Source organism: Hylobates moloch, unplaced genomic scaffold (assembly GCF_009828535.3).
Source record: "Hylobates moloch isolate HMO894 unplaced genomic scaffold, HMol_V3 SCAFFOLD_6, whole genome shotgun sequence".
NCBI classification, from domain to species: domain Eukaryota; kingdom Metazoa; phylum Chordata; class Mammalia; order Primates; family Hylobatidae; genus Hylobates; species Hylobates moloch.
Window position 1 is genome coordinate 97,802,861 of NW_026652281.1, and position 72,089 is coordinate 97,874,949.

Genomic DNA, 72,089 nt, shown 5'->3' on the forward strand with positions numbered 1-72,089 from the left:
TTGAACTCATCCTTTTTTATGGCTGCATAGTATTCCATGTGTAAATCTATATTCTTCTTGTATTCACCATTCCAGAGAGTTATTTCTTTCTCTCAGTTTTGCCTGCTTGGACTCTTTAAAGAAACGAGAAACCAAATTTTCAGCTTTCATATTTATCCTCTTCCAACCTACCACCAAATTAATTCTTGTGAAATGCATACTTATGTTTGTGCAATCTTGCTTAAAATGACTTGAAGTCATCCTGCTTGTTGCAGGATAAAGTCCAAGCCTCTTAGCAAATCAGTGTGGTCATGATGTTCCACTGACTCTGATTCAGGCCCTTCCTTTGTCACTTCCAAACATGCACACATAATTCCAGGCATGCCTGACACACCTGCAGCTCCTGGAAAGTCTAATACTCTCCCACCTGAGTCTGTGCCTTTGAACACTGTGCTCCTTCTGCCTGGAAATATCCCTCTTTTGTCCAGTTCCTATTTTAATGCAATTCCTTTTTTTCACAGCAGATCACTCAATTCCTTTTACATGAAGCCTTCCTTTCCTTTAGAATCAGGAGAAGATGCTCCTTTTCCATCTCCTCATAGCACCATTTATTTATTCAGCCATTCATTCAATCAATAAATATTTTAAGGTAGCCAGCCATAGTGGTTCATGCCTGTATTTCCAGCACTTGGGGATGCTGAGGCAGGAGGATCACTTGAGCTCAGGAATCTGAGGCTGCAGTGAGCTGTGTTTGCGCCACCGAACTCCAACCCGGGTAACAAAGCAAGATCGTATCTCAACAACGACAACAAAAAGAAATATTTAAAGGAAATTCATTATATGCCAATCACCATTCTATATATTGTATTGGTGGTTTATTTTTGGCTTTTTTTTAAAAATAGACCTTCATTTTTAGAACAGTTTTAGATTTATAGCAAAATTCAGCAGAAAGTACAGAGCTCTCATATACCCTCTCCCCTCCACACTGAAGCTTTCCTCACCATCAGCATGCCACACCAGAGTGGTACATTTATGGTTATGTACACTATATCCTGATTTTTAAAATTTTTTTAAAGGTAATCACCCCAAATAAATGGGGGTACATTCATACAATGGAATTTTATTCAGCACTAAAAAGAAATGAGATATCAAGTCATGAAAAGTCATGGAGAAACCTTAATGTATATTACTAAATGTATTGGTGTTTTATTGAACAAGAAGATAAATTCCCTACTCTCAAATAGACAAGTAAACACATAGACAAGCTGATAAATAACATGAGAGTTTAAAAAATATCTAGTGCTTTCAAAGCAATAACACAAAGTAAGGATATAGAATAACTGAGGGAAGAGGCAGAAGTTTGCTTTATCGTAGGTAGCCAGAACCTCCTCTCTGAGGTACAGTTGTTATTGGGACCTGAATATGAACAGGAGCCGGTCTTGTTAAGAGCTGAGAAATAGTGTTCCTGATAGAAGGGAAAACAAACGCAAACACCCTGATGTAAGAATGAGTTTAACACGTTAAGGAAACTAGTGGAAGACCAGCATAGACTCCTGTTGATATGCAACACGCTGTGATACTTTCATTATGTCAAAATGGATACTTTAAGCTCTATGAGGCTCTGTTGTGCCTCTAATCCTCATTAGCCAGTACAATGCCAGTCTACAATTTATTAGGCACATAAAGATATTTTTGAAAAAAAAAAATAGAATAAGTGTTTACTTGTTTATTTCCCCTTCCATGGTAATGAGCTTCTTGAGGTCAGGACCCATATTTATATACGTGTCCTTGAGGGCTGTCACCAAACTTGACCCAAAGAAGGTACACAGCAAATATGTTTTGAATGAATGGATGAATGAATTAATTAAAGATATAGAAATAATGCAAACATTAAATTGTATTGGCACTTATTTTATAATGTTAACTATAAGCTAATTTCTAAATGATGTCACATGTCCTTAACCCAGCTTTACATTAGAAGAGAGGAGGAATGAAATGGGGAAGAGACTAGATGCTGTGCTCGTCATCCTTCGTTCTGTTTTCACCTCATTGACAAAGGATGTGTTCTCCTTCTCTAGGGAGCAGGCTGCCTGTGATTATTTGTACTTCCAGGTGGCACTGCCAAAAGCCTGTGGGAGCTGACTATTTACTGGTTAATGGCTAATCCCAGGGTGTATTTTTTTTGGTGCCATTGAAATAAATGGTGCAGGCTGAGAATAAGATCATGAATGAAGCAAGCTTTCACCGGGGGGGAAAAGAAAACTTGTGTTGTATATGATCTTTACAAGATCCCCAGAGTCTATCTGTGGATTTACTTTAAGAAAAAAAATGGAGTCAGGAATTTGGTGCACATAATTCCAATGTTAAAATTGTTATTAAATAGAGAAGAGCTATAATCAATTAATAGTGATAAAATTATGAATTTTGAATCACTTATTTATCTTGCTTCCTTTTCTCCCTTTTCATATGTTCTTACTCTTGTTCTTACTCTATATATACTCTCATTTAGTGATAGATCAGGATGAAGACTTTGAGATGTAAATCTTATTTTTCTTCCATTTACCGATGGAAGTGACAAAACCCAGAGAGTGGAACTGACATAATCAAGGTTACATAATGATTAGATGTAATGATGGAATTCATATTTCACTATGTTGCCTCTTGTGCTTTCAAAGGTATTACCTGAGATAAGCTTCTTTAGTTGTAAAATGAGAATACCTTGTTTAACTTGCAAAATTATTGTAAAGACTTAATTTGATACAACTTTTATTCTCCTGAACTAGAATTCAGAGGAATCAGCAGAGTGTGCCCTTTATATAATGATGACTTCAACTGTATGGTGATGAAGATCCCCTGACTCAAAAATTTCACTGTTTAGCCCTGCATGTATTCCATATACTCCACAGAATACTATGCAGCCATGAAAAAGAATAAAATCCTTTGCAGCAACATGGGTGGAGCTGGAGGCCAATTATTCTACATAAATTAATGCTGGAACAGAAAACAAAATATCACATATTCTCACTTATAGGGCAGCTAAATATTGAGTATACATGGGAACAAAGAAAAGAACAGTAGGCACTGGGACCTACTTGAGGGTGAAGGGTGGGAAGAGGATGAGGATCAAAAAACTACCTATTAGTGGCCAGGCACGGAGGCTCACGCCGGTAATCCCAGCACTTTGGGAGGCCAAGAAGGGCAGATCACAAGGTCAGGAGATCGAGACCATCTTGGCGAACACGGTGAAACCCCATCTCTACTAAAAATACAAAAAGTTAGCTGGGTGTGGTGGCAGGTGCCTGTAGTCCCAGCTACTCGGGAGGCTGAGGTGGGAGAATGGCGTGAACCTGGGAGGCGGAGCTTGCAGTGAGCTGAGATCACGCCCCTGCACTCCAGCCTGGGCGACAGAGTGAGACTCTGTCTCAAAAAATAAATAAATAAATAAACTACCTATCAGTTACCATGCTCATTTATGCTCATTACCTGGGTGCTGAAATAATACGTACAGCAAATCCCTGTGACACGCAATTTACCCATGTAACAAACCTGCACATGTAACTTCTCGAACCTAAAATAAAAGTTGGAAAGAAAAAAAAGAAAAAATCTGCTTTTGAATGGCAGTCCTGATCATGTGCTACTGTCAAAAGTTCTATCCACTCACTTTCCAGGACATCAATTCCGTGGTGCCACCACCTTCTCAAATACAAAACATAAATTAATAAATAAAATAAAAAAGGTGAATAGGAAAGAGCAGATGATCAGTAGGAAAATGTGATTAAGCTTTCATTGTATTCCAGCCACTAGACAAGAATATTTATTTAAATATTTTTGTGTATTTCAAAGAAAAACTATTATGTAACCTCAGTTATAACTGAAAGATATAAGACCGACAAAAGCTATCATTCGCAAGTTAAGATGTCTTTTAAAGTGTCAAAGTCACTGCACCAAGCCATCTCCTCGATGTATTGTTAAATGTATTTAATAGTCTTTGGATTATTGAAAACAGCTGATTAAAAAAATACCAAATAATCAAAGAAGATAGACAAGAATGTCATTTTAATGTGTTTTATATTCTAAATGCTTTGGCCTCTTTCCAACAGTTGGCATTCACTGTTAGATAATAAATTACAAATCTGGAATACCTGCATAAAATACTATACTTTTTAATGAATATTTGCCATCATTCATCTTTCATAATTTTTATTCACTTTATTGTTTAACCTTAAAATACTTCTTTGACCATTTGTTAACTTTCTTTCGGTTGCCCTGTTGTATAATCTATGTTAATTTTCTTTTTACTCTTTGAAAAAAACATAACTCGTTGGATGTTTTACATTAAAATTTAAAGAGTAGAATAATCTTTATGGAAAATAAATGCTGAAAATTTTAAAAACGTGAAGTCTTGGCAGATAGCATAAGGAAGAAAATCTGGGAGAGTTTGAAGATTGTTTAGTTATGGAGCTCTACCATTCATTCATTTCCTATGTTCCATACATACATGCTTTGATATTCTTATCAATCAAACATGTATAGGACATTTACTATGTTTCAGGTCCTAAGAATGGAATTCGGGAGTGGATTAGACATGACTTTTGCCCTGAAGGATCTCATCATACAGTAGGTGAAAAATGAAAGCATACAAGCTCAATAAATAAATGACTTATAAGCTTTTCTTTTTGTTTACCATATTGGCTTCTGATAGTATGCTCACTTTTGCTGTCTACCCAATATTGTGTATGTCTGCCTGGATCTCTTTCTATCACCTACTGCTTGAACCACTACCAAGCATCTCTCCCACTCCCAAATAAGATTTCTGCCTCTTGTCCCCAACTGTTTTGCATAACCCCCGTCTTGACAGCCTTTTCATGAGCCATAGCCAAACTTTGGTAACATCACATTTGTTTTACTAAGAGCTGTTCTTGGATTGAATTTCAGGACCCTATTTGTGGCATTCTGGCTACCCAGAGAGTTTCTTTGTTTAAGCTAAATAGAAAAAGGTGAACTAATTTAGTGTTTTGTTATCAAATTGTTATAATTATTTTGAGCTTGGAGTCTATGTAGTTCTATTGTACATTGACCAATGTTTGTAGTAGGACTGTGGGCAGAAGGAATGGGGAAGGAGGCAGAGAGACACACGGACACTTCCTGAAATCCATCAGCTGCTAGAACTTAGGGTCACTTTACCTCATTTTTCCCACTCTCAAATCTGAGAGTTCTCTCGTTTTGGCCTTAAGCAAATCCTTCCCACCTGGTCATAGAACTGTGATGCTTTTATTCCTCTTAACAACAGTTGAATTATTCTTACACTTAAGTTTCTAGTTTCTGCTGAACTGTAGTAACCTCTAACTCCTTGAATTGTGCTCCAAATTTAAAGTAATTAGACTACTTGTCTATAAAAAGTTATTTTTTTCTTTTTCCTTCGTGTGTGTGTGTGCATGTGCACACACGTGTGTGTGTAATTGTTTAACACGTAGTTCCCCGGAGGAAATAGAAACAAAAATCAAAACAAAACAAAACAAAAAACAAACCCCAAAGTATGTTTTAGAGGCAGCAAAAATCCACCAGTTCTCTCTGACCACAAGAGTGAATTCACAGATGCAATTGATTCATTAAAAACCCCTAGCAATACTTGTGTTCTTTTAAAGAAATTTAAAGATATTCACATTTCTAGGGATAATTTTTAAGACTTTGTGTGAGTCTAGTGTAAGACGAGAAAAAGCCCATTTTATTTAGTTGGGATACATACACAATAACCACTTTACCTTTTAACTCTCCATGTCTTCTTAGGGGAGTCATGTCTTCTGCTCTAGACTGTATAGCTTCAAACACTGGCCTATTTCAACCGCCTCAATTTTCCTAATGTAGAAAGTACGTTCTGATGATCCTCAACTTTGGTTGATTTAAGAGTTCCAGAGGCCCATAAGGAGCAGAAATTCATATAAGGCTGGTGTGGCATGAGCAGTTGATTCCCGATGCCTCTACAAACACAGACAGCTCTTTTTAATCAGAGGTATATATGACCCATATCATGACTCTATAACCAATATAATGCCATGATATATAAGTCCCAGCCTGGAATGCAGACGAATTTTCCTAAAGAGAAACACATGTTGAGGGATCCCTTCCCCAAATTCATTCAGTAAAGTGCTCAAAGCCACATTCCTCTTCTTCTCATTACCTGCCCCAAACAACCAGAGGCCTCTCTCTTTAACCGATGATTTTCTTTCAATGTCTCAGTTACTATTATAGATTATTTTCTTTATTCAATTTCTTGCCATGTTGCACATCACTCTTTACAACCCCAGCCCAAACAGAGCAGCCCCTGTCAATTTCTCTGCCTGTCTACTCTTCTACAGTTTCTTTCCTTCTATCAGTGGACAATGAGAACTTACACAGACACTAGGAAAAAATTTAAAACGAGGCCGGGCACGGTGGCTCACGCCTGTAATCCCAGCACTTTGGGAGGCCGAGGTGGGCAGATCATGAGGTCAGGAGATCGAGACAATCCTGGCCAACACGGTGAAACCCCCACTCTACTAAAAGTACAACAAATTAGCCAGGTGTGGTGGTGGGCACCTGTAGTCACAGCTACTGGGGAGGCCGAGGCAGGAGAAGGAGAATGGCATGAACCCAGGAGGTGGAGCCTGCAGTGAGCCGAGATCGCACCACTGCACTCCAGCCTGGGCAACAGTGCAAGACTCCGTCTCAAAAAAAAAAAAAAAAAAAAAGAAAAAAAAATGTAAAACGTTCTCTGCCATTGATATTGTGGAAAGAGGATGACTGTGAAACTCCATACACACATATATTATGTGCGTGTGTATGTATACATTGTGAAACTCCATGTACACACACGCATATATATGTCTGTGTGTGTGTATATCATAAATATACATATCATATATATGTATGTTTTTAGCCCATAATTTGGGGCTTTGATATTACAGTTTATTTAGGAATCATGATGAGCAAATAAAAACATTTTAAAAATCACCATACCAGATTAAGTGTTGACAACTATAAATATTTGTTTCATTACAAAAATTCAGCTATGTGGAGGAAATAAAAGTCGAGATCAAACCGAGGAAGAAGGAATAAAACTATTTATAAATGCGGTTTCTGGAAATGAGTAAGACTAGTTTAACACTGTCACTTGGTGTTCTTGACACTGATTATTGTAAAGTATTTTGAAAGCTACCTAAGACGTTTAGTGTATTACCTTGGTTCTCCTGAACACAGAGCTTGAGACAAGGACTTGGATGCAATGTGGAATGTTTAATTGGGAAGTGATCCCAGGGACTAGGAGTAAGAGAGTGGGAAAGTGAAACAGAAAAACAGAAAAAGCCAAGCAAAAGGTGCATCTATTACTGAGGTTAATTCTGTAGTCAATGAGGGCTTGATAACATCAGGGCTTTTTGAGAAGCATACAGAACCTCTTGGAATTTTTCGCCTGAAGTATGGGATGCAGAGGCATTTATCCAACAATTTTTGTCCCTCTCGCCCCTAGCCCACCCATCGTAGGTGGAGTGATGCCCCTAGGAAGATTAATGCTTCTGCACTGCATGCTTTCAGAGTCTTGCAGGGCTTGGCTGCATCAGACAAGACTCAGGAGGAAATGAAGATATGAAGCCACAGTGAACCATTATTAGCAGGAAGACAGTAGCCATAGCAGACATAAAAGTGTCCACTTCAGTCGTGACTGAAGTTAGAGGGGAAACCAAGAATATCTGTTGGTGCAGCAGATGTGTCTTCATGCCTGTCATCATACAAACCTTTCAATGGCAAATATATGCTTTAAAAATCAGATAACCAGTGACATTTCTCCTCACATGAATTTAACTGGAGAGTACATTTAAATATGCTCCTATCTTGATGAAAACAAGTGGTTTAAACCAATGACAGTCAAACTTAGATACACAGAGGCAAGAGACTATCTGATTTTTGCATTCTAAGCACCCATCACAATAATTAACACCTGAATGATATTTGATAAAAATAGCCAAATATATAATAACGGATTTAAGTCAGTACAAAATCTACAGGTCAGATATGCTTTGAAACCTAGAATGTGAGATCTACAAGGGAGTTTTGAAATAGCCAAGTACTGGGAATGCCTGCATATTTTATGTAGCATTTTAAGATTCATAAAGTGAAAGTAACAGTCTAAAGAGCCGTGTGCCTTTAAGTACTACTAAAAAAGGAAAGAGTACAGTATGTAATTAATAATGTCTGCTATGGGTGCAAGAAAGAAAAGTAGGACCAGTAGTTTGATGTATTGGCCTTTGTGAATTGTTGTCTTACACTCCCATTTTAAAGACTGTAAAGTACAATCGTGTGCCGCATAAAGTCGTTTAGGTCAACTGCCGATTGCATGTATAACACTGGTTACATAAGATTATAATGGTATAACAGAGCTTCAAAATTCCTATCACCTAACATGTGCTATGCTATAATTTTTGTTGCTATTTTAAGTTGTGTTAATATAGTATATGTAACAACTTAAAATAACAATACATGTTATTAATATATAATATATAACTATATATGTATATTATTATTGAAAAATATATATGTATATGTTGTAAAACAGACTCAGGCAAGTCCTTCAGGAGGTATTCCAGAAGAAGGCATTGTTATCATAGGACACGGTGGCTCCATGCGTGTGGTCGGTCCTGAAGGCCTTCCAGTGGGACAAGGTGTGAGGTGAGAGACCGTCATACTGATGATCCTAACCCTGTGCAGGCCTAGGCTAATGTGTGTGTTTGTGTCTTCAAGAATAAAGACATAAAGAAAAAAAATTTGTGTACAGGTGTACAATTCGTGTTTTAAGCTAAGTGTTAATACAACAGTCAAAAATTTAAAAGAAATTTAAACATTTTCTTAAAATAAAACGTTATAGTAAGTTACGTTCAATTTATTGCTGAAGAAAGAAAATTTAAAGATAAATGTAGTGTAGCCTAAGTGTACAGTGTTTGTAAAGTCTTCAGTAGTGCACAGTAATTTTCTAGGCCTTCATATTCACTCATCACTCACTCACTGACTCACCCAGAGCAACGTCTAGCTAGTCCTGCAAGCTCCATTCATGGTAAGTACACTATACGAGTACCGTGTTTTTACTGTACCTTTTCTGTTTAGATGTGTTTACATATCTAAGTATACATACATGAATATTTACCATTGTATTATAATTGCCTGAAGTATTCAGTACAGTAACATGCTATACAGGTTTGTAGCCAAGGAACAAGAGGCTATACCATATAGCCTAGGTGTGCAGGAGGGTATGAATACATCTAGGTTTCTGTAAATGCACTCTATGATGTTTTCACAATGACAAAATCACCTAACAATGCATTTCTCAGAATGTATTAAGCAACACATGACTGTAATATAATTATTTGTAATCTAATTATGAGTTCACATAATGATTAAGGGCATGGATTAGAATCTAGGTTCTTTCTTAAGCTAAATAATGAGGTTTAGAAGGAAATGAAAAGTAGATAATGACTGTTTACTTAGCAGATTTGTGGTAGCATGGTACATAATGAATATAAAAAGTGGGGATGGTTAATGAGTAAAAATAATAGAAAGAATGAATAAGATCTAGTATTTGATAGCACAACAGGGTGACTATAGGCAATAATAATTTAATTTTACATTTTAAAGTAACTAAAAGAATATAATTGGATTGTTTGTAACACAAAGGATAAATATTTGAAGTGATGGACACCCCATTTACCATGATGTGATTATTATACATTGTATGCTTTTATCAAAATATCTGTATACCCCATAAACACGTACACCTACTGTGTACCCACAAAAATTAAAAAATAAAAGACTTTTGGAAACCTGATGTAACATTGAAACTCGATGACAGCTATTACCAGAAATGATTTAAAAACCTCCTATTGCAAAGTTCTTCTAAGTCAGAAAAGCATAGCTGATATGAAATCAAGTGAGATGAACCATACCATGTCTTTTTCAGGGCTGTTGAACAAGAACTGCCTGCATTTTCAGAGTAGAATCTTGGCTAAGATGTGCTGGAAACAGTGCCATCTGCTTGTCCATTGTCTAGATATAGAAAAAGGACTTTGGTTAAAACTCATTTGAAACAGAAAAGCTAAGGAGGGTTGTTGCTATAGAGTGTGGCCAAATTGAGGAGAACAAAATGCATAGGCTGCTTCTCTGAATTTTGCCTGAGGGTTGTGTCCCAACTCTAATGACCAAGACTAACTACAGAATATGGCCACAACTGGATTACATGCACGTTATGGAGGAATCTGTTAATGGATGTGAACATTTCTCTTTTTTGTGGTCTCAATAAGAAAGCATTCTAAGTATACTTCTGTGGCTTAAAATCTGTAATGAAACTCATCAATGCCTATTGCTAGGGGGAAAATAGTCTAGTTGAACTAAAAGCTACACTGAACATGAACAAAGAAAATAAGTGCTTAGCTCCAGGTGAAGCTAAACTATGCATGGCAGCAAGTGCTCTGAAGATAGTGATGCTTGCACTCTATCAAAAAATGTAGTGACTAAAATAGCCTATCCTTCTTTCTTGCTCCTTGCCTCTCCCACTCTGGTCAACTGGAGGGCTCATTTTATCCATAGAATATCACATTTAACATCCTCAGTCATGCAAATAAATTTACCACAATCAATCGGAAAAACCTACTATCAATGGATGCTATATTTCTGAGGCTACTATTGGCATAGGGTTAAAATGTTTGCTTATCCAGGGGTTAAATATTAAAAAAAAGGAAATAAATGCATTGTTAGATTCCTTAAAACTTATTTCCCTTTAGGAGTCAGAGAAAACATGATGCTGATATACATAATTGGGAGGATTTTCCTTAATAAAAATATCTACCATTTATGTTCATGCTTTCTTGATCTTCAAAGTTTTTCAGACTTTAGTTTGAGTCTAACTAGCTTAAGTTTTGCAAAATGGAATTAACATGGTTTTTGCTGACTTATTCACAGAATATTTGCAGAAGCATATGATATCATTCATGGAAAAATAATTTGTGGACTGTAAAGCCCAGTTGAAATAAAGCAACTAAATACTTTTTTACAGGTTGGGGTTTAAAATTTTGATGTCTGTGCCTCTCTCTCTTTCTCTCTCTTTCCATCCATCAGTCTATTCTAGCTATCTATCTATATCTATATCTATCTATCTATCTTTTTTTTTCTTTTTTTTTTAGATGGAGTCTCACTCCATCACCCAGGCTAGAGTGCAGTGGCACAGTCTTGTCTCAGTGCAACCTCCAGCTCCTGGGCTCAAGCGAGTCTCCTGCCTCAGCCTCCAGAGTAGCTGGGATTACAGGCATGCACCACCATGCCCAGCTAATTTTTGTACTTTTAGTAGAAACAGGGTTTTGCCATGTTGGCCAGGCTGGTCTTGAACTCCTGACCTCAAGTGATCCGCTCCCCTTGGCCTCCCAAAGTGCTAGGATTACAGGCATGAGCCACCACACCTGGCCTCTATCTATCTATCTATCTATCTATCTATCTATCTATCTATCTATCACCTATCTATCTACCTATCATTTATATTTAATGCACACCTGTTTCAGACTAGGCTCCTCCATAAACTCTATAGACAAGAATTTGTTTACTCCTTTAATATTTGTCTGTAAGACATCTTTGATTAAAATAGGGAGGCTTACTTTTAGTTTTTTTGCCCAAGGTTAATCTGGGATTTGAACCCTAAGCTTCCAACTACAAAGAAAGCCACATTTCTTTTCAAAGAATCCAAATTAGAATGTATTTGATGTGGTAACTGATATCACAGATTGAGGTCTGATTTGCTAGTTCTATAGGAATTTTGCACCTACATAAATTTTTAATAGAAGTTTTCATCCCAAGGGTCTTGTCAAAAACCTACTCTTTTACTCACCTTACCAACACTTGGAGGCATGACTTATTTCTAAAACAAAACTGAAAGGCAAATGTTCACTGCAAAGTAGACCAGAGATTAAGATATTTAGAAATGATTTTTTTTTAGTTGTATAGAATGCAGCGTTTTAGTGGTTTATTTTTTTTCCATTTCAGAGCCAGTGTTTATACACAAAAATCTTGGAATACGCTTGTTTTTGTTTCATCTGTTGCAGCTTTTCTAGGAGCACCACTGTCTTCCAAAAACAAGTAAAATGACTAAGATTACATTAATTTGCATTGCATTACCTAACCTGTTGAGAAAACAGACCGTGTTTATAATTTTTTAATAATTTTGTCATAAATATAATAGTCTACATATCAAATCAGAGTGATTTTTCCAGAAGATCCACTTTATATGCAGAAGTGTAACATGTAACTCAGTCCTAGCTAATCTGGTTATTGCAACCTCCTAACCACAGTGATTGGTTCAGTTATGAGCATGTGATCCAATGGCAGTCAATGAAATTTACTAAAATTCTGCCTTCAATTTGATAGGAATGATTCTTACAGTTTTTGCTGCAATTACCTAAAAGCATTTAAGCTAGCATTACTATAAATATTTTTGACATACTAAAAGGAGGCAAGAGAGAGAAACCAGGCCCTTATAACATTTTTCACAATACTTTATAATGAAAATATTCATACATAGAAAGTGAATGAAGCTATTGTACATTGATCACCAGATTACCCACTAACCAGATTCTGAAATTAACAGTATATAGAGATTTGCTTTTTCATACACCTAATTCATCCTTTTGTCCACTCACAAACCCATTTCCATTTTTGATACATATCAAAATAAGGCACTTTGATATCAAAATCATATCAAGATCACTAACTTTGATAAAATAAGTCACAGACTACTTTGATAACATCCTCGCATCTATGATGCAAGGCAGAATTTCTGCTGGAATTTCAGTTCCATTCATCAATAAATTCCCCCTTTTACTGAAGCTAGTTTGATGCAAATGGCATAGTGAGTTTTTAAATTAACATAGTGAGTTTTATAAATGGCATAGTGAGCTTTTAAATTAATAGTGTACATAACTGTTATTGAGTTGTTTTCCTCCTTCTTACCACCTCGTCCATAGAAAGTGTGAATAAAGAAGAATATCAGTCCAAAATCGTTCCCATATTCTGTTATTTGTGCAATGACCCTCACAACGCATTCCCATAAGTAACTATTGGAATTTACAAATTTGTCTTCAAATACCTTTCCACTTTGTTGGATATATTTTCATGAGCCAATACTTTGTCATAACATAATAAGGAATATTTGTTGTAAACGCTTTTAGTGAGTGCTACTGCAGAACACTTCCCAAATCACTGAAAGTATATTTTGGATCAGCAGTTACCAGAGTCTGCTAATGAGGATAGAGTTTATGCTGTAAAATTTTCAAAGCTTACAAATCATAATTGGATCATGAAGAGATCGTGAAATATCAAATATTATTTTAAGTGACTTCTAACAATAAAATTACTGCCTGGGGATTTTCTCAGTATGAGACTTTGAAATCTTTTTGCTAAAATCCTAGCCATAGAGCTCAGATAAATATAATTTAGAGTTTTTAGCCAATAGTTTAATGTTTTGAATACTTCTATATTTCTTAATAAATATTTTATAAGCTATCACTGCTGATGCATTTTAAGCATATGAAAAACTTACATAGTAATTAACGTAGCACCCCCAGTGAAAAGTTGGAAAGGTTATTTCAAATAGTGCAGATATTGCAAAAGCTATCCAAGTAAAATAGAGTAAATGCATGAAATCTTCAAATCTTCATTAGTGTTACCAAATATAAATGGTTGGCTGAGGTCATTCACGCAATCTTTTCTATTTCTTTCTTTATCTCCAACTGAATTTCAGTAAATAAAATGTGAATGAGCCTTTTGTCATACACTACATAATTTCTTTCATGTAAGTAGATGTTTTGTCTCATCAAACAGGCAGCTAGAGTGGCCCCAAAAGCAGTGGAAGGGGAATTCCCACAAGGAAGGGCCCCCAACCTTCCCAAGATGGGGCTGGTTGGGATTCCAAGGAAAGAAGCACCAAATGTGAGGGAGATCAGTCCAAAGCATTTATTAGGCAAACATATTTCTAGAGGTGTTGCAGCAATCCTCACAACGGGATAATGAAAGAAAAGGGGTGCTTTACCTAGATACGTTTACAGAGACAGAGCCAGGGTGTGGAGTCGTTATGAGGGCTTAAGGAATTTGACTCAGAGCCGTGTCCTCTTTCTTTCAGTGTTTTGGGCAACAAGCTATATACCTTTATCAGTGTTTGGGAAAGTTCAAGACTCCTGTTTAGGTTCAATTCTGCTGGGAAAAATCTGCAACTGTCTGTGTCACAGTGTGGCCACAAGGCACTGTGTGATTTTCAGTGAGAACACAGAAAGAAAATGGGGGGGGGGACTGGGGACCCTACAGTAGGTGTCAGTATCAACCAGGGCCTTTTAACCATAAGCTGTTCTTTTCCATGAAGCTTAAAGATGTGTTGTGCTGTCTTGATAGATATAACACATTTTCCGTGATACATAAACACGATGGAATACTATGCAGCCATAAAAAAGAATGAGGTCATGTCCTTTGCAGGAACATGGATGGAGCTGGGAGCCATTACCTTTAGCAAACTAATGCAGGAACAAAAAGCCAAATCCTGCCTTTTCTTACTTACAAATGGGAGCTAAATGATGAGAACACATGGACACATAGAAGGGAATCACAGACACTGGGGCCTAACAGACAGTGTGCGGTAGGAGGAGGGAGAGGATCCAGAAAAATAACTAATAGATACTAGGCTTCATGCCTGGGTGATAAATTATCTGTACGGCAAGCCCCGTGACCAAGATTACCTATGTAACAAATCTGCAAATGTACCCCTGAACTTAAAAGTTAAAAAAAAGAAATAATACATTTTTATGTGGCTATTATTTAATGCCTACTAACTCTGTATCAGGTAGTATTCTAAGTACACGTCATATTTTGTTATATTCAAATATTTTTAACTATAATTTCCTAAAATAATTATGAATGCCCCCAATTTGTAGAAGAGGAAACAGGTAAAAAGAACTTAATAACTTGGTCAATTTCACACAGATAAAAACTGTGACCTATCTGACTCCGAAGACAACGTTCTTCACAACTGTGCTTTTCAAACAGGAAAACCCAAGGACCATCAAAAAGATGTAAACACCCCAGATGCCAAAGCCACTCAGTGTGAAAGACACTTTATTTGATGTTCAAGCCAGATCCTCTCTGCCAATGATCGCATCAGTCTCCTGCAGGGGCTGATGTGATAATGTGGTCATCCAGAAGCTCCCCCTAGTCCTTAATGTAAAATTAATGCCCTCTAATAGAAGTCTACACATTATGTGGAGAACTGGAGGACCCTTTAAATATAGATGCAGACACTCAGGAACCTACAGACTGCAGTTTGAAAATGTTTCAGAAAGAACTGTTGTGAAGGTCAGAAAAAGATGCAAGGTCCCCTGAGCATCAGAAGTTCTCAATCAATGGGAGATGCTCATTTTTAGTGTTTTAATAATAGCAGCCAACAACCAGGAATAATGCGCTGGCCACTCTTTTGTTCTTTTAAGCCAGACAATTGAAAGGCTGACATTATTACAATGTCTTCTTCTCTACCTTTGTAAACTTATCTGCCAGATGCACAAATTTGTGACCTTGAGATATGGTGCCAGGACAAAAATGAGCTGGGAGCTGGCAATGGAAAACACTCCCTTTTATAAAGTTGGTGTGCTCAACCAATGAATGGACTTACCAGTTCTTTAGAAAATTCCACAGTAGGCAACAGAATCAACACTGAAATAGAAATGTATTCCTGGGTTCTGTTTCCTTCTCGTCTTATTGGTTTATACACCATTAACTTTGTATTATCACTCCAGATGCATCAATTCTATAAAGCATGTTTTATGCTTTGCTTTGTTGGTTTGATTGTCTTAAACACATTCCAGTTTAACACACTAGTTTTACTCCTGCCTCTGTCAGAAAAAGCCAGTGTGAAATAGAAATTAATGCATAGTTCTTTCAGAAGCAGTGTTGAGTAATGCAGAGGTTCCACAATATGTTTATTAAGCACTTAATATGTACTAAGAATTGATTAATCTCTGTGGATAAAACATAGAGCCAAAAGAGATGCATTCTTTGCTGGCATGAAATTTGTGGCCTAATGTATAAAAGGACAATAAGTAAATGTTTTCTGATCTTTAGCCAAGCTTTCTCTCTAAATCTAGAAGAAATCATCTTATTAAAGAGTAAGATAAAGTACATCATAGACATTTTGAATATTAAATCTGAAAGAGAGTTAAATCTTGGGTTGGCAAACACTTATCAGGAAAGATGTCACCACTCCACCCATGCCAGTAGTAGACATCATTAATTGACCGTTGCAATCTTCCTTCATGGATTTCGGTGTGAACTCAAACTCTATCACAGCATGGCTTTCTAGGCAGGCACTGTCAATTATTAGAAATACATTCAATAGTTGCCTTTGTTCTTTTTTGCTATTCCTGATGCACTTCATCTGCTCCCATTTGCTAAATGTTGTAATTGACAACTAGAAAGGCCGCATAAGCTAGCCTAGGTGAACCAGTCTGGAAGATGCTAAGCTGGAATCTGAATTGGGTTTACTAAACTTCCATGCAAAACTCTCTTCCATTCCATCATACACCCTCATCTCACTGCCATAAAGCACTTCAAAATGGAACATATCAGAAGATACATGCTTTTGAGAAGAAAAGGGGATTTTATGATGGTGTGCTGAAGCCATAATATGGTTGGATAATCCTATTTTTCTTTTATTTTAAAAAAATACTCTGAAATACTTTAAAAAATAAACTTTTATTTCTTCCTAGTGTTGTGAGAAAAGAGGCCCTTCCTCTATGCCCATGTTAGAATTCCAAGATCTGCTCTTTACTGCCAAGTCTTGGAGTCGAGATTAATCACATCTAATCCTCAAGCTTAGAACTTAATGTGACAGATAAGTAGCTTGAAATAAGCTTCATATCTTCATTAGTGTTGTATAATTGAAAAAAAAGAATATTTTTATATCATGATTGTACTCTTCAAAAATTCTTCCAAAACATAGTCCCAATCCACTGCATGTGTCTTAGAAGCTGGACTTAGAAAGCTCCTCAAAGAGCTGAAACAATTGTCTTCCAGAATTCAAGAAATCATTGTCAAAAGTGAAGAATAACTTGTTAATTCATTTTATCTAAAACTACAGTATGACTTCCCATTCTCATTCCCAGTGACATTAAATAATTATAATAAATAAGTGGAATTCACTGTTAGAGAAATCTCATAATCAAATTGCCCAGCAATGATGCCTAGCACATAGGATAAAAAGGGTCATGGTCTCAAACTATCTCCTCAGCACTCCTACCAGGGGAAAAACTAAAAGCAAATATTGACTGTGAGGGAAAAAGTAACAACTGAACATTGGGAAATACGGTGGATACCACCTAAATCAAGTGATTGAGGCTAGTTATAATCAATAATGGGACATTTGGAAATTATGTTTCACCTGATAAAATGCAATGGAAAAATCATGGTGACACTCTGGTGATCTAGAGGCTTAATTAAGATGTGTACCTGGCCAGGCACGATGGCTCATGCCTCTAATCTCATCACTTTGGGAGGCCAAAGTGAGTGGATCACCTGAGGTCAGGAGTTTGAGACCAGCCTGGCCAACATGGTGAAACTCCGTCTCTACTAAAAATATAAAAATTAGCCAAGCGTGGGGGCAGGTACCTGTAATCCCAGCTACTCAAGAGGCTGAGGCAGGAGAATCACTTGAACCTAGGAGGTGGAGTCTGCAGTGAGAGGAGATCATGCCATTGCACTCCAGCCTGGACCACAAAGCGAGACTCCATCTCAAAAAAAAAAAAAAAAAAAGTGTACCCTGGATCTAATCATGAGGAAATATCTGTCAGACCAAGAGTGAGTTTTATTCTGCAAGATGACTGATCTGTAACACTTCAGGGTGTCAGAGATATGAAAGCCTAAGAAGCAATTGAGGAACTCTTCCAGATGGAAGGAGACTGAGGAGGCATGGCAACCAGGTGCAATGTAGGATCCGGTATTGGATCTTTTCACCATGAAGAACATGGTGAGATAATTGGTGAAACTTGAATGAGATGTGTACTGGATGGTAGTAATATGTGGATATGAATTTGATGATTTGCTGTTTGTGCCGTTGTTATGTCTTAGGGAAGCCTAGTTTGTGAGAAATGGACTTTGTGGTATTGAGGGTGGTGATATATCATATCTGTTGCCTGAACTTAGGAGGCTCAGAACAAATATATACATATTTGTCCTGTTCTGGCTGTCATTCTGCAAGTTTTAAATTATGTCCAAAACAGTGGGCTCGTTTGATAGTGTTTATGTGTGCCCTAGTTTCACTGGGCAATTCTCATGTGCATTCTTCTAAGCACATTACATGTGTTTACTAATTTAATCTCTATAACAACTTTATTAGCCAGTTACTATTATTAACCCTATTATATGGCTGAGAAAACTGAGGCACAGAGGAATTATTATTATTATTGTTATCTGAGACAGTCTTGCTGTATCATCCAGGCTGAAGTGCAGTGACATGATTATGGCTCACTGCAGCCTCAAACTTCCAGACCCAAGTGATTCTACCACCTCAGTCTCCTGAGTAGCTGGGATCACAGGCGTGCACCACCACATTCTGCTAATTTTGTTTATTTTTAGGGTCTCACTATGTTGCCCAGGCTTGTCTCAAATTCCTTGGTTCAAACAATCCTCCTACTTCTGCCTCCCTAAGTGCTGGGATTAAGGCATGAGCCATGGTGCCCAGCCGAGGAATTATGAATGTTGGCAATGATCACCTAATTGGTAAGTGTTAGAAAAAGGGATCTAATTCAGACCAGTGTTCTTAACCTCTACGTTTGGTCATAGACTAAATATAGGCAACAAATCCTGAAATTACAACAATATAGGTATAGCATAAAACATTGAAGAGCTCACATCTGTAAATGAGATTTATTGTATTCTGTCCAGCTAATGCTGCCAAATACTTTGTGGTAGGCATTGGCTTTGGTGCTGGATGGGATTCAAAGTATTTTTAAAATATTTAAACATAATACCTAAATATATAAAAAAGAAAGAAAGAATATGCAGGAAATCATTAGAAACTGGGAAGTTGAGGTGGGTGGGTCACCTGAGGTCAGGAGTTTGAGACCAGCCTGGACGATGTGGTAAAACCCTATCACCACTAAAATATACAAAAATTAGCTGGTCATGGTGGCAGGCACCTGTAATCCCTTCTACTCAGGAGGCTGAGGCAGGAGAATCGCTTGAACCCGGGAGGCAGAGGTTGCAGTGAGCCAAGATTGCACCACTGAACTCCAACCTGGGCAACAGAGCAAGACTCTGACAAAAAAAAAAAAAAGAAAGAAAGAAAAGGGAAGGGAAGGGAGAGAAAGAAAGAAGGAAAGATGGAAGGAAGGAAGGAAAGAGAGAGAAAGAAAGAAGAGAGAAAGAGAGAGAAAGAAAGAAAAGAAAGAAAGAAAGAAAGAAAGAAAGAAAGAAAGAAAGAAAGAAAGAAAGAAAGAAAGAAAGAAAGAAAGAAAAAGAAACTAGAAAAAACTAGAGGGAACAGAAGTTATAGATTGTGGTCATGAAATCATAAGAAAGATTCAAATCCATGTGATAACACAAGGTGGTAGTTTATGCTTCGGGGTTTGGTATTCTTTGATTCCTTGTCAAGCTCTGCAGCTCACTACTACAGTCACTGGGCAAGTAGGTAACCTCTTCTGTGTCTGAATTTTTATTTGGAAACTAGGATAATAATGCTAAGTCAGAGTGTTTTGCAGAAAGATAAAGTATACTTTCACTAATCATCAATACTGATGTAGATTTTGTGCTCATTAAATATTAGTTTTTCTTGATTAACTTTCCTAAAGTTTTCAAGAGATAACTCTTCCCTTTGTAGGGAAAAAAAAAAGGAAAAACTGAGTATCATGTTGTTTTCAAAGTTGGGAATGTATTATTTCTATAAGATATTTTTTCATCCCTTCCCATAATAGCTCGTTTCTTAGAATATTCACTGGGGACTTGGTATAACAACCTCATTTGTAAAGGCCAAATGGGATGGAAGAGGAAGGGAGCAGTTAATGAGTGATAGGTGACAAGTCAAGGAGAAGGTGCTGGTCACTATGCGTAAGAGCGCTAACAACATTCTGTTTCTTTTCCTGCTGTTAGCATTCATGTTCTGTCACTAGTGTGCAATCCTTTGCTTGCTTGGAATTAGACAGTGATGTTAAGCCGTTTTGCAAATCTCAGCTAGTCCACAAGAAGTGTGGCCCCAAAATGCCTACCTATTTTTGCTAGCTGGATTTTAAATGCCCAGGGCTTTTGAATTTATTAAAATTTAAGAATAATGAGTAGACCACCTCTCCTCTTTGGTTACTTCCATCTCTGTGTCTCAATGTCATTCCCAGCTCTGAGTATTTAACTCTAATTTCTCACTCAGTGACAAAACTCCAGATTTGTTGGAGCAATTTTGGCATTTAAAATGAAACAGCCTCCTTATATTACTGTGAGCAAGGTACCCAGAAGCCCCTATGAATTTCCTATTTCCATATGTACCAGATTTTCACATTCTGAAATGTTTCTTATGGGAACACGAGAAAACAGTTATAATTAAACTTAAGTAGAGAAACTATATTTAACACACTCTCTGGGATATATTCTGGAGAAGAGGCTTCAAAGCAAATCCTACATTAGTAGGCACCCTGGGGTGGTGGGTGCAAAGTCAGAGGGGTCCCTCTCCCTTTCCCCTAAACCTAATCTTAGTATCTTTAGTAAGTGAAACCAGAAAATGCTTCTTTGGGGCAAGGACAAACAAACAAGAACTTCCTTTTGCCTATGTCCACATTTGACTTTCAAGCAATGCATACATTTTTCCTGCTGAGACAGAAGTAGATTTGCATTGATTTATAAAAATGCCATCTTATTCAGAAATTAAGGCAAAAAATTGCTAAAGAATCATCTGCTACTTGCTTTGTGGAAGAAGGTAAAATAGTCATCAGATTCTGAGAAAGAAGAAGATTTATCTCTTGCCCACCCCTTCACTCTTATTTTCTCTTGGATCCAGGAAAAGGACTTTTTGTTAATCAATTATCCACACATTTTGTGTTAGTTTTCTATTCTTGCTGTAACAAATTACCACAAAGTTACTGGCTTAAAACAACACAAACTTACAATCTTTCAGTTACGGTAGTCAGAAATCCAAAGTGGGGTCTCACTGGGCTAAAATCAGGGCGCCAGTTGGTACATGTTCCTTTTAGTGACCCTAGGGGAAAAATTAATTTTTCCCTCTTCCTCTATCTTCAAAGCCAGAAACATAACATATTCATATCTCTGACTCTGACCTCCTCTTCTGCTTTCAGAGGCTATCAATGAAGACTCTTCCATTGATAAAGGCCACTGTGATTACATAGGAACAACTTGAACAGTCCAGGATAATCCTCCCATCTCAAAATCAGCTAATTAGCTACCTTAATTCCATCTACAATCTTAATTCCCCATGCCACGTAACATGACATCTTCATAGGCTCTGGCACCTAGCAGGCAGTCATCTTTGGGTGGCCATTCTTTAGCCTACCACATCTATCAACCCAAAGTTACTGGATTTCAGTTTAGTCATTTGAAATGAGTCTAGTCAATGGCATGCCTGGCACTATACTGAAATGAATGAATGACAAAGGAAAGGAAAATACACTTGCCTTCTATGAATTTAAGAGATTTTGATTTTTACCTTATTTTCACCATCAACCAAATGAATTCCCATGCACAAGTAATTTATATTTCCCTTTATTCTATTCACTCATCTGATAATGGAGTGAAACACGGTTCAATTGTAAAAGTATTTTATGATCCATAATAATTGTTGCTTCTCCTAACAATTCTGCCAAGTAAATAGGGAAGGTAGTATCAAAATATAAAACTATCTTTTGCCAGAAGATGGCTTGCCTGGAAAGAAGGCAGTGTGGCTCTAAGTTAACTTTGTATCCAGAATGTAGATATCTTAAATGTAGATATCTTTGTATCCAGAATGTAGATATCTTAAATCTTCAAGAGCATAAGGATCATAAAAAGCATTTTACCCTGTACTGTGTGGGTTAGATATGTATACATAAGAAAAGTACAACAATGTATAAGAAGTAAATAAATTTGCCCAATATTTCATTTTGAATGATAATTTAATGTAATAGACCCATGAATGTATCAACTGTCATAATAAAAATGTGGCAATGAGAAATCAATGATATACAACCACACAGAGAAATACAGATACATTTCACAATGTTTAGTTAAGCCAGAAACAAACAATTACATACTGTAATTAAGATTATAGGTTGTATGATTCTATTTTTATAAAACACAAAAGTTAAGAACTTGACAGCCTTTTGGAGGGTTTAGAACCTGACAGCAATCACAAGAGAGGCAGATTCTGGAGTGCTGGTAATGCTCTGTTTCTTGATCTTAGCGCTGATTGAATGAGTTTGTTTAGTTAGTGAAATTTTATGGTGTCGTACACTTCGAGATGTGTACTTTTCTGTATGTATAATATATTGTACATGTCAAAAAAATTTAAAGTGGGTTTACCTGATATATTTGTCCATTTTCACACTGTTATAAAGAACTGCCCAAGACTGGATGATTTATAAAGAGAAGAGGTTTAATTGACTTACAGTTCCACATGGATGAGGAGGCCTCAGGAATCTTACAATCATGACGGAAGGGGAGGCAGGCATGTCTTACACAGCTTCAGAAGAGAGAGGAAGAGCAGGGGAAATGACCACTTATAAAACCATCAGATCTCATGAGAACTCACTCACTATCACGAGAACAGCATGGGGGAAACGGCCCCCATGATCCAATCACCTCCCAACAGGTCCTTCCCTTGACACCTGAAAATGGGAAAATAAATAAATTTACCATTATATAAACACAAATATAAAACACCACACATATACTTTAGTAATCATAGTTACACCAATACTTTATTATTTATAATCATTTCCTCAAATATAAAATTAATAACCTCATAGGGCAACTTTACTTTCTATGTATACCAAGACATATTTGTAAATATGAAAGAGGCTTGTGAAAAAAACAATATTTGTGAAAACAATATATGAGAATCTGATGGGCAGATTATAATTATGTTCTTTTAATAATAATTTTGTTTTTGAGACAGTGTCTCACTCTGTCGCCCCAGCTGGAAATCTCAGCTCACAGAAGTCTCGACCTCCAGGACTCAAACAATCCTCCCACCTCAGCCCTCCAATTAGCTAAGACCACAGGCACATACCACTATGCTTGGCTAATTCTGTTTATTTTTTGTAGAGACCAGGTCTCACTATGTTGTCCAGGCTGAACTTGAACTCCTGGGTGTGATCCTCCTCCCTCAGCCTCCCAAAGTGCTGGGATTACAGGGATGAGTTACCACACCCACCCAATAAGCATTCTTAATTTCATGTATCCTTTTTCTTGTATTATTCCTTTAAGCAATTTATCTCCCAAGTTAAACTGAGGTATCACTAACAGCAAGTTAAATTTTTCTCCTAAAATCAGTAAAACTTTTATAACAAGCACTGATTTCTGCAATAGCCATGTCTGTCCCAAGGACATTCTGTACTACTCTGCTCTTACTGAGTGGAACGGGTCTCTGTGGCACCAGTGAGTACCCACTCACAGCTCAGCACATTACTCCATCATGGAACACTGTTCTGAGGATCAAAAATACTTTCTTTTAAAACAATCCAAGTGCATGATTGATCAAGTAGACACCCATGTAAACAATCTTCTATTCTGTCATGAATATAATATAACACACATATTTTACCAGGAGTATTTGCTTCAAATGATGCTTATATTTTGGGCTAACCCAGTCAAATAACTCTACAGCTATCCAACTAGCTGCAAGGAAGGAATATCCAACTAGCTGCAAGGAAGAAATATACAACTAGCTGCAAAAAAAGTGGGTATACTCTTGTGGAAGGCTAATCCTTTATACATAGGCAGGTGAAAAATATGCTCTGTAAGACTTAGTGGATGCGAGTTCTAAGTCCTAAACTAAGCTATAACATGAGAAGCCTAAATAACATGAGTTTCAGGGTCCATGCACACATGCGTATGCATCAGTGAAATAACACTGCTTCTTTCTGCAGTAAAGATTATGGAGGCAGATAATACATTCTCTGCTGCCCATAGTTTTCAATATATGAAATAAGCATCTCTAATCTTGACTGTTCCTTTCCTATTAAGCTCTGCTCTTTTATCAGTGAAAACTGATGAGAATCCCGCATATAGTAGACGCCCAAAACTAGGTATTAAATGAATGGGTAAATGAATGAGGATATGAGGAAATTAGATAGAAAGGACTGTCCCTCAACTGGTAGCTCTTGTACTGTCTTCTAGGGAAAGACCTAGGCGATAGACGACTGCCTCAAAATCAGTGTCTAGGTTTTATGATTTTAAACATTTTAAATGTAAATTGTGTTCGTGACAAAAGGACTACCTGAAGGATCCTATGGCCTCAAGTAATCAGAAAAGAGATTGATATGTTGCTCTGAGCCATGCCTGGCAAGGAGTAGGAGTCTGAAAGCTTGGTTTCCTCGGAGTATATCCACGAACTTCTGTATTTCTAGATTATATATATATATTATATATATAATAATATTATATATATATAATCAGCTAATGTAGATGGATACTCCTTGGATCACAAAACCGAGGTGTCATTGTGGTTATTAATAAATGAAAGAAGGCCTGTGTTTTATTTGTTCCTCTATTTCCAACATCTATCTCCAGTTACTCATTGTTTAGTTCAAAAAGGCATTTGAATACTGTGGTAATATACCTGTGACATCAAGTTATCAATTTTTAGTCTTTTGTATTTATTTATATCTTAAACTTGTACTTAAGTGAAACTATTTGCTAGCCCCACTATGAATAATAAATTCCAGAAGTTTATTTATATTTAAAAATAAAAATTATGTGTAACCTCTTCAAAAAAAATGAAAGAGAGAATCCCACATATTTGTCAAATACCAATGCAGCCCAAATGTCACAGAATCCAGGGGAACTTGCAAGGCAGTTATGATTGTGTTTTTGAAGCATGCACTTGACTTTATTTGCAAAGCATTTGTTAAGGTTCACCATATTCAAAAAGTATAGGTAACAAAAGCTGGATGATAACCAGATACCTACTCTTTGGAACTCACTATCCAATATCCCCTTTGGAATATATAGCATAGTGTCCAGTTAAAGCCATCTTCAGCTGAAGACCTACTGTGAGTCAGACATTTTCATAGACACAAGGATTCAAATGGAAATATTTTGTCATCCTTATATTGGAAATGTTCCCCTTCCCACCAGCTGCCTGACAATCACGTGGAGTCGACTGCACACTTCCATCAAACACTAATGAGTGGCTCCATCATTCCCAGCAAAAATCTCGAGTTGGCTTTGAAAACCAGCCAAAACTATTTTCAGTTTAAACTTGCCCTCTACCTTCTGGTGGTCTGGCAACTTATTTAGCAAATGTAGCAGAATCCAAGCACAGCTCTTAAATCTTTGGAAAACCTCCAATGGCCTACCAGAAAGAATACTTTCCCGAAATGGACAGTCTTTGGCAGCCCTGGGCTCTGACCACTCAAACATTATGCTTTTCTGTGTGGTTCTCAGCTAAAGAGAAGGGGAGAAGCCTTAATATGGCCTCTAGATAAAGTCTGTGCAAGTCAGAGCAACTGGGTTGGTTAGAATTCTTATCCAAGCAGTCAGTCAAACTCAAGTGAGCCTGAGTTGTTGTGGGCTGTGTGTTAGAGTTGATCATTAAGTACCAAGTCCAGAAAGACATACTTGAACAGAATTATATTAACAGGAAAGCTCAGCTGACCCCGAGAAAAAAAAAAAAGTTAAGTTCGTCATTGGTTTGGCTAAACACACACTTCCATGAATAACATTAGATGGCTTCATAATCAGTTCTGATTCTGAGGCTAGACCTGGATTACCAGGGAAGAAAATACTTCTGATCTCAAGAAGATAATGCTGCAATAAATTTATATCTTAATTTTGCAAGACTATCAGATACTTAGTTCACATTTTGTAGGAGCAGAGAAGTTATCGGCTTAGCCTTTGCAGGCAGGTGGCAAAAGTGGGTTTATGTCCTGCTGCCAGTCTCTGGCCCTGGACATTTGAAGATTGAAGATGTCAATTAAACTGTTTCTAGATTTCTTTATCTATAAAATTAGAGTTCAAATTCTATGTAACTAGTAAGATTGCTGTGATGATTAAACAAAACAACACAATGTCTTATACATATAAGACATTAAAATTAAAATTTATTTATTCTTGTATCATTGTTATGTGAATAGTGGGTATGTTTTAGATTGGGGAAATTGCAGGGAATTTAGAAACATCATGTGAATGGATGTGAATTCTGGAAATATCATCTATTAAGGTATCATGTAAGACTCAGTTTCCACATCTCTAAAATGAGAAAAATAAATGAGCCCTATTTTTCAGAATATAAAGGAAAGAATATAAGATAAAACAAATTATTTAACACAGAACCTAACTCATTCCAGGCATTCAAAATGCCTGAGCCAATTAATCCTAATTATGCCTCAAAGTTTTTTTTTTTCTTAAAAAAACTTTTGCTTTTTAAAATCAAGCTCAGATCCAGCATCCAAATTGCAGTATTGGCTTTACGATATTGACGCTGAGAAATGCATGTCTGAGGGAAATTTCTACGAATATTTTGATGTGATAATTTGGTTCAACCAGTTCCGTGAGCACGAGAAGAAAGTGTGAATAGCTATGAATGACAAGTATCCAGTGTTCCAGTCTCAAATACCAGAGAGATGTGCCATCCTCCTGGAAACAGGTCTGACAAATTTAACTCCAAAGTAAAGACATAATGATTTTCTGGAAGGATTGCATATTAATATATTAGTAGTCATTCTTTTAAAGCATTTGTTGTATTCAGTCCTTCACAGCTAGAAATATAATCCTGGGAAGATTGGAATGGGTAAGTAGTGCAATGCTGACAGTTTTTCAGGACAAGAAGCTGTTTGGCATGGGAGAAATAGCATAGGATAGCAAAGGATCACAAGCTGTAATATTGCAATGACCTTGATTTGAATATGATTGCACCACTTTCCAATGATATGACTCTGGGTGATTTTCTTAAATGTTGTTATCTTGTTTTTGTATTTATAAAATTAGAGAGGTTATATAAGTATATATATTATAATACATATGTGTATATTATCTTGGGGAAACAAGCAAAAGTTAAAAGTTATTTATTTATATATTTATTTTTGAGATGGAGTCTCACTCTGTCACCAGGCTGGAGTGCAGTGGCACAATCTCGGCTCACTGCAACCTCTGCCTCCTGGGTTCAAGCAATTCTTCTGCCTCATCCTCCTGAGTAGCTGGGACTACAGGTGTGCACCACCACGCCCAGCTAATTTTTGTATTTTTAGTAGAGACAAGCCTTCACCATGTTGCCCAGGATGGTCTTGATCTCTTGACCTCGTGATCAGCCTGCCTCGGCCTCCCAAAGTGCTGGGATTACAGGTATGAGCCACCGCACCTGGCCACTTTAAAAAGTACACACACACACACACACACACACAGACACACACACACACACAGAGTGGGATGGATGATTCCTCCCCGGCTAGTGCTGGCTTACATACCCTCTCCGTGGGTGCTGGCCAAATTCTGCCGTGTGTGTGTGTGTGTACTTTAAAAAATGTCTGTGTGTATACTTTTTTAATAATGTAACTTTTGCTTGTTTCACGAAGAGAGAACATTTAACTTGGCTAATATTCTCACGTGATCTTAGCCAAAAGGCCCAGAAGCAATACTTGGTTAATATTCTCACTCAGTGAGACAGTAGTTAGGATTACCAGCCTTACACTGAGCTAATCTCTGTAGAAAGGGTTCCCAATTGCTATTGCTGTTGCTTCTGCATTTTTCAGGAGTGACGCCCCTTGGAAAGAGAAAATGTCGCTTTAGTAGAAAGCAGGACCAAATAGGAAACAGGAAATCTAGGATACAACCTAAAGGAAAGAATCTATTTCGCATGCTGCCCTGTGTTTGCTTCTGGATCTTGATACTTCCCATGCTATCAGTGAGGCAGATAGTGAAGTGGGACTTCCTGATTTCTTCCAATGGTCCTGCTTCCCATTGGTCACGATAAAACCCATGCAGAGTAGGGACATAGTACGTCTATAGGATCCTGGTACCAGAGAATATTAATGGCTCCATGCCAGATGAGTTTCTATATATTTGGAAGAAGTTACGGTGATTTCTAGGAATATATTTTGTCTCATGGTAATGTTGTCTCATTGTGATTCAGTCTTTGTCCATCTTCCCAGCACAGTATTTTATTCCTTTCTCTTCATATTTATAGCACAATCCTTATTCTCTGGTCATAAAAATTTCATGATTGCATCCAAAAATTCTCTTTAATTCATACGCACAAACCCACAAACACAAATGAACACACATAGCCATGCATGTGCATACACACCTGCAACAATTTGTTTTGATTTGGAATGTCCTTTTCTTCAGTTCCTGTGACAACCTGGTAACTTCTCTTACCCCATGCTCCTTAGACTTCTTTCACTTCCTCACTTGGGGCACACTTTCTTTTGTATTGGGGCCTTTGACCACCGTGATCTCATTGCCTTTCATGTTCTGCCCATAACATTTTGCCTTTCCATCTTTAATGATCAATTTAAACATTTCTTCTGGGAGGTTTTTGTAAAATCCTCTAGATTAGATTAGATATTTTTGTGTTCACTTCCCCCAGCTTTAATGTAGTATAATTGGCAATTTAAAATTGTATATATTTAAGGCGTACAACCCAATGACTTGATATACACATACATTGTGGAATAATCACCATAACCAAGCTAGTTAACATTTTCTTTTTGTGTGTCTGGTGAGAACACTTGAGCTCTACCCTCTTATCAAGTTTCAAGCATACGATATAGTGTTTTTAACTATATTCACAGTGAATATTTACTTTAGAACTCTAAAATTTATTAATCTTGCATAACTGAAACTTTGCACCCCTTGACCAATATTTCCTCATTTTTCTCTCCCCCTACTTCTGGTAACCACCATTGTAATCTTTGCTTCTGTGAGTTTGACTGTTTTAGATTCTACATATAAGTGAGATCATGCAGTGTGTGCCTTCCTCTGCATGCTTATTTTCCTTAACATAATTTCCTTCAGGTCCATCCATGTGGTTGCAAATGGCAGCATTTCATTTAAGACTGAGTAATATGTATGATATCTCATCTATAAATAAATACTTCACATATACAGAATTATATATCTCAGTGTGTGTGTGTGTGTGTGTGTGTGTGTGTGTGTATATACATATATATATATATATATATTTTTTTTTTTTTTGGTGGGGACAGAGTTTCGCTCTTGTTGCCCAGGCTGGAGTGCAATGGCACAATCTCAGCTCACTGCAACCTCCACCTCCTGGGTTCAAGCAATTATCCTGCCTCAGCCTTCCAAATAGCTGGGATTATACGTGCCCACCACCATGCCCAGCTAATTTTTGTATTTTTAGTAGAGATGTGGTTTTACCATGTTGGCCAGGCTAGTCTGGAACTCCTGACCTCAAGTGATCTGCCTCCCATGGCCTCTCAAAATGTTGGGATTACAGGTGTGAGCCACTGCTCCCGGCCTTCAGTGTATATATATTTATTTTTCATATATTCTTTATCCATTTAGTTGCTTCCATATCTTAACCATTGTGAATCTCAAGTGAACATGGTAGTGCAGATATCTCTTTGAGATCCTGATTTCATTTTTTGGAGGGGTATGTATGCAAAAGCGCTGTTGCTGGATCATAAGGTAGTTCTATTTTTAATATTTGAGGAAACTTTGTACTGTTTTCTATAATAACTGTACCAATTTACACTTCTATCAACAGTGCTCAAAAGTTCTCTTTTTGGCTGGCGCGGTGGCTCACGCCTGTAATCCCAGCACTTTGGGAGGCCGAGGCGGGTGGATCACAAGATCAGGAGATCGACACCATCCTGGCTAACACGGTGAAACCCCATCTCTACTAAAAAAAAAATACAAAAAATTAGCCGGGCGAGGTGGCGGGCGCCTGTGGTCCCAGCTACTCGGGAAGCTGAGGGAGGAGAATGGAGTGAACCCAGGAGGCGGAGCTTGCAGTGAGCCGAGATCGCGCCACTGCACTCCAGCCTGGGCAACAGAGCGAGACTCCATATCAAAAAAAAAAAAAAGTCGTCTTTTCTTCGCTCCTTTCCAACACCTTATCTTTTGACTTTCTGATAATAGCCATTCTAATAGGTGTGAGGAGATATCTCATTGTGTATCTCAAATGTATCTCATTTTGAGTTACATTTCCCTGATGAAAAGTTGAGCACTTATTCATATACTTATTGGCTATTTTTATGTCTTATTTGAAAAATGTCTTTTCAGGTTCTTTGCCCATTGTAATAGAGTTATTTATTATTATTATTATTTGATATTCAGCTATATAAGTTCCATTTGTATTTTGCATATTATCCCCTTACCAGATACACGGTTTGCAAATATTTTCTCCCACTCGGTAGATTGCCCTGTTGATTGTGTCTTTTGCTATGCAGAGGCTTTTTAGTTTAATGTAGTCATACTTGTCTATTTTTTGCTTTTGTTGCCTGCATTTTTGGTATCATATCCAAAAATCATTTCTCAGTTCAATGTCAAGAACCTTTTACTTAAATATATTTTCTTCTAGTAATTTTACATGTTCAGGTCTTACACTTAAGTCTTTTAATCTATTTGGGGTTGCATTTTGCACGTATATAGTGTGAAGGGTGCTCTATGGTGAAGGCTTCTGAGGTCTTCCTGCTCTCCTCTTACCCTGCAGAAATAAATCACAGTTGAGATGTGTCCTCTTGGCACCCAGAAGATGATGCAGGCTAAATGCTTTCTACATTTTTCTGTGTGGCCGTCTTCGGTCTTTGTGCTCTATTTGGTTGCTGCAGTTTCACCGTTGTACACTGGAGCTCTTCCAGAGGGATTCCCATTGGTAGGGAGTTTGATCATTTTTATTGGGTACTGAGCATTAGGACCTCCTTTTCCACCATCTTGCTGACATCACTCATTCATTTGTAGAGTATGATGTCCTTTCCATCTATATAATTATTCTCCCTGCTACTCTTTTTTTGAACTTATATTTCCAGTAAGATGAACATTGAGGTGAAAGAGGACATGGATCTCAGTTATGATTCCATCCACAGTGCCTAGAACAATTGCCATCATATTGTAAAAGTTGGATACTCTATACATGTACTGAAATGACAGAAAATTCTATGCTCCCATAACTTTTTAAATCTACTTCTGAGTATATTTTATTACATCAATAGTAAAAATGAATCTTTGCTGAGTGCTTGCTATGTATCAGGCATTTAGCTGCTTTCTTTTTTTTTTTCTTTCTTTCTTTCTTTTTTTTTTTTTTTTTGACAGAGTCTCACTCTGTTGCCCAGGCTGGAGTGCAGTGGCGCATCTCGGCCCATTGCAAGCTCCGCCTCCCGGGTTCACGCCATTCTCCTGCCTCAGCCTCCCGAGTAACTGGGACTACAGGCACCTGCCACCACGCCCGGCTAATTTTTTGTATTTTTTTTAGTAGAGACGGGGTTTCACCGAGTTGGCCAGGATGGTCTTGATCTCCTGACATCGTGATCTGCCCACCTCAGCCTCCCAAAGTGCTGGGATTATAGGTGTGAGCCACCGCTCCCAGCCAGCTAACTGCTTCCTATGCATGATCTCACTCAGTACCTATGAGTTAATTTGTCAGTCTATAAATGACAATAATAATTGTCTCTAAGGCTTTAAAAAATAAATATTTTATGTTCTCATAAGTAGTGAAGTATTAAGCTGTTATTTTAACCCAGATAAATTGACAACAGAGATTGTCAATTTAAGCTACTGTATAGCCCTAGCTTACATTTTACCTAAAACCTTATGAGAGACCCTTAGCTAGAACCATCCAGCAAAATCTCTTCCACATTCCAGAGCTCCAGAAACTAAATAAGATAATAAATATTTGCTGTTTTTTAGCTCCTAAGTTTGGGGGTAATTTCTTACATAACAATAGAGTATTTCAGTACCCACAACAAATGCTACCTGTATATATTTCATGATTTTTTTATCTATCTCCACAAAAACTGTCATTGTGCAAACTTCAAAAAACCTTAATAACTAATATAATTCCAAACCCAATTTTTGACTTTGGATTATCAGTCAAAGAATCCAATATTATTACTTTTTTCTTCTCACCAATTTTTTCTTACTTTTTTATTTAATTCTATTTTTTCTTTTTTCTTTTTTTTTTTTCTTTTTGATGGAGTTTCGCTCTGTTGCTCAGGCTGGAGTGCAGTGGCACGATCTCGGCTCACTGCAACCTCCGCCTCCTGGGTTCACGTCATTCTCCTGCCTCAGCCTCCCGAGTAGCTGGGACTACAGGCGCCCGCCACCACGCCTGGCTAATTTTTTATATTTTTAGTAGAGACGGGTTTTCACCGTGTTAGCCAGGTTGGTCTCAATCTCCTAACCTCGTGATCCTCCCACCTTGGCCTCCCAAAGTGCTGGGACTACAGGTGTGAGCCACCGCGCCTGGCCTATTTTTTCTTTCTTTATTTTTTTATGTAGAGAAAGAATGATTGATTCTCAAACTCCTCAAAGCACCAAAACTTCCTGCTTTTATCCCAAACCACATGAAATTTTAAAATATAATACCACCTTGATATGCTGCCTATTGTAAAAATTCAGTGGCCAGGACCAAGATGATGTTGACTTGCAAAGAAAACTTCATTAAGAACAAAAAAAAAAACCACTTTCATAATCTTATGATTCACGTTGCAAAAAAGAGTGCATCTTAAGGCATGGATGTTGATTTGTTCAGCTCTAGAAAACTGTAGGAAACAAATTATTAAAGAGGCTTGCATTATATATGATTTGATAACTGCTTCTTTTTAAACATCTTGGTTAGATTACAAAGTTTTCTATTCATGTTGTCTGTGTGTGGAATGTTTTACAGTCTAAAAAGAAATAATGCCCTTAGGCTTGATTTTTTTATTTTTATTTTTTAGGTAGATTTGTTGATATACCATTTTATAGGAATAATGAGAAGATAGCAAAAATGTACATTGACAGGTATTTCTTCTCTAAAATTGGTCCCACATTGTTTAACTGATACAATGTTATTTCTTTTAAAAGAGGGAGGAATGAGGTTAATCTGTAGGGAATGAACATAAGTTTTATCTGGGCTTCCACAATGACAGTTTTTGCAGAGATACATAACAAAATCATAGAATATATAGTGGCACCATTTGTTGCAGGTATGGAAATAAGCTAGGTCTCTGCAAAAACTGTCATTGAGGAAACCCAGATAAAACTTATGTTACATTGCATTTGGGTTCATGTCTTGTTTAGGAGCTCAGAATCCATTGTAAAGCAAATCTGTGTTTAAATCCCACTTTATGACAATGTAAAAGCTGTATTACCTCTAAGTCTTAGTTTTCTCAAAGGTTGAAGTATGAACCATTATTAGCAAAGACTTGGAACCAACCCAAATGTTCATCAGTGATAGACTGGATTAAGAAAATGTGGCACGTATACACCATGGAATACTATGCAGCCATGAAAAAGGATGAGTTCATGTCCTTTGTTGGGACATGGACAAAGCTGGAAACCATCATTCTGAGCAAACTATTGCAAGGACAGAAAACCAAACACAGCATGTTCTCACTCATAGGTGGGAACTGAACAATGAGAACACTTGGACACACGATGGGGAATATCACACACCACGGCCTGTCATGGGGTGGGGGGAGGGGAGAGGCATAGCATTAGGAGATACACCTATTGTAAATGACGAGTTAATGGGTGCAGCACACCAACATGGCACATGTATACATATGTAACAAACCTGCATGTTGTGCACATGTACCCTAGAACTTAGAGTATAATAAAAAAAGAAGTATGAACCATTATTTTCTTCACTTTATAGTTGTTGAAAGGACTCAGTGAGATAATATTTTATAAAGTGTTAACTACTCTGCTTGATAACTAGGAAAGCACAAAATACACATTCGTTTTCCATAACTAGGAAATACCGTGGGCATTATTTGATTTTTGAACTTTCCCCAAGTTACTTCATTTATTCATTCATTCATTTATCCTTTCATTCTCACTGAGCTTTTATTACTTGAAATAAAATTAATCATTGGTTCCCCCTAGTAAATGAGCTTATGGAGTCATGACACTTTTCTTAATAACCTTTGGTTCTAGAACATCTCTTAGAGTTCCTGGTTTAACTACAATGATAAATGATCCGACAGATGTTTGGAGAGATTTCTATGAGCCCTCAAAAATAGAAGGCATTGATTCTATCTGATGCCTTGGCTTGGATAAAGGGAAGAATGTCAGAAAAACATTCCAAAAAATATGACATTTAAGTCTGAAGTAGACAGTGTTTGAAGCTCCATGACGCTGTGATTCCCACCTGTGCTCAAGGGGCCCTGTCTCTTTCTCTTTCTCTCTTTTTTTAAGAGACAGCATCTTGTTTTGTTGCACGGGCTGGAATTCAGTGGTGCAATCATAGCTTATTGCAACCTCGAAACCCTGGGCTCAAGGAATCCTCCCACTTCAGCCTTCTAAGTAGCTAGGACTGGAATACAACATGTGCCATCATACCTAGCTAATTTTTTTTTTTTTTTTTAGAGATAGGGTGTTGCTATGTTGTCCAGGCTGGTTTTAAACTTCTGGCTTCAAGAGATCATCCCACCTTGGCCTCACAAAGCACTGGAATTATAGGCATGAGCCACTGTGCCTGGCTCCCATTCTCTCTTAATGAGGGTTGTGTATGTCTTAGGAATTGAGAACATGACACAGAGTGAAAGAGGCTCAAGGTTGTTCTTTAGATTGTTGGTTTTAACTAAACACACATGTATAGCCAAAGATGAATTTATGTGAGGCCAAGGGTAATGGAGGAGGACAGCAATTCTCATTTATCGTATTATACCTAGCGTATTGTTAAATATAGATCTGTTAGTTAAACTCATTGATATGAACAGAGGAAGTGGATAAACTCAACCGGGTTGCAGCAAGGGAGTGCACCCTAAATATTTCCCCAGCGCTGTTTTGGGCCACCCAATTAATTTGAAACCCAAAAAATTTGTCTAATATTCAACATTCGTCTATCATGTAATTGCAAATATATGTTGCTATGAGTATTCAACAAATGAGGTTAGGTTATCATTTGAAAATTAAACTAGTAAAGTCATTACATTTATGAAAAAACAGTTAACAAAAATGATTTCCAGTGTTAATCAGTAAATGTAAAACTATCTTAAAGTCATTCCAGTCAACATAGTCTTCCTAGAAAGGAGACAGTGAATGGTCATTATTGAGAAACATACCTAGACATTTCCCAGTATATTTATTTTCTGTAAAACCCTTGCACAATAGATGTCTTGTGTCAATTTTAATAACAGCACTACTTAGTGTGAGGGAAATAAAGGCACTTTCTCAAGACTGTTGATTAGGTTTTGAGATCAAATCTATTTGATTTGTTCATATATGATGGCTAGGGCTACAAGAAAACATTCTCTCCTAGTCATATTCTTTGAGTCTCTCTCCTGATTTCTCCCTTCTCAAATATCTTTGTGTTCTCATCATTAAAAGGAAGACAAAGAAAGGAGAGGGGAAAAAACTCACAGCATAGGTGTTATGCCTCCTTCCTTACTCCACTGATGCTGATGAGATAGGACAACCAATTATTCCTGGACACACTAAGATTGTTTGAGAAAAAAAAAAAAAAAAAAAGGGAAGAGGGGATTGCATGCTGACTACCCAGCTACCCAAGATGTCAGTCAGTAGAATTAACTCTTGAGTGTCCAAGGCCATTTTTATTGTGACAGCCACCAATAAAATCCTCTTCTCCATCAAAACCTTTTGACACAAAATTAGCTGTTGTATTTGATGGCTAAAATTTTAAAAAGATGAAAACATACAAATTGGAAACCAGGAAATAGTATTGCTTTCCAATTAGTGTTTTTCAAAGTATAGTTCAAGGTCAATCTGCTCCAGAATCGATCTGAGTGCTTTGTAAAAATACAGATTCCCAGTGTCATCACAAAATACTCTGCTTCAGAAGATATGAAATGTCTTCTAGGAATTAAATTTTTCAAGTTCCTGGGTTAATTGTTAACCACAAGAAAGCATAAGAACCACGATCATAGAGAGAAAAGTGTATCTGGAAATCAAAATTAGAGGAAGACCCTCTAGCAAAGTGGGACTTGGCTGAATGCTGTACTTTATTTATTAATGGATTATCATCCATTAATATTGTGTTTATTTTGAGATTGAATGAACATAGAATTCTATGGTGGCTGGGAAAATATACTCTTTTGAACTTGCACATAAAAATCTGAAGCCAAGTTGGTATTTGACCATACCGCAGGCCACAGCTGGGTGTCTGCAGTCTGAGAGATGCTCCAGTAAAACGCTACACAAAATATTTGATAAAATTTTATTAAAGTGTAACTGAGATTAGTGTGTTTTCTGCACACAAAGACACAGAAGTGAGGTTATTCAAGCTTCTGGCTAAATCCTAAAGGTCAAAAGCCACTTCCCTGTTTAAATGGATGCAATTTTCTTCAGCAATTCTCTATCGTCTTCCAGATGATGCCTTTGTTCCACATTATCATTTCACTCAGAAATCACCCTTCCCACTGAAGAATTTGGAAACAACACCCTGTGAACATGCATCAGATATAGCTTTTATCCACCTCCTATGATTAATTTTTCTGTTTTTTAATATGTTACTTCACACAAAAGTTTGGGTGTCTAGGATATCACATTTTCTTTTCAAGGTGTAGAGAAACAAGAAAATCTCAAGCTCTCTTTTGAGCCCTAGAAAAAAAGCACAGCCCAGAATAATACATTCATTGTTTTATAAAGGAAAAGTATTTGATAGTGTCTGAGGAATACAGAGTGCCAGACTGAATACGAGGCTGCAAAGGAAATGGGATGAGAAATAGGTTTGTTTTTGGTCACCCAGAAGCAAAACCTATCACACACATCTATACAAACATACCTAAAACCTAGCAGCTCTTTCATACTGATTCATGACACCAAAACAAAATAAAGATGGAACTTCAGGGGAATAAGACAAAGAGAAAGAGTGGAAATGAAGCTGCCAAGAAAAACAGAACTGATTTTGCAAAGGTCAGTGCAATATAGGATTAGTTTGGATGAAGCCCATACTCCAGTGTAATTTGCAATATATTTCAACACTTCAGAACAAGTATTTCTAGCTACTTTTAATACCAGCTCTGAGCCATGACTATCTAAATAGACAGGGGGCATTAAAGTTCACAGGGTTTGATATTGCCTGTAAAAATGGAGCCCAGCAGAATTTGATTTTATTAGGCCCATAGCCAATGGCGATTAAAGTGTTATGCCATATCTGTCAGCATGCATGGATGCATGGGGATTATTTGTAACAGAATTTAAGTCTGGGAGCCAAGTTCTTCAGCCATAAGTCTAGAATACTAATTCTTTCTTTTTCATCCCCTCTATCAGAACTATGGCCCTCAAAATATCATCGCAGGAACTGGGACAAGAATTCAGACTTTTTCATCTAAAACAATAGGGCTTTATTAACAATTAAAGGGTCAAACCTGCAGAGGCAGGGCCAGGGGATTGCGTGGACATTTGCTGTTTCATTGTCCTCTCAGAATCTAATTTTCTTTTTCTAATACTACCCCAGTTTCCCTTTGGGGAACCACTATATTGGATCTAATTTTGGTGGGAGGTATTTTCAATGTTCCACTTAAAAATCTCAAGATGTCACGCTCTCACTGAAACGGTATATGGGCATCCAGGGTGGGGGCATATGTCCATGATCAGCACTTTGAATAAGGTTTTTTAGGATGTTGAATCTTGAGGGGAAAAAAAAAAGAGAGAGTTTGGAGATTGAAGTTCTTACTCATTTCAGTCGCTGCAGAAGCTTGGAGCAGAAAGTCGTTCTACCTGAGTTTTGAGGCTGTTACTGCTGCCTATATCCTAAAGTTGCTGTATTACTAACCTATTGTATTGGCCTGTTCCTTCAGCTTTGTTTTGTCTCTTCAACTATTTCTCAGCATAAAACTGATAGTTGTCTCCCTGAATTATGATTCTCATGCTTGCCTCTGTTCTGATATGGTATCCCAAGCTCCTACCAAGTCCATTATTGAAACAGACTTTGGAAGAGCATTCATAATTTACACAATACCTAGCTTAGCCCATTTACTCCTCTTGCCATCAATCTTGACTTTATTTTGTCTGGACAAGTTGAACATATGCCTATCTCTAACATGTTGGCCTTCATTGATTTGAGTCTACCTCAGTTAGGATTCCATTTGGCAGCAAGTAAACACAAAACCCTACTACAATCCCTTAAATAAGGAATTTATTTATTGCATGTGACAAAAAATCGTAGAGTGAAAAGTCTAGAGCTGATACGGTGCTGCAATGATGTCAACAAGAGCTATGTTCCTTCTATTTTCTTTACATCCTTAGTGTGTATCTTTCTTTCCAGTGCTTCCTGGTTGCCTGACATCCCCTCAGGAACTCTGCTCATTTTCAGTGTAGAAAGTGAGGGAAAAAAAAGTGGCTCCCAGTACATTAAAGAGAGAAGGAATTTTAACCTGGGAACATTACTGTCTTGATAAAATAAAAGGTTAAGTAAGTTCAAAGATAATGATGAGTGTGTCCCCTACAGATTCTGATTGGTAGTTCTAAAACACCAATCAATTTCACCAGTGAAACCCTGCACATTCTACTTATGAAGTGACAGTCTTGTAAGGAATCTTCCCCTAGCATATTCCTGATGCCCCATTCTTCAACACCCATAGTCCCCAACCCCACTCACCACACTTCCTGCCAGAACCACTTCTGATTTTCATTCTCACAGTGACTATTCAATAGGCACAAGCAATATATCAGCCATTGTCGTGACCAGCTGCTGAATAGCTTTTAGCTTGTGTCACACACAGAATCTTTGAGCAGCCTGCTAATACTTCTAGTAACAATTCAATTGTTATATATTTTATGTGGTTCAGGTAGTTTCCTGCAATGTTAAGTGCCTGGGCTTCAGAATTCAATAGATCTATTTTCAGTTCAAGACAGAGTTAAGTGAAGCATAAATTATTGATCTTCCTCAAGGCACCATTTCTGCATCTGTAAAATGGGCAAATGGTTTCTACCATCAAGGGACTTTGTCAGATATAAACATACTATGGCATGTGAAGTATCTATACAGTGCTGAACACAGATTGGGTTCTAAATATACGCTCGATTATACCCTCTATTGTATACATACACCAAATCATCATGTTCTACACCTTGAATATATACAATCTTTATTTGACAATTAGAAATTGTTGAATAAATTTTTGAAAAGAGTGAACAACTTCCTCCAAGTCATGTGGTGAATCATATATGCAGAGGCTTTCATCTGGTTAAATTCTACTAAGGTATAAATATTGAAATCTTCCATCGTAGTCCACAGAAAGCATTTCTCGGCTTCCTGTGGAGCCATTTGTGTCTGCACTTGAAAATAAGTCTTTGTGTTTCTGTCTCCAGAAGAAGATTTTGAGCCTTGTACAGACTCATTATTTACCTACAGCAATTAACATAATGCCTGGTATTAATACATTGTGGCTATTTCATGAATGCCTGTTTGACTGAACATAAACATTTTATTCACAAATCTTTTGCCAATAACAACACATTAAACCTCAGTTTATTCATTTATAAATGAAGAAAATAAGAAAAAAGTCTTATCGTTGAAGAGACTAAATAAAACTGCATGTAAAATCTGAAGTACAGTATTTGGAACTCAATTAATGGGTGCTTTCTCTTACCTTTAATTTTAAAGCCAATAAAATAAATTTATTCAATTAATAAATTCGCTTTAACTGTTTAACTTTCTTACATGCTAAAGCCTATAACTTATAAAATAAATTCACTGACCAATGTGTATGGCTCTAAAATATTTGGCACTAATGACATGAATACTTGCATAGAAGTCTCAGAGAAGATCACAAATACTTAAAACAGGTCTTCCATTAAGTCTGTAAAGCTCTGCACGTCAAACAGCTTGACCACTGATAGGTCCATCCGTCCTTGCAAAAGTTCACAAGAACTAAAATTCAGTGGATACAGAAAGGTGAACCCCACTAAATTGTAGCTCCATTTTAAGAATTAAAATTTTTAAACGTAACTCAAAAATACACCTTAACAAATATGCAAGATGTTTCAAATGACCTTTTGCTTCATGTCTCCTCTAAATTTTAAGATAAAATATATTGGAACTTATTAATTCCTCAGATCTTATTCCAAATATAAGTAAGTAATTTAGTTAAGTTTATTTGGTCCATTCCTTTTATCTTTCAAGATTTTGGAAAAAATTTCCCTCTGGCTTATATGATAATAAAGTCAGTAGGTCATGCGGTTTGGGCAAATTCTGATTATTTTCCACTTCAAAATATTGATATCCTTTAACGCAATAATTTTATATCTAAGAATTATTCTAAGACAAATATCAGAGAACCATACACAGATTTTAATTTGAAAATTTCCTTCATAAATGCATTTGGTTGTATCCTTTCGTGCACTACAATATATACATTATATTTGGAGAATCATTAAGTAATTTATAGTGAGAACACAAATTAATCATTATGCAAGCATTTATATTTATATTTGTATTTATTATTTTTATGACTTGGAGAAGTGTTTATATAAGTAAAAAAAGTAACAAAAATATTATGTAGTTCAATTATACTGCATATGCCATTTTGATTGTATAGAAAAAATATTATATGGACACATTCTATAATGTTGACAGTGATCATAATTGGTTAGTTCAAAGGATTATGATTGGCTGGGCATGGTGGTTCATGCCTATAATCCCAGAACTTTGGGAAGCTAAGGTAGGCTGAGGTCAGGAATTTGAGACCAGCCTGGCCAACATGGCGAAACCTCATCTCTACCAAAAATGCAAAAAAAAAAATTAGCCGGGTGTGGTATGCCTGTAGTCCCAGCTAGCTACTCTGGAGGCTGAGGCAGGAGAATAGCTTGAACCCAGGAGACAGAGGTTACAGAGCCGAGATCGAGCCACTGCAGTCCAGCCTGTGTGACAGAGCGAGGCTCCATCTCAGGAAAAAAAAAGAGATTATGGTTGATATTAATTTGTATATGCATTTTGTATTTTGTACAATGGGCATGTGTTACTTTTATAATAAGAAAAACATTTTCAACTGTTTCACTAATCAGTTAACCCTCTGATATGCTACATATTTCATATTAAAATATGGTGGTGAACATATTAATTTTTTTCATAAAGGCCTTTTAAAGAATATAGAGTGCTAAAAACAGAGAGGAGCTTCCGAATTACAGACTGATGAAAGTTCAAGTGATGGAAGAAGCTCAAACCAACTCTAGATGGAATATGACTTAGATACAAATCCCATTATTATTTTCCCCAACTAGATTTGCAAAAAGATTTTGATCCCTTGGCCTTGCCGTGATTATGTATAAGATAAACCATACATGGTTGTTATTACTATAATAAAGATTATTTACTAGGATGTGTAGATTTTACACATAACAGTACCAGAGATTGCTGTTTGTGGAAAGCAATTGCTATTTTTATATCAATACTGAAGCAGTGCCTAACCTGCAGAGCTCTTTAATTGCTAGTGAGTTTTTTACAACCCTTCCTCCAATGCAAGGTCTGGATTTCATTTTCATGCTGGAGTTTTGTTGTTCAATCTCAAGTGGCCTTTTGCCATGGCCATTACTTTCCGCTTTTACTCATCTCTCTATTTCTGATTTTATTCCTTCTGGACTTGATTTCTTGCTGCTCCTGACACCTGCTCCAGCCTGATAAACTGACAGCTCCAATTGTAAATCTTGCCCCGATGCTTTCTTTTCCCCAGGATGGAAAATAGCGTGTTCCAATGGGTTATAACACTTTAGCAAACATCAGGAATCCTGTCTCTTTCACTTTGGGACTCTATTGTTTAAAAAGAGACATGCTGCTCCTTCTGTCTGGTAAGCCTTGCACCGTCGCCCCTACCCCATCTCAGCTGCCAACTTTTAGCCCTCCAACACTCAATTCAGATGACTTCTCCCAAGGCAACTGCCTGGACACCTTCCTGGATAATATTCCTACACCTGTGCAAAGGCCAGGTTATGTAGTCTGCTCTATGTTCTCATTGTTCTCTCTGCTGTTTTCCATCAGAAGACCACCCTGGCTATAAGTACTTGTCATTATTTGTCTGCCGTGCAGTGTTTCTCATGCTTAACGTCTTTTTTCTTTTTCTCTGCTTCATACACAACAAATACACAGTAAGTATTTTTTGAGTTAATGGTCAATGAACGAAATAAGCTTCGTAGGCAAAGAAAAAGGGAAATTGACCCCAGGAGATTTATACTTAGAACAAGGACTCAAATCTGATAAAGCAGACTCTAATTCTGAATACTAAAAAAAGCAGGCATGCAAATGAAATGTCTAAAAGTGTGTCTGTGTGTATGCAGATCCCTGTACACTTCCTGTACACAGTGGCATCCTCCTTGGCAGAAGCACCTGCATTGGACTCTGACATTGCCCATGAATATTCTGATTATAAAATCCCGGCTTTTAGGAACCAGATGTCCTCAGCAGATTTTACTCAATTTAAGTTTTTGATTTAGTTCTCTTTTGAAAGTTTGAGTGCTGAATTATCATGGATATTTCTAGCCGGGGGTATTCAAGGTCTATAATTTATTTGGTGATGAAGGACACCGTTTGGTGTAGAGAGTAGGTATTTGATTCCAAGTTTTATAAAACATTGTTACCTGCTTCTTTACTCCCTTCTTTTTCCCTAATGATCAATATGACATGTTTTTCCCTTTTTCTTCTTGCCACACAATTCTTTTTTTCTCCCTGAAAACTGACCAGCTTTCTCTTCAATAACATGCACGTGGCAGGCACATATTTTAACATGTTTTCTGCAGTAAACAGCCCCGGGATAGCTATAACTAGGACTCCTTTCCTAGGTTGTATTGCAGATGAGATTTTCATTTTGCATATACATCACTAAAAATAAATGTGTTTTTTTATTATAATAGAATTAACACAAGCTTATTAAATACCATTGGCAATACGGAGAATACTAGGAGTAATTCAAACATATACCCTCATAGCCCCACAATGCAAATTCAATTATTAACATTTTGAAGTTATTTATTTTCAGTGCTTTTGCTCTATGCAGCTTTATATTCTTAAGATTATGTTATACATAGCAACTGAAATTTATTTTACTTAACATTCCATCCTGCTTGGGTTCAATTTCCAACTTGGCTGCTTGCTAACTGAATGAATTTATTACTTTGCTTAAGTTCTATGACCTACCTTTGACTCTGCTTCCTCATCTGTAAAATAGGAATCAAAATGACTACCTCGTAGGTATTTAAATGGTCTATGAGACAACTTAAGTAAAACATTTACAATAGACTTTTTACAAGAAAAATAATGGCAATGATGATGATGATAATAATAATTGTTAATGCTTTTTAAGTGCCAGACCCTGCTTTAGATTATTTTTTTCTCCTTGGGAGATGGAAGATAGTTTAATGTTACGTGAGGATTGCTGACGTCCAGGAAAGTAAAATCTGGTTTTGGTATTGCTGCTTTGAGCTGTCTGACTTAGATCAATTCACGTTACCAATTTTGACATTATTTTCCACAACATTTTAATAAGAGTGTAGAAAAGATGATAGCTAATAACCTCCCCTGCTCTATGCTCAAACAAATATGTCAACTCTTAATCACGGGAGTTCCTGTAAATTATGCCCCAAAGAGGAAAGACAGAAGAGAGAGAAGAAATAATGATGTTTCAGCAGGCATGTAAATTTGTGCTGGGTGGGCCAGGCACGGTGGCTCACCGCCGTAACCCCTGCACTTTGGGAGGCCAAGCGAGGAGGACTGCTTGAGGTCAGGAGTTAGAGACCAGTCTGGCCAACATGACGGAACTCCATCTCTGCTAAAAATACAAAAATTAGCGGGACGTGGTGGTGGGCGCCTGTAATCCCAGCTATTCGGGTGGCTGAGGCAGGAGAATCGCTTGAACCTGGGAGGCAGAGGTTGCAGTGAGCCAAGATCACACCACCGCACTCCAGCCTGGGCAGCAGACTGTCTCAAAGTGCTAGGTGAAAGAGGCATTTGTTCTAAAAATTCTTGTTTAATGTTTCTTGCTTTGTCAGGAGTTTAATTCCAGATCATCACTCTGATATAACATTATTTGAAACCAAATATTTATTTTAAATGTGTGTTTACCTCCCCAGCTTTCTCACTTTAGAGTAGTATATTGTTGGTCTTCTTTTTTTAAAAACAAATTATAAACAAATACTTTATGTTTTATTTAAAGGAATCTGTTACATTTCAGAAGAACCACTTGCTCTAGAGGGAAGAAAGCCATCATAGTCAAATAGTGGGAGAAAGGAATTAAATTAGCGTGGGAAAAAAGAAAGGCAGAAATTCTGTACACAAGACAGATTTAGCGGCAAGAGAAAGACACAAAATAAGGAAAAAAAAAACCCACAGACTGAACCTTTAGTATATTTACAGTTATGTTACCATGAAAAGGGAGGTGGCCAGGATCACAAAGGAAGGTACATCAAGCAGCACTTAGGGATCTGATTTGATACATGTGGTAATGTAATAGCTCAGGCAATTCAGTCACACCCCAAAGACCACTCCATACAGATGAACAAATGAATGAGAAGGAAGTAAAGCTCATCACAGCAGGACTCATGCACTCCCTTGGTTCCTTCGTGAATCCAGATTTCAGAGGTCTCCTGGAAAGTGTTTCAGCAGCGGGCAGTGAAGCTCACAAGAAAAATGTTTTTTTCCTCATTATAAAAGAGTTAATCTGAGTTTTTGTGCATTGCAAGTCTTTTACTTCTTTTGATGACTCTTATCACATTGTTTGAAGAAATTCCAGAAACTTCCATCTACCTTACTGGCGTAATGTCCGGCAGCAAACACCTTGGATCCTGTGACTTGGAAAATGGGCATCTCCCGTGACTCGTTTCCTGTGTAAACTCTTCTAAAAGCTGTAAAATATTGGTTCTTGCAATTTAGACTATGCTACTAGTTCTTACTAGCACAGCCAAGTTTACTTTATGAAGTTGGGTTTATTTGTTCCCGATATAAATAAAACACAGATCAAATTATTCAGTACCCATCGTCTCTCTTTTCCCCTAATATATCACGAAAATATATCAAGTATATAGAAAGAGGCACAAAGTGTATCCCTCAAAATAATTTTGCAAGATAAATACATTCATGTAAGCAACTGAATTTAAAAAGGGACATTGCCAGAACTGCAGAATCCACTCTCCCACTCAAATGTCCATCACTGTCATTAGTCTCCCAAAACTATTGCAACTAAAACGCACAGATTATTTCTTCCTGTTTTTTTAAATATATATATATATATAAATGAAACTACACAACACATTTTTGTGTATGTTCCTGTATGTGTGGCTTATTTTGGTTAACATCATTAAGACTAAGAAATGCATTATTGTTCTTGTGTACAGTTGAAGTTGAATTATTCTCATTAGATTGTTTAAATATACCTTAATTGATTTATCTATCCTACAGTTTATGTATTGCCAGTTTTGAGCTTTAATGAATCTTGCTTATGTGTGCCTTTTTCTTATATACAAAATTTTTACATGTTTACTTTAGGGATTATATATGTGCATTTTTGTTGGAAATTTGCTAGAAGTACACTCCTTGCTTGGTTATGTGGATATATACTTATGTCCAACTTTATTACCAATTGCTAGCTTTCCAGTAGTAATATCCCCATTTAAATTATAACTACCATTTTATGAGTATTCCAGTTCTATACTTTCTTGTCAATACTTGGTATTGTCCTTTCTTTTTTCATTTTTATCTACTTAAGTGTTAGTAAAATTAAAGAAATTTTTAAAATGGAGTTAATATAATAAAGCTTTTATTTTTTTCAGGTAAGAACGTGATTATGTACATAAAAACATTCAAAAGAACCCACAGTGAAATGATTAGAAGTCAGTTCAACAAGGTTGATAGACACAAAGTCAACCAAAAACAAACAATTGGAAAATAAATTTTAAAAACAGAATTTACTAAGCATTCAAAATATTAACTACCTCAGAATATATCTAACAAAAGCAAGCAAGATATCTAAGTAGCAACAAATAAAACAGTATTGAGAAAAGTCTTTTTTAAAAACTAAATAAATGTGTGGATAGTGGTAATAGTTGCATAGGAATGTAAGTACACTTAATGTCATTAAACTATATACTTAAAAATAAAGAATTTTTAAAAAAATTTTTAAAAATAAAGAAAAATGGTAAATTTTATGTTACATATGTTTTTATCACAATAAAAGAAGATAATAATTTGAGATACACAACACGTCTTTCCTAAAATCCAGTAGTCTCAAAATTGCAATTCCCATCAAATCTAAACAGATTTTTTGGATCAGTGGTTCTACAATGTACAAAGAAATGCAAAGGCCAAGAATAAAGCAAATTAGGAGATCTTAAACTACTGAATATTAAGATCTACTAAATAAAAAGGCATGATGGTATTTAGAGTATTTATGATAACACAAAAATTGGGTCACTATAACACAGGTACAAAAATAGAGAAGTAGGCCAGGCGTGATGGCTCTTGCCTGTAATCCCAGCACTTTGGAAGGCCAAGGTGGGCAGATAACTTGAGGCCAGGAGTTCAAGACCAGCCTGGCCAACATGGCAAAAACCCACCTCTACTACAAATACAAAATATTAGCTAGGCGTGGTGGCACGCACCTGTAATCCTAGATACTCAGGAGGCTGAGACAGGAGAAGGACTTGACCCTTGGAGGCAGAGGTTGCAGTGAGCTGAGATCGCACCACTGCACTCCCGCCTGGGTGACTGAGTGAGACTCTTTCTGAAAAAATAAAACATAATAAAAATAGAGAAGTAGATGCACAAAAATTTTAGAGAATACAAGCTCAGAGCCTCACATATGTGGACATTTGACTCTTTGAAATATTTGAATTTAGTTGATATTGATATAATTTTTTGCAAACATAAATTGTATAGGTAACTAATAAAAAGTAAATTTAGCAAATACCTAGCAACGAGAAATATATGGTTACTCATGACTCATGGCAATGTGATTTGAGAAAAGGTACCCATAAAGGTTTTATTTAAATAATGTTCTATAAAGTAGAAAATCTATTGAATTAGAAACAAATATACTTGATTTGTCCTATTTTGGAAAATGGTCTGCTATTTGGGTGAATGAGAATTTCTCTGGAATTCTGTAAAATGATTACTTATGTGAAGGGGTGGATATTAAATAGATCATTTCTAAAGACTCCACCAGTTTCAAGGAGCCATGACTAATGATTTCCTTGGAAAAGTGAATTTAGATGCTGTCAAAGAAATTTGGCCTCATAAAGATTGTATAGATATGCAGAGTGTACATAAGTTACTGCCAGATAATTATACTGAATTGGAAAATGAAGGAGTTAAAGATCTTAGAGTACTATAATCAAGCCCAGCTATGAACTCACTGTGGACAGAAATCATGTAACATTGTGTTGCCATGAACAAGAAACATACCTGCCACAAATTGGCATTCAATTACTATTTACAAATGAATTAATTTAATCCAGTCTAACCACTCAGCTATAGCCTTTCTCACATGTAGTTTTCTTTCTCAATAACAATCATCAAAGAGAAGTTTGAGAGCCAATGCACAGAAATGCATCCCTGAACTTAAAAATCATATAGTTAGTAAAGAGGCAGTTAATTCATATCGTGTATATCAGCACTCAGATTTATCTTTCATGTTTGTATTTAAAAGTAGATCCTCTTGAAGAAAACTTAGTTTTGATATAGAATTGCTCCATTAAGAAAAGGTACACTATATTTGCAATGGAGTTATATTTCCAACATGCAAAAAATCAACTTGGGTCTATATTTTTTTATTTGACTTTTAGTGGTTCAAAATTCTTTAATTATTGACAGGCACTCCTGTTCTATCAGTATGATTAGAGCTCCTAAGGATGCTATTGGAGATATCTTTGCAGGGACTGAATTTTAAAGCCTTGCCTATATGGGTAGCATGGGATAATATGCTATGTGTGACCTGCCTTCTATCGCTGTGGAAAAAGGTAGATGAGTCTTCTTCAACTAACTGTCAGAAAGAACCACAGAGTATTTTTTATTGTTGTTGCTATTTGCTATTTTTCCATCACATGCTGAAAATAAATTTTACAAATTCAATCTTTGTTCATTTAACTGTATCTCAAATGATTACTTATCCCATAGGAACATAAAAATTATGTTAAAAAAAGTTGGAAAAGACAAAAAACAAATTCAGAAAGTCATATGAATAACTACATCTGTGTTTTATCAATAAAACTTAATGAGGCAGAAATTGTACTTTTTCCCAGAGGCACTGAAACTAGTATACTCATAATGCTATTATTGTATTCCTGGTGTCACGAATGAGGTTAAAAACTGTATCTACAGCATTATTCCCAGCATCCAGAATAATAATGCACCAGCAGGGGGTTATCTCTTCTGGGCTGCAAGTATTGAATCTGGGAAAATGAGAAGAATGTGGGATAATTAATCTAATTCAGACACCTGAAAACTCCTAAAAACTAAACATTACCTAAACAAGCAAACTTTTTCTCTTCCTAGAGAAGTGTAGTCTGTTCTTGAAGGCTGATAAAGCAGGCTATATCTAGAGCATATATCTGCATGTCTCAAATTGGTTCAAGAACAATCTATATTGGAATCGCCTGAATGCTAATTAAAATCCAGAATCTCTGGCCATGGCCCTGAGAGTAGTAACTCAGAATCTCTGGGAAAAGGACCCAGATATTTGCAATTTTCTCTGGTGATTCTGCTATACACTAAAGAAGGTAAAGTACTCCTCTATACCAGTGGTTCTCAAATTTTAGCTGAGTTACCTGGAGGGCTTGTGAAAATATAGCTTGCTAGTCTCACCTCAGACTTTCTGATGTCTCCTGTCTTGGGTGGGGGTGGGAAATTGGCATTTCTTTTTTCTTTTTCTTTTTTTTTTTTTTTTTGAGATGGCGTCTCGCTCTGTCACCCAGGCTGGAATGCAGTGGCGTGATCTCCGCTCACTGCAAGCTCCGCCTCCCGGGTTCAGGCCATTCTCCTGCCTCAGCCTCCCGAGTAGCTGGGACTACAGCCGCCCGCCACCATGCCTGGCTAAATTTTTTCTATTTTGTTTAGTTGAGACGGGGTTTCACTGTGTTAGCCAGGATGGTCTCGATCTCCTGACCTCGTGATCTGCCCGCCTCGGCCTCCCAAAGTGCTGGGATTACAGGAATGAGCCACCGCGCCTGGCTGGGAAATTGGCATTTCTAAAAAATTTAATTTTCAGCATCAGGTAAGGCTGATGCTACTAGCTAAAGAAAGAATTCACCTGAAATTTTGTTAAAAGAAAGATTGCTGGGCCCTAACTCCAGATATTTTGATTCAGCAGGCCTGGAGTGGGGCTTGATGTTTTTCATTCCTGACAAGTTTCCAAACAATGACCTCAGGTGCTGGTCTGAGGATCACATTTTGAGGAGAACCAGTTTAAACTATCTTGAATCCTATTAAGCATTTGAACTATAGGATTGCATCAATTACTTTTCCCCTGATTTCTCCAAAAGTTTCCACATCACCAAATAAGATGAAAAATATTAAGATAAAAAACTTGTTTTTCTATTTCGGCAGATCAGTAATGAACAAATTGCACTCTGAGGCCGGGCATGGTGGCTCACGCCTGTAATCCCAGCACTTTGGGAGGCCGAGGCGGGCCGATCACCTGAGGTCAGGAGTTCGAGACCTGTACAGGTACATGCCTGTAATCCCAGCTACTCAGGAGTCTGAGACAGGAGAATTGCTTGAACCTGGGAGGCGGAGGTTGCCATAAGCTGAGATCATTGCATTGCACTCCAGCCTAGGCAACAAGAGAGAAACCCCGTCTCAAAAAAATAAATAAATAAAAATAAACAAATTGCACTCTGAAGGGCAATGCTTACTACTTTGGTTTGTCATCCTAGAAGCCCGTTCGTCATACAATCAAAGAAACTTAATCTCTTTCAACTCCTTCCTGTTTAGCTACCAATCCTAGAGTCTAACTCTAATTGAGACAGAGAGGCCACACACTTTTAAATAATCAGATCTCATGAGAATGCACCCACTATCATGAGAACAGCACCAAGTGGATGGTGCTAAACCATCCATGAGATACCTGCCCCCATGATCCAGTCACCTCCCACCAGGCCCCACTTCCAACACTGGGGATTACAGTTCAACAAGAGATTTGAGCAGGGACAAATTTACAAACCATATCAGTTATTAGAGATTAAGCTTTGTCTGGGTGTGATATGGGAGACTGATCAGCAGGATGCATAATGAGGGCTGGTAAATTTACAACAAAACAAATCAACATAAAATATATCCAAATGATGACTGCTGCTAGTAAGAGACAAATATCTTACTAAAAATTGTATAATTCACTATAAATAGACCAATATTTCATTTTGTTGAGGATCTTTTCTGTTGCATTTAAAACAATGACAATCAATATTAAAAGCAAATAATATATAACTAAGAAACATATTGAGAGAAAGAATATTTCACAAATCAAGTAGTTTACAACATTAGTCACAGAAAGGCAATCTGAGATTTGCTCCCAAATGTTTTTTGCTCAAATATAAAAGCTGGTCAATAATGCAAAATGAAAGCAAATAATGTATTATATAATGAATATATTATTTTTGGAATTTTAGCAAATAAAATAATAAAAGTTTAAGTGTCATTGAAGATGATATATCATCTATGTGGAAGTATACACATGTATTATATGTATCATATACATCTTATATCATTAGTATTTTCTTTTCTTTTTTTTATAGAGATAGGAGTCTCACTCTGTCATCCTGGCTACAGTGCCATGGTGCCATCATGGCTCACTGCAGCCTCAAAATTCTTGGTTCCAGCTATCCTTCTGCTTCAGCTTCTTGCATAGCTGGGACAACAGGTGCACACCACCAAGCCCAATCTATTTCTTTCACCCTCTTTGTCACTCTCCAGCACATTAAACACACACTGTTAGAATCATCTAGTTGTCAATACTTTAAACACTGTTTTTATTTCTATGTTCAGTCATTGCATGAGGATTAAACCGGCAGTTGGCTTAAGGTGTTTGTTTGTTTGTTTACATGGTTTAGGAAATTTGCCACTGACCAAAATAACTTTTGAAATCTTTGGTTATGCTACTTCTCAAAACTGAGCTAATATGATTCTGGTAACTAATAAATAATATTTTTGTATCTTTTTCTAGAGGTTTTCAACTTATAGAAAATGTCTTAACATCCTTCCTCCCCTCTAAACACCCATGAGAGGCATGAAAATACAGTTCTGGTTTTATAATGGAGGTCAATGAGAAGAATAAGTAGATACAAACACATTTATGCAAACTAAAAGATAATTAAACATATTTTGTGATAGGTTAACCTAGTTTTAGTCATAAACAAACAGGGAAGAAAATTTCTCCTATGAGTTACAATTCAAAATTTCATTAAACTGTCAGAACAACTTTCAAGATATCTATTTTATAAATAAAAATGGCAGAGTAATATTTGGATCATCTGATAGTTTATAGGAATTATGACTGGTCTTTAATGCATGTCGTCTAATTTCCTTTTCAGAATGAAAATGCACCTCTGAAAGGCTGAAGTAACTCTATTTCTTAATTTGAAAAAATGTTCACTTTCAAAGTTTCTGAAGAGTATCAAAGGAGCTACTTCTTGGAAAGTGATCGGCACTGTTACTGACATGTAAGAATTCTTCAATACATGCTTGTTAATGGCGTTATGTTAATAAGACTTTTGCTCTTTCTTTTCTCCTCTCTTTCTCTCTCTCATATATATATATATATATGTATACACACACATATATATACACATATATATACACATATATATACACATATATACACATATATATATACACATATATACACACATATATATATATACACATATATACACATATGTATATGTATATATGGTGATTAAAGGTGATATACGGGCTCTGGAAAGGTATTTCTGAAAAGATATAGGTATGGACATTTACATTCTTTGCATAAAATATGGCACTGATATCAGTAATTATCCTATGTCCATCTCTAAATGGTTTTCAAATGATACTTTCCTTGTCATAGTTGATATAAATGTGTATCTATATGATGAATGGGATAAATTTAAAACTCTGCTCCACAAACTTCTAGACACATACTAGAGTGCTGGCAAATATATTTACAGGCCTGGAATACATATGTTAAAACAAACATTACTGATGCTTTTGATTACCTGAATTCAAGTAAACATTGAGATGTATAAAATAGATACTAAGATGTTTTCATTTTATTGCCAATTTTCTATATTAACATGAAATGTCACTGGTTTTCAGGCAACTGTTACATTTACGGAATCTTTTTCTGAAATGCATCATAAATCTTCTAAGGACTGAATAAACTGAAAAAGAAAAAAAAGCAATTATGAAACCTGGTGACCAAAGATGTGTTTTCAAATGCCAATAGTCAGAGATAAAATTTTAGGAGATTATAATATTATTGATTAGTTGCTTTGAGATAATATTCTCTTACGTCAATAGCAATAAAAGATGGGTGAAGAATGATTAGATACTCCACGACAGGAGACTGTCTTGGGAAATATGTACAGAGATCCATTTTTAATTTTGGAGGTTCTGTAATCCATTTTCATTTCAGCTCACAATATGCTGATACTGGGTTGCAGGAAAAATGCTATTAAGATTACTTGTTTGTACAATTTTCTGCAGTAAATGAATTGATCTTTCCACTTATTTGATTTGTGATGATGGCATTTGTCATGTTTCCTTAGGACTGTAATCCAAATTTTAAGAAACCTCTGGCATGAGGAGTGACAGGGGAAATAATGAAAACTTGTGTTCAGGGTATTTCTTGATGGATGCTATCATTATTTCACTTTTATTTGCTTAAAGGCTTTATTTAGGCATACTTTTTAAAAAATGCTTTTCCACCTGAGGGAAGAAATGTTTTCGAACAACTAAGATATTAAGAAGTCCTTATTGGTGAACATATCTACTAGCCTTCCTGTTTTATTTTTTTTTTTTTGAATACAAAAATGTCCAGAAGATACTAGCTTATTCATACCAAGAAGGAGATTACTTCTTTGGGGAAGGCAGAAAAATCCAAATGGGCCAAAGTAAAACACAATGGAGTTCAGGCATGGACGGCCTGGTGGAGAGAAATCCAGTCAAATCACTTTGAGAAATATACAACACATATTTAGGAAAAAGAACTACTAACTACTAATTGGCTATCGAAGTGAAGCCTCAAAGTTGAGGGTGGGATAACTGGACTAACAAAAGCCTATGTGCCATGACAGTGTGATTATATTTGAATGCACAACTCTTAGGTGCAATTCCAACTGCGCTGTCCTTCTAGCTTCCTAACCCTGAATAAGTGATTTAATTTATCTGTTTCAGATTAATGATTTCTAGAGTAAGGGTAATAACTGTCCTGAAATATGTTATGATTCGTAGTGATGATGATGATGACGACAATGATAACCCCAGAGGATATTACGAATCTTTGTTTTGGAAAGCAGAATGCATCCCTAGTGAGAGAGAAGAAATAATAAATTAACAGCAATCTGCTTTGTCTAGTAGTATCTTGTGGGAAAAATGTGTATATATAAAATATATATAATATATTTTATATATTTGCTTACCTCCAATATCTCTCTGGATCCCTCCCAAACCCCTGACTCTCCATCCCACGAATCTTCAAACTTTGCCCAGGTGACTGCTTCCTATTTTGTGTGACAGGAAGTGTCATGCTAGTGAATGTTAAACAACTGGTCCTTAGGGGAGAGAAAGGAGGAGAGCTTGTTTTATAGCACTTACCAATGTCTGTGATGTAAGTACTTCTGAAATGATCAATTCCAAGCTACTAGTGGTGTAACAGTCAGGTCACAAATACTGAAAATGTATCAACTGGCTTTCAGGGGTCAGAATGAATTGGCTCTACACACTACTCTCAACTTGTTTAATGTTTAATCTTTGCTGAGCTTTTAGACCACACTTCTAGTATCCGCCTCCATGTCTACAGGAGTGTTTGTGTGATGGCTCTTTCTGGTAATTGGTCTTTGTTATCTAAGTATAGTTGGCCCTCTTATCATCTTTTAAAATAATAACAAAAGTGTTTATTGAAATGACAGGTTCATTTCCTTTAAAAATACCATGAAACAAAAAGATTCATGAAAGCACCTGTGTATTCAAATTTTATTTGCTGACCCATACCTATGTATGACTCTAAAGATCCAATGGCCAGGAAAACAGACAAGGTTCCTGACTTCATATGGCTCATATTCTACTGGATAAGAAAAACTGATAAAAACATACAAAGAAAATATAAAAAGCCAATTGGATATGCACCTTAGAAGAGATTTACATGGTTAAGAAAGTCAGCAAAAGTAGAAAAATCTTCCTAAAAAGTGTGGCTTGAGCTAAAAATTTGAAGAAAGCATAGGAAGTAACCAGAAACAAGGGAGAGGAAGGAGAACTTCAGGCATAGGAGATAATGTAGGCAAATAGCAGAGGTATGTAAGTATCACCCTGAGATGGCAAGGACCATAGAATTTCAAGGAGAGTGACAAAATATCATTAAGTATGATTTTTAAAAATCTGATATCCCAAGATTTTTGCATTGCCACACTGTAGAACCTGATCCAATTTGACCATACAAGTCTTTGCCAGGTATACAGAGCCAGTTGGTAACTTAACTGGAATTAGAATTTATTGTTTTTACTATCATTTAGTATATTTTTACCTTTAAAATTCCACTAAAATACCCCTACAAAAAGCCATCATATATAAATCAACAGTTATAGAGAGATTTTTCAGTTAGAATAAATAGTAAGAAAAAAATTTTTCATTAAAAATTTAAATAGGTGGTACTTGAGAAAAATAAATTGTATGAAAGATCTAAAGAGTTTTGAAACATAATGTTAGATCCTATGTGACTAAGCCTACTTCTACCTCACAATCTACTTCAGCCTTCCCCAAGAAAGTAAAGGCTAAAAGAAAGCAACCTTTCCATCCCTTTTTGATTACAATAACTTATTTTGCACTATATTATTTATCAGCTTATGTTAAAAAGTACAATAAGATCTTTTCACTTTCTTTTAGCTAATATAATTAATTATTAAAGGTGAAATGCAATCAGGTAACTAAGGAGCTATCCAAGAGAATCTGGGTTTTCTCCAAATCTGTATGGCTGTTTAACTTTTCTTTGTAAATTTCTACTTGTGTACACACAAATGCATTTGCACACACATATCCAGAGACACATATACACTTATACACACAGTGATAGAAACTAGTATTAATAGAGAGCTGGTCATGTGACCAACATGTCTCCAAAGCACTTGACAGATAAAACCGTGTTATGTACTTCACAATATCTTATTAAAAAAAAAAAACAGCATCTTTAATTTTATTCTGCAGATGGAAAAAAAGCTACAGATAAAAGATAAGTAGCTGAGAAATTAGGAACATAGGGAAGAATTTTAATTGGAAGGGGCTCAGGAATTGTGATATTGTGATGTAGTAAGAAACATACATTTCGTCTCTGCCCTAATTCTTCAAACCCTGGGAATTTTTGAAGCGGTAAGTGTAGTTTTAAATGCTGAGAGGACTAGTGGTTGAATTCTCCTGGATAACTTTAGGATGAGGGCTAGCTCTATCTACCTGCTTCCCAGGAAGGAAAAAAAAGACAGGAGGCCACAATGATCACCACGGCCAATGACTGAATCACTCAGGACTCCATAATGAAGCCTCCATAAAAACCCAAGACAATAGCTTTTGGAGCGCTTCCGGGTTGCTGAACACTGGTCCTGGATGGTTGTGGTCCTGGACGGTTGTGCTCCTGGAGAGAGTGAGGAAGCTCTGCCCCACTTCTCCCAGAGCTTGCCCTGTGCTTCTCTTCGCTGTGGCTGTTCCTGACTTATATCCTTTGTAATACACCGGTAATCTAGCAAGCAAAGTGGTTTCCTGAGTTCTGTGAGCTGCTCTAACAAATGATCCTTTTCTTTGTAATCAAGTTGGATGGAAGTTGTGGGTAATCTGTAGACTTTAGATTGGCGTTTCATGTTGGGGGCAGTCTTGAGCCCTTAACCTGTGAGATCTAATACTATCTTCAGATACATCACGTCTACATTAAATTTAGTTATACGATATTCAACTGGTGTCAGAGAATTGCTTGGGATAGGAAAAATGCACACATCTGGTCATAGAGGTGTTTGTGTTGTTGAGAGTATAGTTGGAGAAAACATTTATTTTCTACTGTACAGGAACAAATCCCAAAATTTTATGACTGGAACAAGTAGCACAGGGAATCAATCGCAGGCTGTTTAGGCAGTGAAAAAGCAACTTTTGAGTGAGAAAACAAAAACCAAAAACAGGTAACAATACTCATAGACTAGTTTGAAAATAGAACTGACATTAAAGAGGGATATTGTGGGATTTTTAAGAATTTAAATTTTGTAGTTGAACAAGATCATGAAGTAGTCTGGCTGAGAATAATTAGCTATTCAAATATTCAAAAGAAGACAAAGTTTTAGAATCAAGTTGCTAAAATGAAGATCAAGCAAAACATTGCATATAGCACTGGTGGTAAATAGACCCTAGTTTGACAGGCCTCAGTAGATACCTTCTCCTAGGACATATTACAATCAAGAATTACATGCAATTTCCCTTGCTTGGGTTTTCTTGTTTACATTAACTACTGGGACTCTTCAGTGCTTAAATACTACAAGGAGATCAGAGCCTTGCTGACTATACTAACAAAATATAAACACAGCAACTTTTTAAGAAGCGTAATAGTTTTAGCAAAGGTGTCTTGGGCATATTATCAAGATGCTATTAGAAGCCATGCTGTTTTCATGGTTATTGATTCTCATATGTATCTAGCAAGGGATGAATATTCATACATATTTATTTCTTGGCGTTATGTCATAAATATCTTTGAACTGTACACACAGCCAAAACCAGCCATTAAAAAGAGAGGGCTAATTTCCCTAAAATGTCACTATCCCTGTGTCAATGGGGAATGAATTCAAGATAATGTAAGTAAATACTTGGCAAATATTTGAGAACATGTAATTATCTTCAGAGTTGTCTCTTTGAAAACATCCTGAACTTTCATCAATAGATGGTTGTACAAAGTAATCTTGGGAAACAATATTAAAAACTCTCTTCATACTATTATTAATATATAATGCACAAATTAAGTTACTCAAAACCATTTATTTATCTTCCCTTGTACCATCCTTGGAGTTGGTGACTATGTCTTACCTGAAAACCTGGCTGGATTTAAGTCTCTTTTAAAATCTAACATCATATAAAGGACAGAAGGTACATCTGACATCAGTCAAATCAATGTGTCAAAATTAGGCTTTGATGAAGGCAGGCAGGGGGAAAAAAATCAAGCACCAGATTTTAAAGTCCAATGTTGATTAGAAAAGCAACAAAATAAGGAAGAAAATGTGTCCAGCAGCTTCTAGCAGTCGCTGGTACTGATAATAAATAACAGGAAATGTGGCTGATGTGAAACATTTTTTACTAGGCAAAATTTCACACACCATTTCCGCAAAGACCAATAAAATCATTTTGGAAAAAGCAACTAAGCTGGTCATCAAAATTGTCCATCCTGTTGCTGGAGAGCTAAGCAAAGAAAATAAAATTATAAACTGTTTTCTTAGAATCTAGCAGAACTCTTAGATAAAAGAGATGTGCAATATATAATGTTTTAAAGCAAAGTAAGGCATAACTTCTGTGCATACTGCCTAGGAATTAAACTGACTGCAGTCAAATATTTACTCCTTAGATGTAAATTCGATGTTGGAAACCACTAAAAAAAATTAGAATTAGAATTAGAATCAAATCATTGGTAATATTCTTTTATTTTCTTGGCCTCATGCATTACTTTTTAGTAAACTAGTTGTTTACATGGCTTATAAATTTGTTTGATATTAATGATGATATAAAAATAAATATTTAATAATCAGTGAAGGGTACTAGGCTCAGGCAGAAATATATAATGATATAATAATAATAATAATAATAATGAATGCGACCTAACTTGGACTTTAAGGATCTTCATTATGGTAAAGAGGAAAAAATGCCTTCCCAGTAATTATAAAACATAGAATAAGCACCCGTATAGTTTCAAATGATTTTATAATAACTGAAGATGTGATTAACTCATTGAGCACATCAGATTTTGTATACAAGAAATGGAATGTATATTTGAGAACATCTTAAAGGATGAGTAAGACCTATCAATAGAGAGCATGAGGATATATATAGTCTAGGAATATATGATACGATCAAATTTTAAGACATATGAAAACATATGCTCGTTCATAATGAGCAAAATAATTAAATTAATACAGGATATATATACATTTCTTTATGGGGGAAACGGGGATAACATGCCATAGCAGATATTGTTAATATCCTTTCTTCTTTGAATAATAATATAAAAAACATCTATATTGCTATGGGTGGTAATGTGCCCAGATAAAACAATCTCAATTTTGAGTCTTGCTAGCTAGTTGGTATTGCCAATGAGATGTGAGCCATTAAGTATAGAAGTTCCACAAAATCTCTTTAAAGGAAACTCAACTAGAAGACCTCTCTTGCTTGATTGGTGTTTTAGCAGCCACATTTCAGCATAAGGGAAAGGGTCACATCCTAAGAATAGTTAAGACTGGTTTCAGTGACATTAAGGACCTACCACATCAGGTCTGAACAACCTACCTGTTTTTTAGTTATATGAAAGAAAAATAAATCCATGTCTTATTTAACTCAATATTTCTTAAATTTATTAAGAAAAGTTACTCTGAAGATATAGCTTGGGGATCACAAATTTTATACACACAATGTAAGTTTTTTTGCTGATACACAGGAAGTTTTTAATATTTGTGGCTGTTATTAATAATAACAACAAAGACCACATGACTTCAGGAGAATTCCGCATGTTCGTGGATTTGCATGATCTGAGAAAGAAATTTCTCAAAAGGTGTTTCCAAGTACACAGTGCATTATTATTATCAGAAAACTTGGGAAGCTTCATTTTGACGTCTAAGATCAAGTGTTCTCTTAAAAAACTCAAGACTAGTTATTTTTATAGCCATGTTTGTAGAAACCTATGAGACACTTTGTTTTAGAATAATTCCAAATTCTTAATAGGCAAGAGCTTTTAAAAGAATTTTTACATTCAGGAAATGCAAGCACTACTTAAGTTATCATCAACTTTGAAATTTCCAAACATCTTTCTTGATAGAGGATGAAAAAGCACAAAGCCTCTTGAATATGAAAGTCCTACAGCATTCTGTCAGAACTTCCCATTTGTTTAAATATGGTCCAATGGCCAGGGCTGGGGGCATCATTGTGACCAACGTGCCCATCCTGTGCCTATTTTCAGCTCTCCCTTCCTGTTGCTCCAGACTTGCCAAGGTCTGGACTTCCAACACAAAGGTTTTCCAAATGAATTGCTAAAATTATTAAAAATCTGTGTGAACATTTGTTGGGATTTTTGACAAGCTACCTATTCAAAAGGAGAAAAAAGGGACCCCATATTGAGTGAAATAGAACAGATGGTTAAAAACAAGCAATCTGACATTCCTGGACCATTACAATGTTTATGTGAGTGAAAGAATAAGGTGCATTTTTCTTGCCCAACAGAACATTATGTTGTAGTTACCAAATAACTTTTTATGTTTATGGACTAGTTTTCTCCCAACGTTATCTTATAAAAAGGTAACCTAAATGTCATTTTCAATTGTTTCTTTTAGCAAATGGGAAAAGTGAGGCTCAAAGAGGTTAAATAACTTGTTCAAATTAATGAAGGTAGTAAGTGCTTTATTTTCTTCACAGAATTTATTGCTACCAAAAAAATTAACTTTCAAATAGATATTTATCCCCCAGTAAAATGTAAGCTCAATAAAGTCAGGGTTTTTTTTTGCTGCTTACTCTATCTCTGTACCACTTGTGACCAGAATAGTGATGATCTCTTACTGGGTCATAAAAATGTAACATATGCGTATTTGTGTATGTGTGTATGCATACACACAATGTCACGAGAAAGAACAGAAACTAAATCTGTGTCACTTTAAAACTACTTTATCTGTTTCACAGTGTCATGGCTTATGAATTGTTATGTTACCATGATGTTATCCCTGCAAGAATCAGAACACTTAAATCCTGTTGTGAAATTTAGTTCTTTTGCATAAAAAGAGAGACATGCAACAAATCAGAGCAAAATGAAAATTAGAGTTCCAATTTATTCCTAGATGTTTAAGTGTCTGATATTCCAATTCAGATCCCAATTAAAAAGGCAGCGTAGAAATCCTGATTAGAAACAAAATCTCATTAGAAACTTTTTTTTTCTTCCCTCATTCTAAATAATTGAGAGAAACATGCATAGTTATAGATGGAGGAGAATAAGAAACAAGAGAAGCAGCAGAAGAGACAGAGACAGGCTTGCTCTAGAAAAAGCCTGAGCTCAACTATAGAAGTCATTTAGATTCCAGAAAATTGCCCAATGTGTTCTGTGGTCCAAGACCTAAGATAATTGCTTACCAAATAGTTTTAAGAGGAATTAATTTAAGGGATAAGAGAGAAATCTAGGGTTTTTCCCTTTTGAGATACAATAATTCCACTTATTAATAATTGTGGCCAAATCTCTGACCAATCTCATGTCAATATCTTCCTTAGAGAACGTGAATAGAAGAGGAGGTTGGTGAAGTAATTGAAGAAGTGGCAGAGGTAAGTCTGTCTTGTGCAAAGGAAGGAATATTTCAGTCACTTCTGTCTATCATTTTTTCCTATTAATCCTGTAAAACCTATAAGTCAGGCATTTCCTCTTATTTACTGTTCTTAAGTGCTGGAAAGATAAAAGGAGGAATTGACACTGGAGATTTAAATTTAAAAAATTGGTATCCAAAATTTGCATCAAACAATATTTTTCCACTGTTCCCATATACAACATTGTGTTTTAATGTGCTGCGTAAGATGGAAACTTGATGATGTCTCTCTTTTCTGTGAACTCAAAACCAAACAGTAGAATTTAAAAAATATCAATGGTGGCTGGGTGCGGTGGCTTACCCCTGCAATCCCAGTACTTTGGGAGGCTGAGGCGGGCAGATCATGAGGTCAGGAGTTCAAGACCAGCCTTGCCAACATGGCTGAAACCCCGTTTCTACTAAAAATACAAAAATTAGCCAGGCGTGGTGGCAGGCACCTGTGATCCTAGCTACTCAGGAGGTTGAGGCAGGAGAATCGCTTGAACCTGGGAGGCAGAGATCGCAGGAAGCTGAGATCATGCCATTGCACTCCAGCCTGGGCAGAAGAAAGAAAGAAAGAAAGAAAGAAAGAAAGAAAGAAAGAAAGAAAGAAAGAAAGAAAGAAAGAAAGAGAGAGAGAGAGAGAGAGGAAGGAAGGAAGGTGAGAGAGGTGGGGGAGGGAGGGAGGAAGAGAGAGAGAGCGAGAAGGACAAAGAAAGAAAGAAAGAAAAAGAAAGAAAGGAAGGAAGAAAGAAAATATTCATGTCAATATGGCATAACATTGTAGAACTGAGCAAGTAATTGGCAAGCAAACCTTGATGGTTTTCACAAAATGTAGAATTGGTAAACTTGCACAAAACCCCATTTTACCGAGCCATTACTTTATGTGTACAAAACATGAGGAAAGGGAAGATAAAATGAGTTATCCAAATCACACACCTTAGTTAATGGGATGAATGATACAGAACATGGATGAACTAAATCCAAGAATATCATCTCACATGTTCACCCAGTTGAGTCACATCCTGTTGAATGTTTTTGATGTAACATGTTTCATCCATGTGTTAGCACCTGCATACTGGTTTACCTCCATGACTTTCTCCCAGTGGCTGTAACCAAGATGTATGCACTTAAAATTTGATGGAAAAGACCAATTACTATAATTTTCTCTCTTAAGAATTGTAGCTGAATGTCCCCTGTGCCTGGTCCAATATAGGATGCAAACAGCTCTCAAATATGGTAAGGCAGTTAAAATTCAAAATTAACCTACGTCCTTTTTCTTTGCTGTTGCTATTGGAATTCTCCTTTTCTCTTTGTGTCCTTCAAACATTTTATTGTGTTTACTCACTGTCTTAAAATATTGTTGGCAGCAGAATGTATCAGTCATGTGGCAGCAAAGTGTGTTACCAGTGGTGTATCTGTAAGGGTCTGCAGCAACCTCAGTTCTTGCCTCCTCAGAAGAAAGAATTCGACTGAGGGGCATAATGTAGAGTGAGAGACTCTACGAGTCCCAAGTTTTAGAGCCGGAGTGAAAGTTTATTAAAAAGCCTTACAGCAGGAATGAGAGGAAGTAAAGTACACTTGAAAGAAGGCCAAGAAGGTTACTTTAGAGATCAAGTGCACTGTTTGGCCTTTGACTTGGGATTTTAAACACTGGCATAATTCTGGGGTCTTGTGTCCCTTCTCCCCTGATTCTTCCCTTGGGGTGGGCTGCTCAGTGGCCTGTGAGCGCTTGGGAGGGGCTGCGTGTGCAGTGTTTACTGGAGGTGTGCGCATGCTCACTCGAGGTGTTCTTCTCTTACCAGTCCAGCTTTCCTAGAAGAATGTCATATACTAGTTAAACTCCGCCATTTTGCCTGTTAGTACGCATGCTTGGGCCCATTCGCCCAACTCCTGAGATCTTATTGGGAAGCTACTGATCACCAGTTTCAGGTTTTTTCCAGCCATTGGGAGATGGCCTTTCCCTGGTGCCGGCTGTGACTAATTATTATTTTAGAGAGGCAGTTTAACAACCACCTACCCTTCACCAGATTGTAGCCTGAGATTCCTGGTGGGGGGTTGGGGATCACCTCTCCTGCCCTGCTCATGTCTGACTACTATTATAACAATATGAAAAGGGAATAAAGCAGGAAAAAGATATAATAACTGCCGATTAGCTATATGAAAGAAGCAAATCTCACAAGATACCTGTTTTTCTCTCTTTGGAGAGAAGACATGTAATTAATCCTACCTGCTTGTCAGAAATAGAGAGCATAGACTTAAAAAAAACCAAGGGAATGAAGTAGGAAAGGCAGAAAAAGTAATTTCTTAGATTTTGAATTTTGAAATCTACAACTCTCAGGAAGACTATGAATACTGGAGCATAGACAAAATGGTTGAAAGAAAATAAAGACACAAACAATTCAATAATAAGTAGGTCTCTGTCACCTCCTTCTCAACCCCTGCCTGGGTGGTGATATACAATAATTTTTCTGTTAAGGTAGTATGGAGAAACAGATCAGAACAGAGTCATCAATAAGTCCTGTATGGGGATGCAAAAAGGCCTTTTTCCTGCTTCCAGGACAATCTTCACGTGAAAGTAAGACATCAGAAAGGGAAAGCTTGCAGGCTGGATTAGGTAAATTGGAGCAAAGTCCAGGTGGAAGTACTTGTGTCCCAGCAGGACACAGAAGGCATATGGTATTCTAGTGCCTCCAAGTGGGAGACTCATGTACTGAAGAAAGCCTTCCGAACTGAAAGGGGAGGAATATTCTGGCATATGTGAATAGGGATCTATGTGCACAAACTGGAGAATAAGGGCCATCTGTCTTCCCAGCCCTAAACTAAGCTATGCACAGCTCTCCTGAATTGAGACTCAGATATCCAGCCTTCCTGCCAAAAATTAAAAAGAAAAGCCCCAAAAAGACTGAGATTAAGTTTCTGCTACCATGGCAGAATAATGAAGGTTGACAATGGAAATAAACTAGGTTTAATTCTTAGGAAAAAATTTGTGTGTGTGTGTGTGTGTGTGTGTGTGTGTACTGCTTACACACTTAATGCAGGAGCAACAATCTTCTCTTAAGATCCACAACACTGACAGAGTTTGCCTTTTCTCTGAAGAATTCTGCAACACAAAGTTGTCAATCACATACTTCTAAACATTTGTTGTATGATGGAGAAGAAAATTGTTTTACTATCAGGCAGGCACATTAATGATGGTGATGATGGTGATGATGATGATGATGACAAAGATGTTCTCTGAATATACACATGCATATTATGGCCTGTCAAAAAAGAAGGAAGAAAATATTATAGATGCCAATATATTATATGGTTTCCATGCTGCTTTTATTTTAAATGCTCACATCATTGCTATTCCAACTTTTGTTGAACTGAAGGGACCTGCTTTTATTTAGCACATAAAGTTTTCTGTCTCTCAGGTTCCCACCTGACCCCAGATGCCCTATGTCTGTCAACATTGCTTCTTCTTGAAGAGAATGACAGAAAAGAAGAATTCTATGAATCTGAACATTCCCTGTATCAGTAAACAGTAGAAGTTCAGTCATGCATTTATCATAGAGGTTGACAGATATGAACCCCAAATAGGAAACACAGAGAAAGAAAGAGATTGAGAAGGTGTTACTGAATTTTTTGGTGGAGTCAACACGTTGGAGATGCAAAATGTTTTGACTCCCCTTCCTAAACCAGATTAATCACCTTTATGTAATCTCAGGATACTCTTTATAATTTCTTGAGAGAATGCATTGTATTTTGCAGTTCCATTTGTATTTTCATCGTTTGCTACACAGCTAGTTTTCCTGTTTTTTAAAAGTCTGACCTACTAATTGAACAGTTTACTGCTCTTTGTATAATAGATAATGGCTTAAGGTGCCTGTTTCCTTTGTGATCACAGAAATTATGGTGGTACACAACACATAGTAGGTGCTAAATAAGTAATTTTTGAACAGATTTCTTTTAAATTGACATACAACACTGTATGTGTTTGTTGTATACAACATGACATTTCATGGTACATACATGCATTGTGAAAGGGTTCAATTTAGCTAATTAACAAATGCATTGCCTCATATAGTTATCATTTTTGTGAAAAGAGCTGATAGCATCCACTCTCTATTTTTCAAGATTACATCATCATTAACTATAGTAATCTTGCTCTGTAATAAGTCTCTTGAGATTTATTCCTCCTATCTAACTATAATTATATACCCTTTAAGCAACATCGTCCTGATCCCTTCTCCCCTCTACTCACCCCAGCCTCTGGTAGCCACTGTTCTACTTTGTATTTCAATGTGATCAGCTTATATTCCATATGTAAGTGAGATCATGCATTATTTGTCTTTCTGTTCCTGACTTATTTCACTTAGCATAATGTCTTCTATGTTCATCTATGTTGTGGCAAATGGCAGGATTTTATTAATTCTTATGGCTGAATAATATTCCATTGTGTATATGTACTACATTTTCTTTATCTGTTCATTGATTGATGGGCACTTAGGTTAATTCCTTGTCTTGGCTATTGCAAATAGTACTGTGATAAGCATGGGAGTACAGATATCTCTTCTACATACTGATTTCAATTTCTTTGGATATATACCCAGTAGTGAAATTACTGGATCATCTGTTAGTTCTATTTTAAATTTTTTGAGGAATCTCCATGCTGTTTTCCATAATGACTGTGTTAATTTACACTCCCAGCAGAAGTTGTCTGGTTATCATTTGTCTTTCTGATGATGGCCATTCTAACAGGAGTGAGGTGATATTTCATTATGGCTTTGATTTGCATTTCCCTAATTGTTAGTGATGTTGAGAATGTTTTCATATACCTCTTGGCCATTTGTATGTATTCTTTTGAGAAATGTCTATTCAGGTCTTTTGCCCATTTTTAAATTGCAGTACTTGTTTTTTTTTTTACTACTGAATTGTTTGTGTTCCTTTTATATTCTGGATATTAACCTCTTATTAGATATATGGCTTACAAATATGTTCTTCCATTCTGTAGGCTGTATTTTTCTCTCCTCTGATTTTTCCTTTGCTGTGAACCAGCTTTTTGGCTTGATGTAATCCCTTTTGTCTATTTTTCCTTCTGTTATTTGTGCTTTCGAGGTCTTACCCAAAAAAATCCTTGCCCAGAGGAATGTCATGAAGCATTTCCCCTGTGTTTTCTTCAGTAATTTCATAGATTGACATCTTACATTTAATTCTTTAATTTACTTTTAGTTAAGTTTTGTATATGGTAAGGGATAAATGTCTAATTTTATTCTTTTGCATGTATATATCCAGTTTTTCAACACCAATTATCGAAGATACTGCCCTTTCCCCACTGTGTATTCTTCGTGCCTCTGTTGAAAATCAGTTGGCTATCGATGCATAGATTTATTTCTGGACTTTCTATACTGCTACATTGGTCTGTCTGTCTGTTTTTATGACATTTATGACAGTATCATCCTGTTTTGTTTACTATAGCTTTGTAGTGTACTTTGAGGTCAAGTCGTGTGATGCCTCCAGCTTTTTTTTTTTTTTTTTGAGCCAGGATTGTATCCATGTTGCCAAGGCTTTTCTCAAACTCCAGGGCTCAAGCAATCCTCCTGCCTCATCCTCCCAAACTGCTGGGACTGTGACTACAGCCATGAGGCACCATACCTGGCTGTTTTTGTATTTGTATATTCAGCATTGTTTTTGTATTTGTATATTTTTTCCTTCAAGATTGCTTTGAATATTTGGGAGTCTTCTATAATTCCAAACAAATTTTGTGATTTTAGTTTTATTCCTGTGAAGAATCTCATTGGTATTTTGATGGGGATTGCATTGAATCTATATAGATCATGATGGATAATTTGGAGATTTTAAACAATATTAATTCTTCAAGTCCATGAATATAGGATATCTTTCCAGTGAATGGATTTTAACTTTTCTTCTAAATCACAATTTTTCATTGAATCAATCATCTTTTGGCAAAAGATCAATTACAGATCATAATATGCGATGGATACAGGTGTATTGTATCAAATATTGTTTGCATGAGGGAAAAGCCAGAAATGTATCTGCAGTAATCTTATAGAGTTTGTAAATGCTAACTTATATTACTTCTGGTTAATATGGTAACTACTAGGAAACTTCATTCTTATAGTTACAAACTGAAAAAAGCCACATGGTTCACTTAAGAGTATACAGAATTTAGAATCTGACAATCTTTGTCTGATTATGTTCCAGGCCCACATAAATGTAATTTGCAACTTTGGGATACTATTCTGCAGCCCTGATCTTAATTTTCTTAATAATGTAAGGATGCTGAAAGAATCAACATTGTACTGACTACACAGAATAATTTGTAAAATCCTAGGTGAATGTAAATTAGGTGCTTAATAAATCCTAGCTAGAGTCCTTTCTTGTCTACAGTTTTCAAAACACTCCTTTGAGAATTATTCTTTCTATATGGCAGAATGAGTTCCCAGAAGACCAAACTCTCTACAGATAGAAATTATAATTCTGGACAAAATATACAAAAAAATAACTACATTGAAGCTCTACAGAGTGAATAAAGGTGTGCAGATTCTGGAGTGAGTGAAGATGTGAAGGAAGAATCCAACACAGGGAGGGTACCCTATCATTGCTGGTTTGGATTAAGGATGGGCCACAGTCCTACTCTGGTTGAGAACAGCTGGATCTCTGTTTAAATGTGTTATCTTTTGGACTGAGAAGAGAATACCATATCAGAGAGGACTAAAAAGGCAGGGCTCCACGTTCTGTGTGTAAACTCTGCCCAAGCTGAGTCCCATTGACTCCCGAACCATACGCTGATACTATGAAAAGATCAATCAACATGATTTAAATAAATACATCACAAGTGAAGATAAATGATGGCCAAAAAAGACATAAAAAGATGTTCAGCCTCATTAGACATCAAGAAAATATAAATTAAAACCACAAAGATATGCCACTACCTACCTTTTAGAAGGGCTAAAATAAAAAGAGCTGATGGTATTGAGCATTAGCAAGAATATTGGTTTCATAGTTGAGATTTTTGTCCCTGACGCATCTCATGTTGAAATTTGATCCCCAAGGTTGGTGGTAGGGCCTAATAGAAGGTGTTTGGGTCATGGTGGTGGATCTTTCATGAATAGATTAATGGGGGGAGGATGAGGGCTGAGTAAGTTCTCACTGTATTAGTTCCTAGTAGAGCTGGTTGTTTGAAAGAGCCTGGCACCGCCTCTATCTGTCTTGTTTCCTCTCTTGTTTGATCTCTGCAGGCTCTTGTTGGGCCCTCCTTCACCTTCAGCTATGAGTGGGAAGGAGCTTGGAGCCTTTACCAGAAGCAGATGTTGGTGCCATGCTTGTTTGTCAGCTTGCAGAACCAAAAGCCAAATAAGCCTCCTTTCATGATATATTATTCAGCTTCAGGTATTCCTTTATAGCAACACAAATGGACTAAGACAATTGGCAAGAGCTCTCATGAATGCTAGTAGAAATATAAAATGGTGCAAGAATTTTTGAAAACTGTTTGGCAGTTTCTTAAAAATGTTAATCACATGCTCACAATATGACCTAAATTTACTGATGAGAAATAAAAATATATGTCCATACAAGGTCTTGTACATTATGATCACAGCAGCTGTATTCTCAATAACTAAAATCTCTAGATAATGCAAATGTCATTCAAGCTTAGTGGACAAATAACAAGCATTATGTTCTCTCAGGGAAAAAAGGAAGGAATGGAAGGAGGTGGGAACAAAAGAAGGAAGGAAGGATAGATGGAAGGAAGGATGGAAGGAAAGATGAATGGAAGGATGAATGGAAGGATGGATAGAAGGAGCTACTAATGCATGTAAAAACAGACACATCTCAGAAACATGTGGAGTGAGAGAAATGATATGAAAAAGAGCATCTCATTTAAAAATTAAAAATTGTAAAACTTATGAAGAAAGCTTGATATTTTGAATAAATTGTGCTGAATCAATTCGATATCTGTATAAGAAAAAATAATGCACTTGCCTTTTGTTATATTCAGAAATCAATGTCTGATGAGTCGCATATCTAAATATGAAATATAAAACAGCAAAGTTTCTGTGGGAAAACATAGGAGAGCTTTATTATGAATTGACATAGATAAAACATGTGTTCAACACAAAACATACACTAAAATATTCATAGTTACACTGCTCATATTAACCAAGAATGAGAAACTTCTACCTGTGGTAATGAGCTGATTCTTGGTCTGAATGCTGGTTATAAGATACGTCCAATTTGTACAACTTTATCAAGCTGAATATTTAAGAGGTATGCACTTTTCCTTATATATAACATAGTTCAATAAAAAGATATTTATTGCAAAGATAAAATACTTACACTTTATTTAGCACATAGTAACTAGTCAATAAATACTATGTATAATTATTATTATTGTCATTATAAGTATCTATGTCTTCATCACAAATGATGGGCTAAAAAATGTTTAGTAGTCCCTATTTGCACTACTTTATAATTAGTTTTCATAAGCACATATCTTAAAAATTGACTTTTTAAAATTTTTTTTTCCTCTCCTTTACTGTGAGTTCCTTAGGGTACAAACTATGACATATTTCTTTTATTTTTTTAAATTTAGACACCACTTCTAAAAACATCATTGAGAGAATATATGTGCCTATTTTCACATACATGCACTATCACACCCAAACAAACACTCATATAAAGAGTTCCTTCCATTCCCTTTAATTCTGAATGCAGGTAAGGAATTTTAAAAAGACACATGGTAAGAATGATCATCACTCTCTTCTATGGTGCTTTGACATTTATGTGGTACTAATATAAACATAAAAAATAACACAGCCATTATTGAATCATTATCGGTTTGTTTTATGTTCATTGGTTGAAATTTGCACCATGTGCATGTGCTTGAGGGTTCAGTTACAGACTTACGTGCACTACGTTTTATTCCCAGAAGTAAAACTGAAGCACCCAGTGAAGCTAGAGTAATTACTGAATATTGTAAAAGTGTATGTGTGTAAGCACTTATGTTCCCCTGATTTTCTTATTACATGATTTAGCCTTGTTTCTTCTTCTTCCTTTCTTTTTTTATTTCCACATGAGCTAATGAGTATTTTAGTTCCGAAAGATAGAGCATAGCATACAGAGAGAATTCCAAGCGGTACAAAAGGTATTTCTACCTTTATTTATTATTAATAATAATGATAAAAATAACTATAATTTATTGATCACCAAACCTATGACCACCATTAGGGTAAGAGGTTTATATTATAGTACATTCTTATTCTAGTATTTTTTTTTTTAAAGATGCAGAAACTGATGTCCAGGGTAATAGAAAACTTACTCAAGGTCACATAGTAAATAAGTGGCAGAACTGAGATTTAAAAGCTGACTCTATTGACTTGTCTTGCATTTCAAAGCAAAGATTCTGATCCTAGAATATTTTACAAATAATTTCCTTATTCCTTTGCTATTTAATTTCTCCCTCTCTTTTTCTTTATTCTCTGCCTTTCTGTCTTTCTCACCTAATACATTGTTCCATGTCGGTAGGATCAAAAGAAGGGTTTATATTGTGGATTTAATAAAGGCTCTGTCTGTAATCTGGGCTTTCTATGGACTGTCAAGAGGGAATAGTCTAAGCTGAGGGAAAATGAAGAGCAGAGCACAGAAATGAATGTGCATGGTGGGGAAATAGGAAGAGACAGTAATCCAATTTGGCCGGATGTAAAATTGATTACGGTTTGTGGGGGAAGATAGGGGACATTGAAACCACCCCATTAATAACTGTGGCCTAAAGGCTAGATGTGTACAATGGTCATGGTTATCCTCCCTACTCCTGTGCCTCTTGGAAATAAGACAAACAAAGTGAAATGGAACATTCATTTTAAAAAATGACATTATGGTTAGGAAAACGAACCAATAAAGGAGTTAGACTTTACAGTAGACTCCACACATTCCCTCCAAGTAAGTTCAAATTATTGTTAAATGTCAGGGACTTCTCCCAGTCATAGATGACTGTCATTTAGTCCTTATATGGTTCTCGGGGGAGGGGGGTGACAGGGGAGTTGAACAGGAAAAGTAGCATAGCAGTGTGAGAAATGGGTTAATTAAAAAAGTGGGAGAGATTTTGACCAGCTACTGTATTTGTGTGAAATTTTTGGAGAATGGAACCAATGACCAATGAAAACATCCAGCAGGCTTTCTGAAAGCCATGTGCGTGGACCTCTTAGGTGCCAGTTTGTAAGACAAAACAACAACAAAAACCACAACAACACACACAACCATAATGTTTATTGTTACTGATGGATATTCAGTACCTGAGAAGTTCCATTTGTAATTTCTTTAAATATGACTTTATTAACAATACAAGCCCATGTGGATCCTGAAAATTATCAAGGTCACATAAATGTGTTTAAATATTTTTCTTCGGCTGAGTGCGGTGGCTCACATCTGTGATCCCAGCACTTTGGGAGGCCGAGCGGATGGATCATGAGGTCAGCAGATCAAGACCATCCTGGCTAATACGGTAAAACCAAGTCTCTACTAAAAATACAAAAAAAAAATAGCCGGGCGTGGTGGCAGGAGCCTGTAGTGCCAGCTACTCGGGAGGCTGAGGCAAGAGAATGGCGTGAACCCGGGAGGCAGAGCTTGCAGTGAGCCCAGATCGTGTCACTGCACTCCAGCCTGGGCAACAGAGATAGACTCTGTCTCAAAAATAAATAAATAAATAAATAAATAAATAAATAAATAAATAAATAAAAAATAAATAAATAAATAAATAAATAAATAAATAAATAAATAAATAAATATTTTTCTTCTTCTCTTCCCTTCACCCCCTTCCCTTTCTTTCTGTTCCCTTCTCTTCTTCCTTTTCTTTCTTCTTTTTTAAGAATATAATCTTGAAAGTGATTCTAGGAAGGAGGGCAGGAAGATGAGATGGTAAACAGATATTAGCAATTCTGGTTTAAAGTTTCAGATATGCTGCTCCATTTTGTTTGCATGCCTTGGATCGTATCTTGAAACTCAGCATGTCTTAGTTTCTTCTATTGAAT